The sequence below is a fragment of the Mya arenaria genome, chromosome 6, assembly GCF_026914265.1.
Source record: "Mya arenaria isolate MELC-2E11 chromosome 6, ASM2691426v1".
NCBI lineage: Eukaryota > Metazoa > Mollusca > Bivalvia > Myida > Myidae > Mya > Mya arenaria.
The window spans coordinates 55,198,656-55,270,744 of NC_069127.1; the positions used below are offsets into that span (position 1 = coordinate 55,198,656).

The 72,089-nt window shown below is 34.5% G+C and overlaps 3 protein-coding genes across 3 annotated transcripts; all 3 read right to left on the reverse strand.

Moving 5' to 3' along the window:
* Positions 1-23,182: 23,182 nt before the first annotated feature.
* Positions 23,183-24,615, reverse strand: LOC128239012 (uncharacterized). The gene is made up of 2 exons (XM_052955420.1): positions 24,524-24,615; positions 23,183-24,213 (listed from the first exon to the last, which is right to left on the reverse strand). Exons 1-2 carry the CDS (start codon positions 24,606-24,608, stop codon positions 23,375-23,377), a joined length of 924 nt encoding a protein of 307 aa, XP_052811380.1. The 5' UTR covers positions 24,609-24,615; the 3' UTR covers positions 23,183-23,374.
* A 4,047-nt stretch (positions 24,616-28,662) lies between these two features.
* LOC128237912 (receptor-type tyrosine-protein phosphatase F-like) lies at positions 28,663-40,100 on the reverse strand. Its single transcript, XM_052953489.1, has 20 exons — positions 40,079-40,100; positions 38,740-38,877; positions 38,251-38,380; positions 38,044-38,153; positions 37,684-37,814; positions 36,910-36,997; positions 36,296-36,369; positions 36,101-36,137; positions 35,790-35,887; positions 35,409-35,531; positions 35,129-35,274; positions 34,828-34,963; positions 34,403-34,552; positions 34,074-34,158; positions 33,849-33,922; positions 33,161-33,298; positions 31,753-31,878; positions 31,421-31,578; positions 30,321-30,459; positions 28,663-28,749 (listed from the first exon to the last, which is right to left on the reverse strand). The coding sequence occupies exons 1-20, from the start codon at positions 40,098-40,100 to the stop codon at positions 28,663-28,665; spliced, it is 2,190 nt and encodes a 729-aa protein (XP_052809449.1).
* A 21,068-nt stretch (positions 40,101-61,168) lies between these two features.
* On the reverse strand, positions 61,169-68,614 carry LOC128237913 (uncharacterized). The gene is made up of 5 exons (XM_052953490.1): positions 68,523-68,614; positions 65,125-66,030; positions 64,217-64,276; positions 63,957-63,995; positions 61,169-62,013 (listed from the first exon to the last, which is right to left on the reverse strand). Exons 2-5 carry the CDS (start codon positions 66,017-66,019, stop codon positions 61,169-61,171), a joined length of 1,839 nt encoding a protein of 612 aa, XP_052809450.1. The 5' UTR covers positions 66,020-66,030; positions 68,523-68,614.
* Between the last annotated feature and the right edge of the window lie 3,475 nt (positions 68,615-72,089).

The window sequence follows — 72,089 nt, forward strand, 5'->3', positions numbered from 1 at the left end:
GGTTTTATAACCTCATAACAATATTTACATATAAACTATTACTGGTGATACCACCTTGACTATAATAAATCAATAAATAAATCTCTGGTTATCCCGCAATACCGCTTAAACATGGCATGTTACAGTTTAATTCACTTTCGATGATGATATGAGTTGTTTTTATGCCCTCCCCCCTTCGAAGAAGAGGGGTATATTGCTTTGCATTGCACATGTTGGTCGGTCGGTCGGTCGGTCGGTCGGTCGGTCGGTCGGCCGAACGGTCGGTCGGTAGACCAAAGCTTGTCCATGTGGTCACTCAACAATTCCTGGACGTATGGCCATCAAACTTGACATGAAGGTTGGGCCTGACCAATATATGACCTCTATTGAGATTAGGATTCATCGGGTAAAAGGTCAAGGTCACAGTGCCCTTTAATGGTAAAGGAATTTTAAAGCTTGTCCGAGTGATAACTCAATTATGCCAAGACCTATACTCATTAAACTTGATATGGAAGTTGGGCCTGAGAAGTAGATGACCCCTATTGTTTTTGGGTTCATCGGCGAAAAGATCAAGGTTACAGTGATCCTTTAACGGTAAAATAATTTTAAAGCTTGTCTAAGTGGTAACTCAACAATGCCAAGACCTATAGTCATTAAACTTGATATGGAAGTTGGGCCTGACAAGTAGATGACCCCTCTTGGGTCATCGGGCAAATGGTCAAGTTCACAGTGACCTTGAATGGTAAAAGATTGTCCGAGTGATAACGTGACAATGCCTGCACCCATGGCCCTTAAACCTGACTTGGAAGTTGGGCCATATCAGTTGATGAACCCTTTTGATTTTGGGGGTCATTGGGCAAAAGGTCATGGTCGAAGTGACCTTGACTGATAAAAAGTTGTCCGAGTGATAACTCATCAATGCCTGCACTCATGGCCCTTAAACTTGATTTGGAGATTTGGCCTGACCAGTAGATGACTCCTTTTGATTTAAGGGGTCAAAGGTCAAGGTCACAGTGACCTTGAAAGCAAACTCGACAATTCCTGGACCTATGGTCCTCAAAGTTGATATGAAGGTTTGGCCTGAGCAGTAGATGACCCCTATTGATTTAAGGGTTCATCGGGTCAAAGGTCAAGGTCACAGTGAACTTTAATGATAAAATAATTTTAAAGCTTGTCCAAGTGATAACTCAACAATGCCAAGACCTATAGTCATTAAACTTGATATGGAAGTTAGGCCTGAACAGTAGATGACCCCTTTTGATTTGAGGGGTCAAAAGTCAAGGTCACAGTGACCTTGAACGCAAACTCGACAATTCCTGGACCAATGGTCCTAAAATTTGATATGAAGGTTTGGCCTGAGCAGTAGATGACCCCTAATGAGTTTAGGGCTCATCGGGTCAAATGTCAAGGTCACAGCTTGTCCCCGTTCTAATGGTAGAATATTTTAAAGCTTGTATGAGTGATAACTCAACAATGCCTAGACCTATGGTCATCAAACTTGATATTGAAGTTTGGTCGTACCAGTAGATGACCCCTATTGTTTTTAGGAATCATCGGATCAAAGGTCAAGGTCACAGTGACATTGAATGATAAAAGGTTGTCCGAGTGATAACTCAACAATGCATGCACCCATGGCCCTCAAACTTCACTTGGGTGTTGGTCCTGACCAGTAGCTAACACCTATTGATTTTAGAGGTCAAAAATCAAGGTCACAGTGACCTTGAAACAAACTCGACAATTTCTCGACCTCAAACTTGATTTGAAGGTTGGGCCTGATCAGTAGATGCACCCTGATGGCTTTGGGGTCACGGGCCATAGTCACAGTAACCTTTAACGAAGAAGATTAACAAATCTTCTCCCAGTAATATCTCAACAATGCCAGAATCTATGATCATCAAATTTGACATGGAAGTTTGGCTTGTCCATTAGGTGTCCCTTATTGATTTAAGGAGTCGTCTGGTCAAAGGTCAAGGTCACAGTGATCTGAATCATTGTTGTTTAAGTGATAACTCGACAATGCATGTACCCATGGCCCCCAAACTTGACTTGGGGTTGCGTCCAACCTGTAGATGACCCCTGATGATTTAAGGGGTCATTGGTTCAAAGGTCAAGATCACAGTGACCTTGAACGAAAAAAGCTTGTCTGTGTAATAAACTGGAAAATGTACGGTTTTCATGTGGTATTATTATCTTTGATAAATTCATCAAATTAATTATTAACTATTAATTAAATCATTGTCAATATTTCCTTAATTTGAAAACCTCATCTTCTTTTTGCTTGGTCATTATTTTGTATACTATACTTAAGATTAGGGCCACATTTTTTAAATTCTTAAATTAGTTGGGCAAGGGCTTTAAAGGCCTTCGAAATATAATAGATGCCAACTTAACATGTTCTATTCTTCTACGCTAGACATGTCCATTTCTGAATTTCTGGTGGCTGGGGGAAAACAGATAATACCTTCAGGATGGATATCGCAATGCTCTGTGCTCTGTTGTATGTCTGACTGCCCCGTCATTTTTTTCGGCATGATTCTCTTACACAAGTTGACATGACACTTTATCAGTTTTGGATTCCTGTTTACTTTCGTGCAGATTAGGCACACACACTCCTTGCATATAGTGCAGAATGCATCTGCTTGGAGAATTTCCCCATCTTTGGAGTAAGACTGGCAGTAGGTTTTGTCTACCAAAGAGGCTGCTAGATGGCGTTTCTTGCCGGATACCTCCATGATTATCAGTCAAACTGAGACATATTTAATAATACAAAACAACACGCACTTACACTGCGCGAAAGCGCAATTACACCACAACGGATAATAACTAATTTTTAAGAACTTCTACTTTATATGCCTTTATTTTGATTTGGCTTTTCAAAAATGCGCCAAGTGGCAGTTAAATGAGCAAACGTTTTGCAGAGCTTTTCGCCTCACAGCTCGGCGCATGTATGCATTACGACTCTTTCTCATAAAATGACAGCTGAAGGTCAATGTTTTATTGCCATTGGAATGGGTTTATGTTTAAACTTTCGACTACTGAAATTGTTTCCAAAGATTTTCAAATAAATATTTATTATTCATTTCAAACGAAATAGCATAAAGAGTGACATAAAACGGTCAAATAAAATCCATACTATAAGTATGATTACATTATTTATACAATCTTATGCCCTTGAAACATAACGGTTATTTCTATCGCATGTCACAGAATATATGCTGCGGAAATATATCATAAATTATACCAGACAAGCCAAGTTTAAGTAGTTTACCAAGACCTTCATGTGCTTGTCTCACCAATACAAGTTAGGCAGAGAGAAGCGGATTTGGTAGAAGATCCGCTTCTAGAACCAGTTTTATGAAAAAGGAAATCTGCGAAGAACTCAACCGATCTCAAATGCTGGCATATGGGTTGTAACTCATTTATCTCCAGGTATAATATCTCCGTGTAACAGTTACAATACCTTGTGATCATAATATTGAAACATATACATATATTGGCCCCAATTTCTCGAAAAATAAGTCCCTTATAACAGGATCAAGCTCGGCACACTTTTTTTTATTTCGTAAACATTGTGTTATATTCTCTTTTTAAAGAGTTTTGAGGCTTGGAACACCTTGAAATTAAAGTTCAACCATTTACGTTATTACATTATTTGGGATCGTTGTGATAAAAGTGAGGTTTTGCACACAAACTGGTTTAAATCGCCAGTAAATTTACACTTAACTGACCGTTCAAAGGCAGAACCTAACAATCTTTCATAAACACACCTAGTTGTTTTATATAGTATATGTGCAATGTGATGTTTGAGGAGTTTTGTGTTGTTTTTACATGTTTTTGTTTGTGATGTTTTGGTTTTGTAAACTATGTCTTTGGCGTTCACCCTGTGCCATTAGCCGGGTTTATGTTTAATCTTTTGACCTCTGAGCTTATTTTTCTGTATTTCTTTCATATAAATGTTAAGGAAATGATAATTGAGATCAGTAAGACAAAATACTTTTTGTTTTATCAAATCATATTCAGGTAGGTAAGTTTGCTAATTGATATAAGAACCTTAAGAGAGTTACACTTAAGAATTTTCGAGTCATTGGAGCCTAATCATTTAATAAGAAAATGCAAATTATAACTTGATATATAGTTTGGCATTTGCTAGTTACAGTACTTACAATCAGTAGGGCATTTATTTCCCTGTAATGTTTCTTGATTGTCTACAAGTCTTTGTTCTATTGTTTGAAATTCAATTACTGAATTCATAGGTCATTTATTTGATGAAACCGGCAGTTTTTTATATACGGTAGACTTTCGGAAAATATATTTCCTTATAATATTCTAGTTCATATTTAAAGTTTAAATTAATGTTCATATACCTTGTTTATACCAGAATATAATTGTGGCAATATTTTTCACCTTATAACTTTAAACATATCAATTGTTTATTTCTAGAATGCATATACCATTTGTGTTTTTATATGTCATGGTCAAAAACAAGCATGACAACTTACATGTATTTTAATCAATGACGCGCACAACCAATGCTTGATATTGTTAATTAATGCTTTGCGTTTAATTGTATCGGGCATTTCGAACCATGACATTCAATATTTTGCTTTAAACATAAAGGCAAGCATGGTTTACTTAATCGGAACTACACTGACAAACCCATTGGCCCAAAACCTGTCTACCTTGTATAAAGGTGAACATAAACAATTCCCCCTAACCTAGTATGATATTGTATAAAGGCGCACATTATCACTTCCGCATAATCTATTATGATTTAGAATAACGGCACACATACAAACTAGACAAACTTTAATCTTGAAAAAAGTCACATATAAACATTGCCCTAACCTACCATGATCTTGTATAAAAGCAAACATACACAATATCGATATATCTACACTTAGCTTGTATAAAGACACACATATATACAGCCCGAAACCTGCAATAAGCTTATACAAAGGCACACATATATACAGCCCGTAACCTGCAATAGGCTTGTATAAAGGCACAAATATACAGCCCGAAACCTGCAATAAGGTTGTATAAAGACACACATATATACAGCCCGTAACCTGCAATAGGCTTGTATAAAGGCACAAATATACAGCCCGAAACCTGCAATAAGCTTGTATAAAGACACACATATACAGCCCGTAGCCTGCAATAAGCTTATACAAAGGCACACATATATACAGCCCGTAACCTGCAATAGGCTTGTATAAAGGCACAAATATACAGCCCGAAACCTGCAATAAGCTTGTATAAAGACACATATATACAGCCCGTAACCTGCAATAAGCTTGTATAAAGACACATATATACAGCCCGTAACCTGCAATAGGCTTGTATAAAGGCACATATATACAGCCCGTAACCTGCAATAAGCTTATATGAAGGCACACATATACAGCCCGTAACCTGCAATAGGCTTGTATAAAGGCACATATATACAGCCCGTAACCTGCAATAGGCTTGTATAAAGGCACATATATACAGCCCGTAACCTGCAATAAGCTTATATGAAGGCACACATATACAGCCCGTAACCTGCAATAGGCTTGTATAAAGGCACTTATATACAGCCCGTAACCTGCAATAGGCTTGTATAAAGGCACATATATACAGCCCGTAACCTGCAATAGGCTTGTATAAAGGCACAAATATACAGCCCGAAACCTGCAATAAGGTTGTATAAAGACACACATATATACAGCCCGTAACCTGCAATAGGCTTGTATAAAGGCACAAATATACAGCCCGAAACCTGCAATAGGCTTGTATAAAGGCACAAATATACAGCCCGAAACCTGCAATAAGGTTGTATAAAGACACACATATATACAGCCCGTAACCTGCAATAGGCTTGTATAAAGGCACAAATATACAGCCCGAAACCTGCAATAAGGTTGTATAAAGACACACATATATACAGCCCGTAACCTGCAATAGGCTTGTATAAAGGCACAAATATACAGCCCGAAACCTGCAATAGGCTTGTATAAAGGCACAAATATACAGCCCGAAACCTGCAATAAGCTTGTATAAAGACACACATATACAGCCCGTAGCCTGCAATAAGCTTATACAAAGGCACACATAAATACAGCCCGTAACCTGCGATAGGCTTGTATAAAGGCACAAAAATACAGCCCGAAACCTGCAATAAGCTTGTATAAAGACACATATATACAGCCCGTAACCTGCAATAAGCTTGTATAAAGACACATATATACAGCCCGTAACCTGCAATAGGCTTGTATAAAGGCACATATATACAGCCCGTAACCTGCAATAAGCTTATATGAAGGCACACATATACAGCCCGTAACCTGCAATAGGCTTGTATAAAGGCACATATATACAGCCCGTAACCTGCAATAGGCTTGTATAAAGGCACATATATACAGCCCGTAACCTGCAATAAGCTTATACAAAGGCACATATATACAGCCCGTAACCTGCAATAGGCTTGTATAAAGGCACATATATACAGCCCGTAACCTGCAATAGGCTTGTATAAAGGCACATATATACAGCCCGTAACCTGCAATAGGCTTATATAAAGGCACATATATACAGCCCGTAACCTGCAATAGGCTTGTATAAAGACACATATATACAGCCCGTAACCTGCAATAAGCTTGTATAAAGACACACATATACAGCCAGTAACCTGCAATAAGCTTGTATAAAGGCACACACATATACAGCCCGTAACCTGCAATAAGCTTATACAAAGGCACATATATACAGCCCGTAACATGCAATAAGCTTGTATAAAGGCACACATATATACAGCCCGTAACCTGCAATAGGCTTGTATAAAGGCACAAATATACAGCCCGAAACCTGCAATAAGGTTGTATAAAGGCACATATATACAGCCCGTTACCTGCAATAAGCCTGTATAAAAGCACACATATACAGCCCGTGACCTGCAATAAACTTGTATAAAGGCACATATATATACAGCTCGTAACCTGCAATAAGCTTGTATAAAGGCACAAATATACAGCCCGTAACCTGCAATAAGCCTGTATAAAGGCACAAATATACAGCCCGTAGCCTGCAATAAGCTTGTATAAAGGCACAAATATACAGCCCGTAACCTGCAATAAGCTTGTATAAAGGCACAAATATACAGCCCGTAGCCTGCAATAAGCTTGTATAAAGGCACACACATATACAGCCCGTAACCTGCAATTAGCTTGTATAAAGGCACAAATATACAGCCCGTAGCCTGCAATAAGCTTGTATAAAGGCACAAATATACAGCCCGTAGCCTGCAATAAGCTTGTATAAAGGCACAAATATACAGCCCGTAGCCTGCAATAAGCTTGTATAAAGGCACAAATATACAGCCCGTAGCCTGCAATAAGCTTGTATAAAGGCACAAATATACAGCCCGTAACCTGCAATAAGCTTGTATAAAGGCACACATATACCTACAATAAGCCTGTATAAAGGCACACATATATACAGCCCGTAACCTGCAATAGGCTTGTATAAAGGCACAAATATACAGCCCGAAACCTGCAATAAGGTTGTATAAAGGCACACATATACCTACAATAAGCCTGTATAAAGGCACACATATATACAGCCCGTAACCTGCAATAAGCTTGTATAAAGGCACACATATACCTACAATAAGCCTGTATAAAGGCACACATATATACAGCCCGTAACCTGCAATAGGCTTGTATAAAGGCACAAATATACAGCCCGTAACCTGCAATAAGCTTGTATAAAGGCACACATATACCTACAATAAGCCTGTATAAAGGCACACATATATACAGCCCGTAACCTGCAATAGGCTTGTATAAAGGCACAAATATACAGCCCGAAACCTGCAATAAGGTTGTATAAAGGCACACATATACAGCCCGTTACCTGCAATAAGCCTGTATAAAAGCACACATATACAGCCCGTGACCTGCAATAAACTTGTATAATGGCACATATATACGGCCCGTAGCCTGCAATAAGCTTGTATAAAGGCACATATATACGGCCCGTAACCTGCAATAAGCTTGTATAAAGGCACACATATACCTACAATAAGCCTGTATAAAGGCACACATATACAGCCCGTGACCTGCAGTTAGCTTGTATAAAAACATGTATATACAGCCCGTAACCTGCAATAAGCTTGTAAAAAGGCACACATATACAGCCCGTGACATGCAATGAGCTTGTATAAAGGCACACATATACAGCCCGTAACCTGCAATAAGCTTGTATAAAGGCACACACATATACAGCCCGTAACCTGCAATAAGCTTGTATAAAGGCACACATATACAGCCCGTAACCTGCAATAAGCTTGTATAAAGGCACACATATACAGCCCGTAATCTGCAATAAGCTTGTATAAAGGCACACATATACAGCCCGTAACCTGCAATTAGCTTGTATAAAGGCACACATATACAGCCCGTAACCTGCAATAAGCTTGTATTAAGGCACAAATATACAACCCGTAACCTGCAATAAGCTTGTATAAAGGCACAAATAATCAATACATGTAGCCTTAAACCCTTACTCTTAACATGTGTAACGGCATACATACAGAATAGCCCTAATCTTACTATGAACGTGAATAAAGGCACACATAAACAATAGTCTAGACCTTCACTTATCCCTTATAATGGCACAGATATACAACAGCCCTTAACCTACTATGACTTTGTGTAAAGGCGCACATAACAAATATGCTTCAGATTATTGTGCAGTTGTAAAATTTGTTTTGTTTTTTTGCTGAGCCTTTGTTTTTATTGAAGGAGGTTCATTCAAATTAGTATAAACGGCTTTTGTAACAATTTAAGGGATTTAAGCCCCCTTATCTAACTTTGATCATTTATCCCTCACACGCAAGCAGACCCAGGGTTATTCTAAGGATGGGCAATTATCAGCTGTTATAACCCCTTGTTAAGGCAAACATAAGCAACAAAAAGACAAATAAACAAGAACGAACTTCAAAGACTGTACATCAATAACAATTAATTATAAATATATACATAAAACATAAAATGCATTCATAAGTACTTACAAAACAATGCAGCATTTTCTCCTTATAATAGGTCATTGCATATAATATTTGTTTGTTATTTTTTCTAATATTATATACATGCACAATAAGTACATGAACAAGTTCAAACTCATCGAGCCTTGGCGAAAATTAAAGTTACATTATCAAAGTTATTTGCGAGTATCTGACCAGCATGTGACCTTATATGGTCATGCTCCTTGTCATTTTTCACAAGTCGTTTGTAATACATTACATTATCTCTGTCATTAGGAGGATCTGTACGGCTTGGCTCGCTTAATATCATGTCTTGACTTACGTTGTTAATATTTGGTACCCATGTAGGACCATCGGCAACATTTAAAGTAGTTGCATTGTCATACGTGCGATAACCGACATGCTCTCCCTCGAGATTCTAATACGTTCAATTACTGACATGCTCTCCCACGAGATTATCATACATTCAATTACTGACATGCTCTCCCTCGAGATTCACATAAGCTCAATTACCGACATGCTCTCCCTCGATATTCTCATACATTCAATTACCGACATGCTCTCCCTCGAGATTCACATACGTGCAATTACCGACATGCTCTCCTTCGAGATTCACATACGTTCCATTACCGACATGCTCTCCCTCGAGATTCTCATACATTCAATTACCGACATGCTCTCCCTCGAGATTCATATACGTGCAATTACCGACATGCTTTCCCTGGAGATTCTCATACGTGCAATAAACGACATGATATAACTCAAAATTCTTATACGTGCAATAACCGATATGCTCTCCTTTGAGATTCTTATACGTGCAACTACCGACATGCTCTCCCTCGAGATTCTCATACGTGCAATTACCGACATGCTCTCCTTCGAGATTCACATACGCTCAATTACCGACATGCTATCCTTCGAGATTCTCATTCGTTCAATAACCGACATGCTCCAGCTAGCGATTTTCATACGTGCAATTACCGACATGCTCTCCCTTGAGATTCACATACGTGCAATTACCGGCAAGCTCTCCCTCTTGATTCACATACATGCAATTACCGACATGCTCTAGCTGGAGATTTGTATTCGTGCAATAACCTACATGCTCACTCTCAAGATTTTCATACGTGCAATTACTGACATGCTCTAGCTTACGATTCTTATACGTGCAATTACCGACATGCTCTAGCTCACGATTCTCATACGTGCAATTACCGACATGCTCTAGCTCACGATTCTCATACGTGCAATTACCGACATGCTCTAGCTGGAGATTATTATACGTGAAATTACTGACATGATCTAGCTCACGATTCTCATACGTGCAATTACCGACATGCGCTTGCTCGGAAGTCACAGGGTTTACATTTTGTGAACATGTTTCTGCCGATGTGCGGGTGCGTTGCAAATAGTTGTATCGAATAACAAAGCATATCGCCAGTATAAGCAACGAAGCCGATGGAATAAGTATTGCGATTATCAAAACAGTATTAATCTCTGTATTAAGTTCAGGTTGTTCTTTTGAAATATTAGTAAACTGACATTGGAATCTGTTAATATTTTGGCATCGGTCAGGTTCAATCATAATTGTACATCCACGTTTGTAAAGTGAAGCGCAAGTCATTGTTGATTGTTGAGCCTCAGATGTAAACGGGACATTGTCAACAATTCTGAATGTTCTCATGCTGCTCAAGTAGAACCTTTTAGAGTATTTTTTTAAATACCAATCCATGCCTCGGTAAATTAAATGTGGCATTTTCGCATTATATGCTGAGCATGTTTGGGCAATATCGTCTTTGAACATATTTTTGTAAAGAATGCAAAGGTTAAGTCCAAAATAATCGAACAAGTCTTTATAGTTCAAACACTTTTGTTGTACTGCTTCGAAACCATGCCAATTATCACTAGTACACAACCCTTGGTGTTTTTCTGAACATTTGGCGGCGTCGTAAATCCTCGAATTATTTCGCAGAACTGTTGTTATACATGCATATGTTTCATCCTCAACAGTTATATCAATTAGTTCATAGACGTGTGTAACCGAAGCACTATTCATGTTTGGTTCTTTCTGGCAGCTTTTAATTGAAAACAAGCCCTGATCTGCCATACAAAAGCACTCCTTGTTCTGTATTCCTATATACGATGCCCGGTGTTGTTTTCTTCGACACGCACTGGCGCATTCAAAAAGCATGTTAGTACTGTTTACGCTCTCTTTAAATCTTGTTGGTAGTCTCTTAGCACAGCCAAACGGGGCAATATAAGCTCCAAGTTCCGTTCTGTAATGTGTCCATAGTGATTCACCATCATCAAGCTCAAAGCGATTAGCTACGGAACAGTTTTCTACCTGGTTTAGTCCAAGCGGCAATAAATTGAGAATATCCCCAGGAGCAAATCCACCAGAGGTTCTACACTTATCAAAGGCATAAGAAAAGTTTCCATGGGTTGTATTCTGTGCTCTTGCAGTATAAATAGAATTAATCAGTATTTTAACTATTACAAAATAACTAAAATTCATGACTTCAAACAGGAAATGTGTCGTTTAAGCAAGTGCTCCAGTGTTGCTGCTGCCTGTCATTAATCCTATTTTTCCTTATTTGGATTTGTGTCACATTTCTTCCTTGTTAAGATATGTGTCCTATGTCTCACTAGCGTTCGTATGTCTGCTTACATTACTGCGGGGTTCTGTTTATTTGAAATTGAACAACCCATACTTGTATAACATTACAACTGTAAATTGCTCTTTTTTATAAATATTGCAAAACCAGAATGCGACAAATCAAGGATATAAATTCCCCGTTCCAATATCACGAACATGAATAATTATGTCCAAACAATATCTGAGGACATTATTTGTTTATTGTATATTATGAAACAAGACGGGAAATAAATACATGTGCGTGAGGTTAGCAACACAGCTGCATAACCGCAAGCTGCAAGCAGCAAGTGCAGTTAATATATATGTATCTACTATGTCTTAGAATAAACCCTCACTATATATGCCATCAAGTGAATAAGGATGTGGCAAATTAGGTCTTAAATTGAACTTTGCTTCTTTAAAGATCACTTCTGGTCCTAGCTGGTCTAGAAATTTCAAAAAAGAGACCAAACAGAAAAGTATAGGATTTAGCTATGCCACCAACATAGAGCATTCAACTAGTAATTTCCTGCTTTTAGATTTCTTTGATCCAAGCTGGTCCGGAAATTACAAGAAGAGGACAATAATGAAAAGTGTTGAGTTGAAGTATTCAACAAGCCCTGCAATAATGTATATTTTGATTATCGGAGCTTTTGAGCCAAAACAATACTTTTCAAACTGTTAGACATCCTTTTTAATTCAGTTAAAGCCACCACCCCTTCAATATGACAGAACTTTTGGTTCAAGTTTAATCAACGGCATCCAGGCCACACAACGTGGAGGCGCTCTTGCTATGGCCCGTTTTTTAAAGTTTTAACATGTAGTTATGCGATGTTTTGTTGTTGCTATTTACTGTAAGGAAGCAGTTTTTTAAAGTTATAGCATGTTATTACGCGATGTTTTGTTGTTGTTATTTACTTTAAGGAAGCAGGGTTTTTTTAAATATTTAACATGGTAGTTACGCAATGTTTTTTTGTTTGTTATTAACGTTTAGAAAACAGGATTTCGACCCGGAATGCGTACCCTCTCCTTGTTGCCCGACATCTTATTTCTTAGCCAATGAAAATATTCCGTCCCGTCCCGCTCACTCCGCTTCTTTATTTGTTAAGCCAATCAAAATAATTATAGCTCTAATTTCATTGACTTTGCTAGACTCAGATAGTGTATCATGCAAATATGCCTTATTCTCATTAAGTCAATTAATCTACAAAGACATCTTTTTGTATTTGAATATAACTTCTGCGTGTTAAGTCATTGACTTTGTTCAAAATAAAACTGACTTTGCTTCAATTTACTTGACTTTGGTTGACTAAGATAGTGTACCATGCAAATATGCCTTATTCTCGTTCACAATAAGTCATTCATACGACAAAGTCGTCTTTTCGGGATTAAATATAGATTATTATTGCTACTAAACTGACTTAATTCAAAATAAAACTGACTTTGATTGACTTTGCTTGACTTTGCTAGACATTGCTAGACATTGCTTGACCTTGCTCGACCTTGCTCGACGTAGCTAGAATAAGATATTGTATCGTGCAAGTATTTTCGTTCTCATAAAGTCATTTATTCAACAAAGACATCCTTTTGTATTTAAATATTACTTATTAATGTTAATATATTGACTTTCTTCAGTATAAATCTGACTTTGCTAGGCTTTGCTAGACTTTGCTTGACCTTGCTCGACGTAGCTTGAATTTGATATTGTAGCATGCAAGAATGCCTAATTTCGTTCCCATTGCGTCAATTATTCAACAAAGACATCTTTTTGTATTTGACTATTACTTATGCGTGTTAATTCATTGACTTTGTTCAAAAAAAAACTGACTTTGTTTCAATTTCCTAGACTTTGCTTGACTCAGATGACTCAGATATTGTATCATGCAGATATCATGCAAATATGCCTTATTCTCGTCCCCAATAAGTCGTTTAGTCATCTTTTCGGGATTAAATATCGATTATTATTGCTACTAAACTGACTTTATTCAAAATAAAACTGAATTTGCTTGACCTTGCTTGACTTTGCTAGGCCTTGCTTGGCTTTGCAGTGTATAGTAGGACCGTTAACCAAGTACACCCGGAAGTATGGATGAAATTAAGCAAACAGTTTGATTATTTAGATTTATAACTGAAATATGCATTTTGTTAAAACAGTTTTCTGACTCAGTTGTTTATAATAAAACTGCTTTGGATTACACACAAGTTGAAAATGCCGATGGTATATGCGAAATCAGGTAACATCATGCATTTTTTTTCTTGAATATTCTATCAATATGTAATTAATTAGCAATAATATAATGACATGTATATATTCCAACTTTATTTTTTCCCCAGCAACCGTTATATACTGTGGAAATAATCAACTGGTGATTCCTCCAATTTCTGTGTTCCCCAACTTCTGTAATCTCCAATTGGTGGATTTTATCAATACAAATTGACTGTGGAATTCTCCAATTGGAATTTTCCCCAATTGGAGAGCCGTTTTTACAAAATAAAATTGTTTGATTTTTTTTTAGATTTTAATAATGTTTATCAATCTAGTACTCAAAACATAAATAGAAATGTAATTTTCTGTTCCAAATTGGAATATTTGATTTTTCCAATTGCTGATTTTTCCCCGTTTCGGCTCATATGGAAAATTCTCCAAAAACCCGCGGTGGACCTAAAATCCAATTGGTGGCTAACGGAAGAAATCAATTTTGGATTTAAAATTTTCTTCTTATTTTTTTTAATTTTACTTAAAATATAACTTATTTAATGCGCAAACTTTCTATGTGCCGCTTTTGAAGTTGATATCTAAGATAATAAACAACTGAGTTTGCAAGTAAACCCGATTTGCAAACTTATACTGGATGCTGTTATATATTTTAGACATAGAAGGAAGTTTCCATCCATGGTTTATATCTAAACATAGAAGGAAGTTTCCAATCCATGATCATATATATTTTAGATATAGAAGGAAGTATCAAAACCATGGTTCATATATATTCTAGACATAAAATGAATTTTCCACTCCATGGTTTACATAAAGACAAAGAAGCAAGTTTCCTACCATGGTTAATATATATCTAAAACATAGAAGGAAGTTTTCACTCCATAGTTTATATAGATATTGACGGAATTTTCCAAACCATGGTTTATATATATATCGACGGAAGTTTCCAATCCATGGTTTGTAATACAATTTTGTTGATAAACTAGCATTTTTACCTTAGATCTGCTATGACACCGAAAACCGTTTTATGGTACTTTCAAATGATAGGACTTTAATTAAAATTTTCGCGCCAAAAACATGTATATGCAGATACATATACATTTACATAAATAAAAGTCCCTTTCAAAATGCGGTCCCCCTAAAAATCTTTACCACGTTGGAAGCTTCATTTATGCAATTCATGGAGATGTGACGCAGACCTTAAATAACGCCCACTTTGTGCCCGATTGCGCTATCTCTGACGCCTGGACCCGGTCCGCCCCTCATCTGATATCATTACCTATCCTGTTTCAGACTACAAGCAAACCCAAGAGCCTGCCATGGAACAGCTAAACCAAAGATGGGATTCGATAAATCAAGGTTGCTCAGCATACCTACATTCTTCAATATACTTATAAAAACTATGCGACATTCTTTATCACTCTGATAAAAACGTTTAATTTGCTAACGATAATCCACACTGTTAAAGTGCGTATTGTTAATACCTTATTTAAAATGGTTGCTTAAACTTTTGACCTCAAAATTGTCTTAACAAAAGAATGTATTCATTTCTTAAATTTCGGTATAATTAATTAATAAATATAGTTTGAGATAACAAAATTCTTGCTGAGTGGGGTGGGGGTGGGGGGGGGGTTCGTGTAAACAAATTATTGTCGAAGGCAAATGATTGTACATAAAAAAAAATCAAAAAAAAATCATGGTGATCATATACACTTCTATCACTTTATAAAACTGAATATATTAACTGGTATTGTGTTTTCCCTGAGGTTATTAAATAGGCATCAATATAGGGAGTTTTAATAATTAATTTACAGGCGTTTAGACTGTAGCAAGTGTTGATTTAACAAGCCTGATGTTCACCGCAAATTCAACAATCCCAGCCATGTTAAAATCTGACTTCAGTTACTGCTGGTTGACTAGCATGTTACATCTTCATGGGTACATATTACTAGTTTCTGGCCGTAGTAACTACACGGTGCAGTTGATTGACTTGCAGACCAGCAGCTTGGTGAGCCATGTCGGAGTGCCAGATTATCCATGGGACATGTGTCTCCTTCCTTGGGACATAGTCCAGTGACTCTGTGGCAGAAAATGCAAATAAAGGGGAAAAATGCACAGAAACGATTTTTGCATATTTGTGTTGTTTGATATCTGCTGTGTGTGGAAAAAAAAGTATAGAAAAATCTAACGGTGCAAAATGTGATTTTGGGGGTAAAATGTTAAAAATTGAAAACAAAAGTATGAATTTCTGGAATTTGTCTGTATCAAATTTGGATTTAGCATTAAAATCCCCCAAATAACTCTGTTTTATAGATACTATATAGCCTCATAGCATACCTAATATCAAGGCACATCAAATATAGTTAAATGTGATTTTTTGGGGTAAAACGTTAAAGAATGTTAACAAAAGTATGAATTTCTGGGATGTGTCTATATCAAAATAGCATATAGCAATAGAAATATCAGAATTACTATATGTATAAGATAGTAAACAGCACTATAACACATCTAATGTGTAGACTCATCATATATTGTTAATTGTGATTTTTGGGGTAAAATATTTAAAAAAAACAAAAGTATGAATTTCTGGGATTTGTCTCTATCAAAATTAGATCTAACAAAAAAAATTCAGAAAAACTATATTTATTAGATAGTATACAGCACCATAACATATCTTATGTATAGACACATCATCTGTTGTGAAATAGGAATTTTGGGGTAAAATGTTAAATAATCATTATTATGTTAAATTTAATTTCAATGTCGACAAATTCCAGAAATTAATACTTTTGTTAACATTAAATGTTAACAAAAGTATTAATTTCTGGAATTTGTCTACATTGAAATTAAATTTAGCAATAACAATTACCGGAATACCCGTATTTAAGAGATAGTATACAGCACCATAACATACCTTATGTGTCTACTCATTATTTATAATTAAATATGATATTTGGGGTAAAATGTTAAACATGTAAACAAAAGTATGAATTTTTGGAATTTGTCCGTATCAAATTTTTATTCAACAATAAACGTACCAGAATAACTTTGTTGAATAATTATTATACAGCACCATAACATACCTTATACATTGACACATCATCTATAATTGTGAAATATGAGTTTTTAGGTAAAAATGTTTAACAAAACAAATTTAGGTGGGAATTTCTGGAGTTTGCCAAGAACTGGAAGAAATTAAGCTGAAACTTATATTAAACTCCTCTACAACAAACTTAAGTTGCTGATTACCATAAAATGAGAAAGGTGATTATTTGGTTAATGTGTTATAACTATAAATTAACGTTAGAATTTGCAAAAAGTCAAAATGGAATTTAGCATTGCCATATCAGAATAACTGTATCGTATAATCTTATACATTGATATCAATTGTATAGTAAATTGCTAACTGTGAAATTGTACATTTAAGGAAACAGGTTAAAAATATAAACAGATCCTGAAATTTCTGGAATTTACTAATAGTCAAATATGATATAAAAATGACCTAAACACTGTTTGGATTCTGTCCCGACCTACATGCTCTGACAGAAACGAAGATGGAAGCTTGTTGCACTGCACTTGAAGAAAGATAATGTGAAGCAGATACGAAGAGTGTAACCAGTGGTATTGCATCATATGAGAGTAATATTATTTAATATGAAAGAATTCGCGTTTAGAGATAAAAACACCGTTGTCCTTATGAATGACAATCTGGGGTCAGTGATGATGAAGTACTATGTGTTAAGTATTACAGTTTACGGATATTTCTTCAAGTTCAGGGCTGGAAAGGACACACTGTTTTGAACCCGGTAGAAAGGTGTTGGGAAGTAGTGAGTAACAAACTACTGTATCCAATGACAACTGAAACAGCACCAGCTCAGGCTCATATTATGAAAGTTTTACAGTGCGCTTGTCAAACTGTCTGCCATACAGTAGCATGCAGCTGCAAGAAGGTTGGATTTGATTGTTTAAGGCCTGTTCCGCATGCAAATGCTGTGGGTTTTCTTTTGTAATCAGCGTTTAAAGTTGTGCATATCTAATTCTACATTAAGGCACTGAAATTGCTAATCTAATCAACTAAAAACATTATAAAGTTAAATGTATGTAAAAATAACCAATTATACATATGTTACAAAATATCTACAAGTTTAATTTAAGTTTAGAACATGAAATAAAAAAAGTTACATATTTGGGGCTTGTATTCATTGTTTGTGGTCAAATTCCAGAAATCCAACATTTTCGTTTATGCTTTCAGAACTTTTTATCTCAGTATCACATGTCTTGTTTGATCTGATAGCATAAAGTTTTCCAATGGTATTTTCCATGAAATGTAGCTCATGTCAGTTCTGCTAAATAGTCAGTTTTGTGAAATAATTGTTCACCAGAAATATATTTCAGAATCTTCTTTTTTTCATTTATTTTTTGGTTAATATTTTACATAATATTCTGCCATATAAGGTGTTTCTATACACTTAAGTAAATTATTTTTCAATATATGGCAATTGAACATGTAAGTGATTGATTCCAAATATTCCATGTTTTGTAATTCTTTACCCTAAAAATCGCACTGTTTAAATCACGATGTTTCCATACTTCAGGTATGTTATACTAAAATATAATAAGTATTAAATACAGTAATTATGCTAATTTTGTTGCAAATTTGACCATGACAAAATCCAGAAATTCTCATTTTTATCTAATGTCTCAAACTTTTTACTGCAAAATTACTGCAAAATTAACCTTTCACACAATACGATGTTTCTATACTTAAAAATTTGCTTTACTATAATATAATACCTATTAAATAAGTAATTCTGGCAGTATTCGTGCAAAATTTTGCTAAATCATTGGCAAATTCCAGAAATTCTCACTTTTATTTAATTTTTCAAACATTTTACCCCGTAAATCTCATTTCTCACTCTTTTTAAACTTAAGGTTTGTTTTACTGTTCTATAATATCTATTAGTTACAGAAATTATGGAAAATTGTATTGCAACAATTGAAACAATTCTCGGCAACTCGGAAACTCTCATTTTTATTTAATTTTTTAAACATTTTACACAAAAACTCACATTTCACACAATACGTAATTTCTAAGCATATGGTATGTAATACTGTAGTATAATTTCTATTAATTACAATAAGTCTGGTAATTTTATTGCAAAATTTGACAAAATAATCGGCAAATTCCCGAAATTTTCATTTTCATTTAATTTTCCAAACGTTTCACCCCAAAAATAACTTTTCACAAAATTACGTAGTTTCTATACTTTAAGTATGTTTTACAGTAGTATAATATCTATTCAATACAGCAATTCTGGTAATTTTGTTGCAAAAGTTGACAATATAATTGGCAAATTCGAGAAATCCTTATTTTCGTTTATTTTTTCAAGCATTTTACCCCAAAAATCATCTTTCTCAAAATAATATATTCCTTAACTTTCGGTATATTAAACTGTTTTATAATATGTATTACATACAGTAATTTTGGTTATTTTATTGCAAAATTGGAAACAGTTATTGGCAGATTCCGAAAATTCACACTTTTATTTCATTTTTCCAACATTTTACCCCAAAAATCACATTTTGCACCATGTGATTGTTCTATACTTTTAGTATGTTAAATGTGATGCCTGATATTACACAAATCCACCAAAAGAAATTCTGTGCATTTTTTCCCCATTTTTTTTATTTTCCCTGGACTAACAGGATAGCTGCAGGTTTGGATGGTAGAATACAGTCCCTGAAGACACAAAACAACTATCCCTGGTGGACAGCATCAAGGTTGGTGGTATATAGATAACGAGTTGTTTGTTTCCATAATGACAGCTTAATAGTGTCTTACTTATGTGGAAAGTTGGAGATTATGGATATGGGTGGAAACGTGTTCAAGAAGATAGACAAACCTTGTCACGGGCAGTCAATGTGTGGTCAAACAATGGATCTGACTGTGGCCAGTGAAGGCAAATCAGCAGTCATTTATGTATCAGACAATAATTCCACCATCACAAAGGTGGACATGGACCTGAACATTCTCAAGACGTTTAAAAACCCTGCTCTGTATAAAGCCAAAATGCATCACTGCAGTCGGAAACCAGCTGACCATCTGTTGTAAAGATGGTAACCACATAATGTGCATGAACCTTCATTCTGATCAGATAACCAAACTGTTGGGAAGGGTGGTATACAGAAGCCAATAAGCATTTGCTACAACCAACAACTAAACAGGCTCTATGTAACCAGCAGAATATAGTTTACAAGGCCTGTTTTGAACGAATTAGTGAAAGTATACGAAACCGCTTTTGACTGAACTTCTATTGATTCCATATTTTGTATTAAAATTATATCCACTGATTCATCTGTAACACTGTATTGTATAGTTAAGTGTCCTTAAGGGCAATGGTCTTCTGGATATTCTCTTATTAAATATTGAATATTGATACTTATACGACTGATATTTGTTGTTGTAATTTTTTTCGACAAATTAAGTTAACAATGTCAAATTCACCAAAAATCGGCCAAACAAGTTCAATGTACAAAAACGATTTCGATAAATCCCTTGATTAAGTGAACAAGGCGACATAGTTTTTATAACATATCGTGTTTTAATTCATATATTTGTCGACAATGCTACCTGATCACATCAATAATACGCTTCCATAATGAGGGCATAATCATTGTTGACAAAAATGTTGCGTTGTACCTCGTGAAAGTCGTCTTTGAACATGTTGCCTTGTCAACCTTATCACTTATCACTCAATAGTTACGATAATCGGATCCTGCAGGTCAAAGTACATGTTCTTTTGCTACATAAACGTCCTATAAAAAGGCATCTATGCACGCTAATCATTTTTAAGAATGTTTGGATTTATGTGTAAAAAACAAAATACCTGGTACAAGTTGAGGCAGTTTGACAAAAGGATATGTACATGTTTACTTATCCTATTTACTGTTGCTCTGCAACTTTACACTGGAATCAACATTGTTTTTGTTTCTTTTTAGCTTATTTTTGGAGATTTATTGGTATTTTTAAACCACCTTGTGCACCATGGCTATCCATTGGACAACGATCATGCTAAGTTTTGACCGCCGATGACGGAAACTGTTGTTCATACGCCGGCTGAGAAATAGGTCTCACAGAATTTGTTTTTATTTGTAGTATCGATCCGTTCTTCAATGCAGTCATTCCATAAACTTTAAACGATAAATTGTTAATGCATTAATGTTCAAAAAAGTAACCGTTTATGCACAATTATTGTTGTTCAAGAACAGGGCATGAATACGTTTAAAAAATATAACTGACGCTATTTACTGATTTGATATTTGAAAGTTCGAATGTGTAAGAAACACAATTGTGGAATAACATTGGTTTAAATAAAGTTAAGAATTTCATGATATATGGCTACTTGATACAAGGGTATTCAATCTCCTTCACTGTCAGAGAACAGTCTTATTCGCTTGTAGATGGCTTGATTTCCCGATGAACAGTGAAGACCACCCTTCGTTGTTCACATTTGCCGTTTGGCGGAGTATTCCAGTTTATTTATCAGACAATTGTTATGTGGATTTTCAGGGAAGTTCGTATTACAAAGTCAAGACATTTTAAAAAATAAATCAAATGTATTGAATAACATCAAATTGCTGTGCGAGCATTGGTTTTCTTTTGTAATGTTTTGTATGAAAGTAAATGTCCGATCATTAAGCTTCAGCAATTATGATTACAATTTCCCTAATAAACAAAAAAATATTTGAGAATTTGCCGAGATACACAGACTGCCAAGCGTCCTAATTGTGTACGGAAGATCGCTAGAAAGGAAATAGTCGTTCAATTATATTTTCAATTTTTGTGAGAAACTATTGCCAAAATGTATAGAATTATACTCTTTTTTGAAATAATAATTGTAATCCCTCTTAAATGTTTTCAAAATACTAGATGTATACTCCTCATATCGATTACATGCAAATGGAAATAGTTATGTCTGCTTGAAAGTTATAAGTAATATTTTTAAATCAATGCAATTCCGGTCAATGATTATATATAATCAGGCATGATTACGTTTTCTTTTTTCTTTTTTAACTTGTAGCGAATTAATCCGTTATTCGTATAAACGATTTACTCCCGTCATCCTGTAAGTCACAAATTTATAATACCACGATGACATTCAGTACGTTATGTTATATTTATGCTTACATATTTTTGTTATAAGGTTCATGACTTTAATCATTTATTTTTACCACACGAAAGGCCAAATATGATGTCATTGTAGCTTTAAAGCTGCACTCTCACAGATTAATCATTTCGACAACTTTTTTTTATTTTTTGTCTTAGAACGAGCCATTTTTTTGCGAAAATCCATGGAAACCATTTATATAAGACTGCTGACAAAAAATAGATCGCAGATCTTTATATTTTAGTTCATTAATTGATGTTTATTGCATTTTTCTTAAACCGTTAGTAAATCTTTTGTCAACAGCCTTATCACTGGTTTGCAGATATTTACGAAAAAAAAAGAAAAAAAAAAGAAAAAAAAGTTGTAAAAATGGTAAATCTGTGAGAGTGCAGCTTTAATGGGCCGTGCACGACGCACATCACTTTTTGCGACTTTTGTTCCAATTTATTGTAAAGCTCTCCATGCATGACCCAAGGTTGAAGGTCCTTCACGTCACAAATATATTTTATGTACCAAAACATATGTGCCAATGTATTAGAATCTCTCCGTGCATGACAGTGTTAAAACCAGAACACGGCTTACTTTTCTGCAAATGCATATATGCAGCACTCCATAATGATAAACTTATTAGTTTAACCGTGCCATTTGAGATGAGGACAGGATTTTATACGGGACACGTCGTCCTTTTGTACCGAACACCACTTTTTAATATTTTTCCTTGCATGACAAAAGTTTAGGCCGGACACGGAAAATCGAACGTACGGACGAATTAAAAATCTACCTTCAGAAGCATAAAACAATGGCGTTACGTCCATATTTCCAAACTGACTTATCATGCAGGAAATACAAATAAATACCGTGTATAAATTCAAATAATTTTCTTCTCATACAAATATTACGACAACAGCAACTATAATTCTGAAACAGTTAACAACAGCATTTTCAAAATTGTTTTCGCTTCGGCAGTGACAAAACCGTGTACCGGTGTCCAATCCAAACTCAAATCAAGTTTGTAAATTCTCCCCCCAAAAAAGAAGACAGACGGTGTTCAATCTGGTTAAAACTGTAATATAAGGGTAAATCATGCCTTGTTCATTCAAAATTTTCCTATACATCATATTGAACTACATCTCATATATTGGTATTAATATATCCACTGGAAGAACACGACTGTCAACGTACATTCTGAAAGATCTCCAACAGCATGTTAACTTTAAAACTATGAACTGTCTCGCACACTGTCGATGTGTTTAACGCTATATCTAGAAGTCCATTTCTTTGCAAAATATCGAATGTTTTAACTCCTTTATACGCATATTTTCATGAAAAGTTCAGTCATCTTTTTTGAAATGTCAGGCAGACTCCTTGTACACTTTCACAAAGTCTCCATTGTCGTCATATCTGGTACAAGTGACGTATAACTTGGTATATTGTTGACTGTAGCAGACACTGCGTGGCCAGTTTATACCCTCATTTTTCCCTAGAACTTGCGTCAACTGGCCACTGGGCAGGTCCAGGCGCATTATATTGTCACTCCCAAAACCACAGATGATGAGCTGGTTATCCAACAAAAGGATGCTTGTTGGTGCTCTTAGTGCAGGATTCTGGAAAGTCTGGATGAGGTTCAGGTCCATGTCCAGCTTGCTGATGGTATTCTTTTTGAAGTCTGATACATAGATGACTGCTGTCTGATCTTCCATGATAACTGCCAGGTACTCGGGATCACAAAACATTGACTCCTCTATGACTGTATCTATCTTCTTGGTCGTTTTCATGTCCATCATCTCCACTTTTCCACTGTAATATGATAGTATCAGTCTGTCATTATGGTAGCCAATACCTCGACAGTCGCTGTCCACCCTGATGTTGGCTCCAAGAGCGATTTCTCCCCGAGTCTCCAGGAACTGAATTTTACCGGAAGTTAAAGAAACTGCCACCCTGTCACCGGGGAGGAGACACATGTCACATGGTCCACCTGGCACTCTGACCTGGGACACCAGTCTACTTGTCTCCAGATCCACAAGCTTCACTGTTTCGTTGTGATAATCAGTAAGTAGAAGTCGGTTCATTGGCAGAAGGAGCATGCTCGTCAGCCAGCAGTCAATAGCGTCAGATGGATCCTTGACTGGTATGGACGAGGATGGTGTGAACTTGAAGTTCGTCACGTCAACATAACCTTCAGCCTGAACGCCTGTAACAGTTAGATTAAATCTTAGAGCTGTGCAAAGTTAAGTAAAAGGGTTTTGTCAACAGGAAATAATTTATTCTAAAACAGGAATATCATTACTTTGTATGTTCCTTCCTCTTTGGAATACAGTGAGTTCATATATGTCCATAAACAATAAAGCAAATACATTTGATATATAAATATATATATATAAGCAATTCAAGAATTTTCCTGCATGTTGTGTATAAATTCTGATCTTTCCTCATAATTTTCGTTCTTTCGTTTTTCAGATGATTTTAATATAGATTTAAAAAAATTGGATACATTGCGTCACCTAGTCTTTTGTTCGTTAATTCATGGGAGCCGACTGCGTCAAAGGAAGATGCTTCTTCTATGAGTTTCTTGCCGGATACCTCCATTCTACGACAAACTGCAGCGACATTTTCAACAATAAAGAAAGCACATCGTTCTTTTGTCGTGCATGACAATTTGCGCAGGATACGAAAGCATATATATCGATCATATTAGACAACATGAAACAATCAGATAATAGGGTTAAATCTTATATCAGACTACTTCAACAAAACAGAATGATTAAGATAGATATAAATGCTAGATATTGTATTATTATTATCATATATACACATGTACGAAAATGCACAAGATAAGTACCTTTAACTATTTTCTGCATAGCACCTTAACAGATTTGGTGACTTGCGAGTCAATTATTTCAATATGAATTATGAAATTTACTGCCATTTACAGACTGCTTTTTCCAATTGTCCTTGCTAGATCATGACATGTTTAACAAAGTTGATAAAAGGTTTTTTGTAAAGTGAAAAAAAGGATATCAACAAAGAAATATGTCAAAATGCTCAATTTATTAATTATCTATAGCGGCAAAAAATGGTAAGTTATGAATATCATTGTGTGTGAATGACGTATTTTTGTTATCTAGTTCTATTCTCCTCAAACTGCTAGTATTCAATAATGTGTCCTGTAAGATTTCTGGTTGATATAGAAATATCGTTAAAACACTTTAGTCCATGCTTGTTCTGCTTAGCCATTGGTCATTTTATGTACAAAAAAGCGACCTCGAGTATAAAAAGTAACCCTGTATTTCTTGATATTTCATATAATTTTGGATATATACATTTTTGATAATATGATTATTTTTTTCAGCGTATCTTTATAACCAGACACCATCGAAGTTCCAGCTCGACGATATTGGCGTCCTAACAACGTTGGAACATTACTACGGAGTTATTGACTAAACCAGCTCATGTACCTCAGCCGGCAACTGGATGTTTCACGAGGCTTTAATGTGTTATGTGTGATATTGTTTTTGGTCATGGGACTTATTGGTAAGATGTTGCACTGCTTAACAAACATCGTAATAAGCTATTAATCTTGCTCAATAAAGAAATAACCATATGCTTTATTCTGATAGAGTGTATGAGTTAGATATGTCTGTTTTTTCGAATGAGTACGATAGTTAATAGCGGGGGCTCGAACTTTTTCTCTTTGTTTCGATCTAGGTTCGTGTTTTATAACGAATTAAAAAAGATGATGCATTGCTTTGGAAGTAATCGTTTTCAGTGTGATTTTTTTAGAATACCGTTGCAGAAAAATAACGTGTTACTTAACAAACGCCTTTCAAGTTTTACACGTAACATCAAATGCGTGGGAAAATTGTTGTATCTGTAAAGTTTACAAAATTACTCGAAGAATTAGCCTCGCAATGTTTCGATCTTTTCATGCGGTGTCGCTTTGTGCGCTTAGGTCTCGATACTGATAGTTTTAAGCACTGCCACAGTCTATTTGTAGTGGTAAATGTTGAGTTGTAGTAGATGTACTTGGTTCAAACATCAATATTTGTATATGCCAATTTTAGAATGTTCAAAATGTTGTATTAGTTCTATACTTCCTGGTCCTCATTTTAAAAACTAATAAGTAGATATTAGTTTAAAAACAAAGAAAGATAAATGGCAAATAGAATAATAACAAAACGATTTGAATATCATACCTTTTAAAAATCACGATAGAATAACAAAAAGCAAATCTCCTGTTTATACTTCCTGTAATCTGTCCGTTACCACTAAGTAATATCATGATAAAAAGAGACGAATCATATTTTATATACATCGGCTAGTCAAGAGTGTCTTATCATTCAAACAATGTTTAAATAAGGATTACATCCATTTAAAATGGATATCATATCGATAAATTTTTACAAAATCACGTTTAAAGAGACTAGACACCAGATGGTTAAAAAAAACCCAGAGAATACGTTATTTCCTTAAAAATAGCCTATAATTGTCAATAAGACCTAGTAGAAGGCCGATAATACATCAGTTTCCATGATAAAAATAATGAACGTAACAATTATGTTGCGGTCTCATCTGTGTTTCCTTGTGGAAATAAAGCTCATTATGATTTCCCAGTTTAAATCATATCTGTTTATTAGTACAGATAAATATACTGACGCTTTTTTATAGTTTACCCGTTTAAAAATAGCGCAATCGGTTTCCAAGTTTACAGTGTGAATATTTAGCATGTGAAAGACACGTGATAAGTACGGATACATAAACCGACGCTATTTTAAAACTGGGATTTACGAGATAGACAACCCCAGTAAATTTTGATTTGGAAAAAAACGCAAAGTGAAAGATGCATGCGTCGTTTAATGCGTTGTACACAACGATGTCAACTTTATGTAAGTTTATTATTTTGCAATTATATCATCTGGTGTCTAGTCCCTTTTACGACCATTAAAAAAGACAAACATATGCGCATATAAAATATGAAGGATAAACAAAACACATTTAAAAACTTAACTATTTTACCTACCAAAATAGTGTGGTATTTAAGTAAACCTAGATGTTTGTATTCAACATTTCTCAACGCACCAGTTTGATATATTGACAATGATAATCATTCCTATTAATCTTACTTTTAATCATGAAAGGAAAGATAACATACCAGACCATCCCGCACGAATACACCATAGACAAAAACCTTGCCACTGTTCAAGAGTATTAACTCAAGTCTATAAAAGCATACTTTAAAAGTATAATCTATGTCGCCTGATGTCATCAAAGCGATGAATATCGACCAGTATCAACAAAGAATGGAATCTGCCACTGAACGAGAGCTGCAGACTGCCAGTCAAGCACTGGTTTTAGTTCGGTTGTGGAAATAGCGAGTAGTAAAAGATGCACTCTTACTCCCAAAATGGATTTACCACAATTGATACAATTGTTTAATATACCAAAAATGATGAATACTTGTTGGAAACAATGATTCTTATAAAGGATACCGAGTTTAATCTTTAAGAAAGGTGTAGAGAAAAACGGACTTTATACCTTATGGGACAATAGTAGATCACAGTAAATTGTGTAGCACTCACCAAAACATTTAATATGTTTGCGTTTTCAGCTATTAAATGCACGATTACAAGTTTGTTATCAGTAATTTGACTAATTTCTAATTTCCATGAATGCCTTATTTAGTAAGAAGTTGAAGGTTTATTAGTCAAAAGGTATGTTTGGTGTACATGTGTATGTATTGATTTTGAATAACAGTGGCACTTTAAGATAGTACGTTGAATATGTTGCTGTATTTGCTTTAAATTTATAATAACTAATTATGTTGCCTTTATTCATAAAGATAATAATATATCTTTGCATAAAAGTCAAGGCTAGATCTGCTTTCTAAGCATGGCTCCCATGACACTATTACATCCTTTTTATGCCATAAAAGGAGTATCAGTCGACGTATGAAAATGCAGGAAACGTATCATATAGTTGGTAGTTTATGTTTGTTTTAGTATACCTTCATCACATTAGAGTAACGGCCATGAAGTCCTCTCTGCATCAATGAAAAAAGGCAGGAACGTAATGCGAACTCCTGGAATGTACTAAGAACGCAGCGGTCACTTTTTATTGATGAGGTATGGTCGCCATTGTCGCCGGAAACGGCGTTCCTGTTACGTGGACTTTGGACATGATCAAGCCCAGGTAGCGCGGATGTTGCCGGAACAGGAAGCAGTCAGGACCTACTTACAGCACAATTAACGTAGCGCAGACGTAGCGGATACGTTGTATTGACGGTTAGAGAGTAGCAACGACGCAGTGACAAGTCCGTCCTTGTCTTCTGCTCATCCACTACGAAAATGCAGTTTTCGTTACGTCCTATCGTCCATATTACGTTAAATACGACCCAGTGAATACTACGTTTGTTGCACGTCTATTGTATGGTCATGACGTTTATATCACGCCCACAGTGCGTCCAAACATCAACATACCTACGTTCTCACCACGTCGATGCAAAAAGTACAAATACTGGCATTAGTTCTTGTCAAGTCATTGATATGCTCAGGCATCATGTGTTTATTTCCCCAAGAAGTGGTAGTGAATTAACAGAGTCAAACTGAGAGGTTGATACTGCTGTTGATAATGAGAACACGGAGGACTAGAAGACAACGAATTTCTTGATCGGAGCGTCTTTGGCGGCATGTCGAATAAAGACTTCTGTTGGTCCGTTATGACTATTGCTGAGCTGAGAATAAAAACATGCTTTTCTGGTGAAGGAGGAAAGATTAGTTTAGGGCCCTCAGATTCACTGCTAGTTGGGAACGGATGGGGTTCTGTCGCTTCTTTACAGGGCCAGGGACTTTTATATATTTATACTTTTAAATAAATATTATAGTTACGTGGCGGATGCAGTAAAAACGTAACTAAATGATACACTTGTACATCTGAACTCAAATATTATATTATTTACTTACAGAAAATACATCCGACACAGTTATATGATCAGGATAATACATTTCTCGAAAAAATGCGCGCAGAACCATATGGCTATCTCTATAATTTATAGCAACAGTGTGAGAATATACCCGAAATGCATAACATTGCTCATTATCCGTTATTTTCTTAAAATCTATTTCATTTGATTTGTTTTCTTATTCATTTTACTGTTCGCGAAATAAAAGCGTAACTATTGTCCACATTTTGCAATGGCTGAAATGACGTGGAGATCTGTTACGAAGTTATCATGCTTGTCTAGTCATGGTATGTTAGCAAAACAATGTTATTAAAAATAACAATTATTGGATCCCAAAACAAAACGGTTAGTAGCTTTAAACATATATCATGTCAAAAAACATATTTCACATCTTTATGATGTTATAAGCAAAGTGTAGTATAATTAACGAAAGCCAACTTCAAAAATACAAAATATACACATTAAATCTGATTATAAATTAAACACACATAAATTGAACGTAGATGCTTCTTTCCTGTGTTTTCTTTAACTCAACTTTCTGACATCCAAACAGGTCTTTAGCTTTGTGTAAGCTTAATATCCAACAAACAAACAAACAAAACTGCAATGTGTCACGATTACAGACGAGATGCCTTTATGTTTTATGCCATAAAACCAGTATTTTCATCTACATTGTAATATTTTAAAAATCACGAACAACTATTTAATAAAGAAATACATGATTGTTGATGACACACACATACACGCACACACGCACTCACGCACGCAGGCGCACACGCGCACACGCGCACACGCATGCACACACACACACACACACACACACACTTATAATGGTCAAGTTAACAATGCAGATTTCGGCGTTGAAGGCTTTGTTTTTATGAACGTAAATTCTTAAATTATTGATTCATTTCATTTCGAACAGCACACAACAGTACTAGGATCACTGTTATTCTTAGGGAATTTTCTCAAATGTTTTCATATTCCGTTGATTTTTTGACGTGTTCCAAAATAGAATCGTAAATGAATTTATACTGGATCTGAAAGGAAAACAAGTCAGTTAAAAAGACTGTGAAAGGTGGCAGGAATTATAAAACAAACACTAATATTTTAAATTCAATGAAGTCTTACATGATTTTGACGCTCACATTTAATACTGACACCTTCGAATCAAAATTAGGTTAGAAAATTTGAAAATAGGTAAAAGGTATCACAATAAGGTTGTAAGGATTCTGTCACAGACATCATCCTCTTTACTCACAATTTGAAGACTACGGCAAAGCAATTAATACAATGCATTGTCTATATATTAATGCGAAAATATAAATTGACCATATGTTACGTACAGCACTGGGTATTATGTCCCTGTTTCTCTGTTTCATCGTCTTCACGGTCTCCACGATGTTGATCTTGCCGCGTGTTATTTCCATACGATGTAGCTCATTCAGAAGTACTGCGATTAACCCGCTCCGCTCATATCCCGTCCTTGTTATAAGATAAAATAATAAAAAATACACGTTAATGTTGTGTAATCGTTCAGTTGCTAGATAGAATCATCGTTGGCAACAACTGTACTTTCTTCCGTTACACATTATACATACCGTAGGACAACTGACTGACAAAATCTCGTTTTATTAATGAGGCAAGAGAGACAACTCTTCTTCTAATGAATTCGCTTGTTACACTCATATAGTATTAAATAACTGTTCAGTGTCAGTAGCCTCCGTGGCCATATGGTCTTGACTACTGCCAAATATTATTGTACTGAGAAGGCGGACCCGGTTCGACTACGGCAATCACCAGATATTTTTCAACCGTAAAGCACCTGGTTCTTTGCAGAATCAATGAAACTGCCTCATTAATTAATCTTGATAACAAGATTTTCCTAACCAAATTGCCCACGGTACACAACGAAACATAGCGTAGTGTGTATCGGGGGTATCCGACTGAATGTGCGCCTTATATAATTACGTGTAAAGCACAAATGTTGTTGATTAAATTAGGCAGCGTTAACTTTAAACAGCATATCGCATTCAAATAAAACGCTTGCGTAATGAATAATATACTAGATAATTTGATTTGATGTTTGTTCATACAATCTAATTATCATTGAAACTTGCAATTCATTCCGTTAAATTCAAAACATTTCAAAAAGAATTAGGCGTGAATAGAGACATGTTGGCACTCCTTTCCCGGATTCAGGAATGTGTCGTGCTTATGTGTAAAACTCGAACCTCGTTTCTTTACGTTTTAACCTGATCGTTTTTTTCTAAAATTACCATAATTTCAAAGACATGTCTAGGAAACAAAAGAACAACAAAGATTTTGTATGCTGGTGATACTGTCACGATGTCAAATTTCAGGTATGCCCAATACTATTTTTTTTAAATAATTTACATTGCACATAATTAAGAACCATTTTAAACTCCCTTAGTAAGGAACCTACTCGCAATGAATCAACACAGGTCTGTTTTCGTCTAGGTGCGGCTGCCACTTTCTGACATCATCGAGGCATTCTAACATGTTTTTCAGTGGTGGGATTGTTGCGTTTTCAGTCCAACCAGTGAATTGAAACTGTTTTATTGGTGTTAGATCTTCTTCATCCTTAAATGGAAAAGAAAACTATATTTGGCACGCAATACACTTTCTCTTCCATTTTAATATTGTAGTAAACATTTATGTGTGCTTTACAAAATATAGCATTAAACGTTTTCGAACAATTTATATGCAATATTACGGTGCTGCTCTTTTGCATTACAAGTAATTTTAGAACCAGACCTTATTGTTGTCATCTCCTAAAGTGAAGCTCCTTTCATTAAATGTTTTGTTTTTCCGTTCTTGTATGATGTTAACGGAATATCGTCCAGCTTTCCCAGCACCATTTCCACCCATGTAAACAGAGGTCTGAAATATCAACTTAACAATATAGATTAACGCTTGTCTGCCAGTATTGTCGAAGATCAGAATCTATTTATTCATCCTTGACTACCTTCAGTTACTAGTTTTTTTTGTATAAAGTATGTATGCACTGTGCTGTTTGTGGAGTTTTGTGCTGTTCTTCCATGTTTCTTGCTTGTGATTTCTTGTTTTTGTGTTCTATGTCTTTGGCGTTTACCCAGTGCATTAAACCGGGTTTATGTTTATACTTTTTGCTACTGAGCTTCTTTCTGTAAGTTTTTACATAAGTATTAAGGCAATACGAACAGTAACATTATCGGCTGTTACGGTCAACATGTTCTACAAATTAAAGTTAAGCAACAGGGACGCACCGAATAAGCCATATTATCACCATACCACAGACACATACATAATAAACCATGATTGAGAAATGTTTGGTTGACCGCCTTAGAGGTGCCAGTCATCAGATGATACTATTACATATAAGAAAAAAACATATTTGTCAAAACCTTACATAAAAAGAATATCGTTGTATACAACACATTGAATATTACTAACCGATGTATCATTTTGCTTACAACACGTGCATATTTCGCAATTTATGCTCATTTTTCCAATTCGAAATAAACTAGGGCTGTCTACGCCGATAATCACAGTATTTTTTTTAAAAAGCGTCGGTTTACTTATCTGTTCTCATAAACATATATGAACTCAACAGGGAAAACATAATGCGCTATTTTAAACAGTGAAACAAAGATGAGACCGCATCATTATTGTTGTGTTTATTATTTTAACCATTTGAAGTGGTGTATGACCGGTCTCATACTAGTTGGCATTGACAATGCTATGCTTTTTTTGAAGGAATAATGTATTTTCTGATTTTTGGACCATCTGGTGTCAAGCCCCTTTAAAACGGCCAGCAAAACAATGTACTGGAATTTGATCCTTGGTCAATATTTCAACAAGCCATTAATCCTTTCAAAATCAGTTTAACAATATATGATTGAAACATAAATAAATGTTGAATGCGAAAAATATGTAAACCCTTCTTATCATAACACGTGGCTTCAATTATCTGAACTTAGCATACACTGTGCGACTCAAGTATCTTTTTAAATAAGTATTGGGGTCGTTGTCAAAAGCAACATGTATCAAAAGATAGGAACTCTGTAACTAGAGAGTGCCGTGTGGATTCCCTATAGGCCAATATTGTGTGATTTGAAATATTTTCCATCGTTTGGTATCTTCTGGCATTGACCTATAGTTCGTTTAAAATGTGCTATCATACCTGGTGTGCTCGGCTGGAAGTAGAGGTAAGCATGATGACGGTGATCACGTGCTGCTCCTCCACAAGAGACCAAAACTCTTCCAGCTGCTCTTCACATGGTGATTTACACAATATGAACGTGTTCTTTCCGAAAAAACTCTGAAGTATTCAGATTCACCATTTGCAATGCATTCGACACACAAATAGTAACACCATAATGGATGAATAATTGGAGAGTGAACCGATGTGCGACTGAATGCTTTTTATGCACCCCATGGTTTGGAAGTATTTTAGAAATAAATAACACTTACATGAGATATCGAGTTAATTAATTTGCATACGACTATATGCGTTTATGTACTGAAATCTTTCAGTTGCTTGATAAAATGTGCGCCTAACGTGTTTAGCACAAAGCATATTGATTACATTAGTCAGCGTTAACTTTATAAAGCACATATAGATCGCATTAAAATAAAATGCTTGCGAAATGATTTTTATACTAGTAGTCGACGATTTGTTTGCTATTGGATAATACGATCTGATTAGCATTTAAACTTGCCAATAACTAAAAGCAACTGAGTGACAAATTAAAGCCATTAAATTTAAAATCATTTGACAAAAAATAAGGTGCGGAAACAGACAAGTAATCAACTGGTAAAATTCCATTTGAAAAAGATCTCACAATATAATAAGTTCGATGGATACTTACCGGCAACAGAATTGCGTCGAGCTGTTGTGTAAAACTCACACCTCGTTTCTTCAATTTCGGTCGGTATGCGTCGACTACAATAGACGATAGGTGAAACACTAAACATATTATTTCGTATTGCAACTGTGAAATATAATTTCTTTTCTCCTTTATTTTGTTTTGTATCTGATCAAAGATATAATAGGGTATACAGAACACATGTTTAACACTATTTAAAATTCATACTTTCTGAAATAATTGTTTCCATGTTTCCATATTCTGGCCCATCCTGCACCTGCTCGGCTTCATTTGTAAGACTTTCTTCGATCAACTGTTATCAATGTATCAAACATAAACAACGATACAAATAACATCAATTAAAAACAACCACACTGATAACTACCAAAGAAATGGGTTCAGGTCTATATAATCGGGCAGCTTATATTAACTATGATCTAATAAGAAACAAGGAACAAAACAATAATAACAATAAATTTTAACGTTTACCATCTATAAATTGATAAAAATGACAGTATCGAGCAGTCACTGTTTATTCGGTAGTTATGTTATCTTACCTGAAACTGTTTAACGAGCCTTGTTTGTTTGTCTCCCGGTTCTCTTGCTATCATGAATTGATGGACATTTTCAAACTGTCTATACCAGACATGATCCGTCCCAATCATCAGAGCTTCGGCAAGCGCATCGTGCAAGTATATATACTGATCCTGTCGTGTATATTTTGTAAACGTTTATATTACATGAAATATCATACAAGCACCAATGGCTGAGATCAAAACTCTTTATTACTGAAAGATCGAGTAAATCGTGTTAAAAGTGTTTTCGAGTTATCACTTTTCGCCTGTTATTGAATTTTATATATTGTATCATCTTGTAATCAAACTACAATATTTTCTACACAAAAAGTAATTAACACATGTTCAAATTTTGTAAGGTTAACTAAGTATATTTTAAGGATTATTAAGTTTATTTAAAAGCAAACCTTTGTCTGAACCATGTTGACTCGTTGAAACCTCAGGGTTTCTACCATTTGTAATGGTCTTACGCATTTATCAGTCTTTGCCTGATCTACGAGGTTGTCAAGAGCTATAAACGTGCCTGATCGGCCAACTCCGGCACTATAAAATTACAAGCCCATCATTTCGATAGAGAACACATGTCAACTGTAAATTCAGATTCAATGTCTCACCGTTACATTTATTACCAAGAACCCATGAGTATGCACGATTTAAGTTTGGGTTATTAAAAATCCTATCATATTAATAACACTCTAAGAAAATTACCTGCAGTGCACGATGATCGGCGCGGATGCAGAATTGGTTTCAACAGCATTCAAGAACTCAACAAGGCACCATCCATTGTCAGGGACATCTTTGTCTGGCCAGGTCTTAAAATGATACTGATGAATTCGCCTCGATTTACTTTGGGCCTGTAAAAGATGAATAGAATTACTATTATAGCCGTCACTGAAACAATAGTAGTTTTAAAACAAATGCAAATTATGTGAGATTTCATTTGACGGCAATAAGATGAACTCTTAATCTTTAAAATATTAACACTTACCTTTTTTGCAACTAATGTTCTGATTTCATAATCCCGGAACTTTTTAACGTCTGTTATGGATATATCGATCCCACCATAGGAGAAAGTTTGACCCATTTCTGGCCAATACTGAAGGCACTTTACCTGATAGAAATTTAGTGTGCTGCATTGCTAGTAGTTCAAAGTCAACATAAACGAAATGCGGCATGCAGAAAATTATAGACCTCTTCTGCTGGTTGCTTATTAAACGTTTTATACTAATATCGATATATCACAAAATAGTGCAAGCACTACGCTTTGCGGAATTACATTTAGATATATCATTAGAAGACAACAACAAATACAACACAGAGTATAAACATTATAAGTAACTTATTAAATTATTGTTTCAACTGAATTTACCGTAGCCATTTCAATCAGGTTAGTAAGCATTACAATCTTTTCAGCATTTTCCTGCCAGACCATTCGCCAGAATTCGTCAATCATGCTTTTGGTTGGACCTTCACGGAAGCATTGATATAAAAGACATGTTTGCACAATCTTAGCATTAATACACTATCCGTTCAATAGTCATTTATTGCCAACCTTAACTATATAGAAAACAAACATTACATGTGCTTAGAAAATACAGTTTAAGATATGTATTTCATTTTCTGACATAATTAATATCATACTGCATACTAATACTTGTAAAAATTGTTTTCAGATATTACCTTGAGAAGCGATAAACTTTCGAGCTTTACCGTAACCCTGTCAAAAGAAAATGAAACTGATCTGCAGTCACAGCATAAGATTGTGCTGGTAGGCTTTTTATTTATTTTTTATCAATTTTTAAATATCACATTTGTATAGTACATAACACTTAACTTGTTAAAAGATTTCAAGATTATAAAATAAATTATGTTTACGTCTATGTAGCTGGCATTAATGTAATCGCAGTCGCCATCCCTTTCCTTCTGTAATGGCACGCGTGAGTGATCATCTAAACATAAGCAGAAAACGCACGAGTGACCGGGTAATACTGAAGTCAATACCAAATTATTGTTTTTGACTATGAAGAAGCGATCTCTCTGGCCAAATTAATTATACAATAATGATTGGTTACACGATAAAATATTCATAACCTAATCAGAAAGACATTGGCAATGTGATACTAGTAGTTTGTGTCAAGGAAGAAGTCATCTTTCACAACAAAGCCATTTCAAAAAAATTATTTGTTTAAGCGTTTTCCCAAGACCTAATGTTAATATTTTTAAGAATGCAGTGCTGAAAACTTTTTGTTATTTATTGTATTACTTACATTACGAATATATCATAACTAACGTTCGAGTTATAGTATTACAATTTCTAAGAATGATGTTCTTATGTTCTTATCGAATGTTTAGAAAGGTATATTTTGAATTTCACCAGGTTATTTAATCATTTACACATGTTGTCTATTTAGTTATGTTCAGGGAACAAAATCTTCATCTTCTATTTTAAGTTTGAGTTGAATGTTAAGTACTCGCGTGTCGAGACGTACATGCATATATCTCCCTGTATCTGTTCTTTCCTTTGTTTTCTTCTCTCTCAGCCACGTCGTGTTTATGAACAAGACCAGCGGAAAGCTCCTGTGGGCCGAAAATAAAAGATGTATTTTTATATAAATATAACTAAATGAGGATTGCAAGTAAAGTCTGTCATTTGTGTTAACCAGTGTAGTCTTGTTTACACTTTTAATTCATTCAAAATAAATCCAGCAGGATACCACATATTATGGTTCCATATAGTAGGGACACATCAATTATACATGTATTCCTTGGCCGATAGGGAATCTTTTACACATTTAGTCTTTATTTGAGTGTCATTCCTCAATACAAGAATATAACAAGAGCGTCACAAAGCAAAAAACAAAGCTCATGAGGTTGTATTACAGTCGAAAACAAGTACAAGAAGAGTATTCAGATTTTTAAACATAATGTCCTTATGTTTTATCTTAATTATTAGTACATGATTAGAAAATGAATCTTTTTTTATTCCATTAGGCTTTTTTAATATTATTTCAAAAGACAAAAAAGTTACGGGCCCTGCTTTGCATATGCGTATTGTCTCTGGCAACATGCGCACCAAGTGTCATTATATATATTGAACGTATTTCTTACTGTCGAAAGGTTAATGCGTTGCACCACGATATGGCAATAATAAAATGTTGTTTTCTTCATAAGAAACAGCGCAGCTAAAATTTATCATTTAATAAACGAATTACATGAATACATGATTAATTTCAATTCAATGAAAACGCGTTTTGCTAACTTACTGAAAACTCTTGATCAAAGTGTTCCGTCTTCTTCTTGTCTCTGATGTAATCCCACAGTTTGCGAATCTGAATTCCATGTTCAGATTTTTCAAACTCATAGTAATTAACATCTGCGTCCCATTGATGTACAACTGGAATACATTTTGTGTATTTTGATATACTCTAGCACCAATTAACATGCAGTATGTAATACAGATGTTTGATCCAAGCATAATAATAACTGCGTCCTGAGAGCCTCAGCATATAGTTGCTTTCTACAAAAAGACTGTTAATCTAAAGACATGTGTTTGCAGTTAAAACTGTCTGTTCATAACAAAGTTCGTAGGCGCAATCTCGCCGCTTATTTATATATTTACTTACTTTTAGGAGCATCTGAATTTGTTTGCTTTGTTGAATTTGAACCAGACTGCTTTTGCTCATCAAACAGAGCGTTTTCGTATGTTTGTCTTGATTTTGTTGGATGCGGTTTTCTGTAAAATGTATAGTCATTTCTTATGCAGTCGAATCGAATCACACAATATAAGTACTCAGCAATGACAGAAAAAATCCTATAGAGAAATGGTTTACCGAAGTCTTCTTCTGTAGAAGAAAATTCCGACGCCAACAGCGACAGCGACACCACACATACCTCCGACTACCCCTCCTGCAACAGCACCGACCGGAAAGGCAGATGGTCCACTTTGGTCTTCAACTGAGGCTGAAACATATAAAGCTAACCCGATATGCTCATAAACAAAAAGCAAAAAGTGAAGTGCTTGATATTAATTGAGGCATTTCCATATCTAAATCATTTAATAGAAATATACTTTAATCTGTTTATAAGGTGTTTCTTTTTGCTGCCAATGTGTTTCCCATGCTAAGGTTTCAATCTTCTTAAATGATTCAAGCTCATTCCCTCTCTAATAGAAACTTGCTCGGCTGTATGCCACACTAACAGCTTTTTCAAACAAGTATTTTTTAATAACTTGATTGTCCGAGTATTTGATTTAAACAATAATAAGCATTGTCTGCAACTTACTTTTGTGATTGGCACTGTATTGTATCAGTATTTCTTACAAGAGTTACATGACGATCCTGTCCACCCCTGTTCACACCCTTGTTGGAGGCAGTCACCTGTTACACCGTCGCACATTTCTCCATTTGCACAGTGACAAGAGTGAAGGCAGCAATCCTCGTATTTGCCAAGTTCGCATTCTGTAAATGTATTCATCTGTTATATTATGAAAAGAGAAAAAAAAAATCCAAAGGAATTGTGATTTAATCATTTCATTGAAAACATAAGAAGAAAAAATAATAATATAATGCACTAAAATCATTACTATTTCCTATTTTATTTCTATTACTTTAGAAAATATTTCATCCAATTAAGTTTGAAAATAAAGTATTAGTTACATGAAATTTCCATGAATTCTGTTTTATTATACAATTTATTATGATGAAAACTATTCAAAGAAGGATAAGTATATGTTGTAAATCAGTCTGCTACAATAGCTAAGAGAATTTCTGGAATGACCCCTGCTGTGGCACTAGGGCTATTAACAGGGATTGGTCAGCTCGGGATTAAGATGCCAGACATTCTGGCATTAACAGTAGGCGCTTATGCCTACTAAATAATCAATTGGACATTATTTAAATGCTTTAAACCTTATTGTTATTTTATCATTACATGTACAAACCGATACTACAGTTAAACCCTCCATAGCCAACAGCACAACCGCTAGAACAGTTTCCAAATCTAGTATCACACATTACTTCGGAGCCATTGCAATGACAAAGAGAAGAACAGTTGTATCCAAAACAAGCTAAGGAGGACAAAAACAAGTATGTAGCTCGTTAAGTCATATTATATTTCATGGACAGTGCCATTGGCACAAAAATTCATACAAAAACATAAATAATAAATCGACGCTTAAAAATGTACTTGTATAGTTTATCCTGTTTGGTACAAGACATATTTTATTGAATGGTTTTCTAATGGACTTTTAAAGTTGTGTTTGGAAAAAGTTTACTAAGAGAGCCGGAAAAGGATCGATATGTGTGGATGTTTAATACATTTAAAACGTATACCACAAGAGCAGTATTCGAATTAGAACGATAGCTTACTGTCGTTACAAAAGTCTCCACTAAACCCTAAGTCACACCCGTTTGCACATCGGCCTGTGTCCTTTTTACATACTTTGTCGTTACTGCAATTTCCACATAAGTGTTCACAATTTGTGCCATAACTTCCATTTGCACATGCTATGAAATATAAAAGATACATTCGTTTGTTGAACTAACTACATTCTTGCTTATATCAAGGAAATAGGTAATAATGGTAAGCTTTTGCATAATTCATAAACAATATTATTGATGGTGTTTTAAAGGTATGAATATTTGAAATATGTTAACTTACGGGTTTCGCACTTTGGATCCATTTTAAAATCATACCCGGGTAAACAACTTCCATTGCAATATCCGGTCACGTGGTCGCATATCCCATAAGTACAAGAGGAACTACACTGGTCAGAACAGTTTTTGCCATATGTTTTATCCGGACAAACTTAAACATATCATGAAAAAAATGTAACATCGATATATTTATTCATTTTGTTCCAAAAACAAAAAGCTTTTCAAATGAAGAACGAAAACAATCAAGTAATCGCCTAGTACAAGACCTAGTCTGTTTAATGTATCCTTTATTTTAACGAATATATATATATATATATATATATATATATATATATATATATATATATATATATATATATATATATATATATATATATATATATATATAAACGAAGAACAGGGATTGTTTATGATACCCAAATGGTCGACACTAGTAGTAGCAACAAAAAGCAAAGCAATCTGCCCTTGACAATTTCTAATAATTTTAATTTCAATTATGATATCTCAGCTTAAGGATGTTAAACAAAGATCTATCAAAATATTCCTACATATGGTTGCATCAATAACTTACCGACAGAACAATTTTCGTTTTTCGTGAAATCATATCCGGGTGTGAAGCCTGCCACGCATGTAGATCCGTTCACGGCGTTGCATCGGTTGTATAAACAGTTTAAATGGCACTTCTGACTACAGTTCTGACCGTAAGTTCCGTTCTGGCATACTGTGAAAGCAATGTTTAAACAAAGAATGCGACCAAACTATATATCATCAAAAACGTTAATCCCTTTTAATAACAATATGATATGTAAAGATCATTACTTCTTTGACAATTGACTTTTTTATGCATGATTCTCTTGAGTTTTCTTTGTGATACCTTTTAAAACTTAATCTTTTTAAACGGGCGCGTACATATCTGCGGAAATGTTCACCAAAGTAAGGATATTAGGTAAGTAATATACTTTGTATTCACTGTTGTAGGGTGTTCAAAGTGGTTTTACCATCAGATATACTAACCATTTGAATAAACACGCAATTCGCAAATAGTCAACAGGACTGGTGACGACACGTTTATATATTTCAACCGTGTACAAGTGTACTTCTTTGATACATTTGAACCAGTATATCGTAAAGCAATAAAATAATATGCACAGTAACCATACTTATAATGTAATTTTGTCTAATATAGCTATTATTTAACAGACTTAATTCTATCGAAAATGGAAAACGACCAAGAGCCACATTTCACCTCAAACAACAAATCAACTCACTGATAACTGGGGAAATTGATTGAACGCACCACAAAGATATGGTTGCATCAATAACTTACCGACAGAACAATTTTCGTTTTTCGTGAAATCATATCCGGGTGTGCAGCCTGCCACGCATGTAGATCCGTTCACGGCGTTGCATCGGTTGTATAAACAGTTTAAATGGCACTTCTGACTACAGTTCTGACCGTAAGTTCCGTTCTGGCATACTGTGAAAGCAATGTTTAAACAAAGAATGCGACCAAACTATATATCATCAAAAACGTTAATCCCTTTTAATAACAATATAATATGTAAAGATCATTACTTCTTTGACAATGGACTTTTTTATGCATGATTCTCTTGAGTTTTTTTTGTGATACCTTTTTAAAACTTAAGCTTTTTAAACGGGCGCGTACATATTTGCGGAAATGTTCACCAAAGTAAGGATATTAGGTAAGTAATATACTTTGTATTCACTGTTGTAGGGTGTTCAAAGTGGTTTTACCATCAGATATACTAGCCATTTGAATAAACACGCAATTCGCAAATAGTCAACAGGACCGGTGACGACACGTTTATATATTGCAGAAGAAGTGGTGCAGATGGCCTAGCAATTAGGTGTGTCGTATTTGATTCGATTGTATCCGGATCTAAATCATCTAGACCCGTTCGTCCTGACGACAGGGTGATGTTATGAAACTGTTCCCCTGTGAAATAATATCCTTGTGGATTACATTTTTACATATATGGTAATAACAGTATGGGCACTTCGACTAAAAAAAACACAATATCGAAAACAATGCCTCATGTTAGTTCAATCATCGGAACTCCTGCAACCTGATGTTAACCGCTATAACCATATTAAAGGGATACCAGGTGAGTCGTTTGTTTGCATTAACGTTAATCGGTATTTTGTGTCGAGCAGACATGTGTAAGAAGGCATGACCTTTCAGTCAATCAGTACAGCGTTTCATTTTAAGATATCACAATTACATAACGTGTATTTAAGGCTGTAAACTACGGACAGTTGCCCTTTGCTATTAATGTTAGCGGTCATTGCGGTAATATCTCGTATTTTCTCTGCTTTTGTTTAAATAAAAACCTGTCCGTCTTAAAAATAATCTTTTAGTTCGAACTTTACAACAGAAATTTTGTTTACTCTCATGTTTCTACCAATGGGATGGCCGGGCGCATTTCGACTTAATAATTTAGAAAGCATCTTACAAAAAAACTCACCAGATTTCCATTAGTTCTTTGATAAGTTCTATAAATTGGGTTATTTAGTGATTCGCACATTTGAAGTGACTATTATAGAGCCATTCACGCTAAGCACTAACCTAGTTATTATTTATTCTTGTTTGACTAAACTTTACTTTGACAGCCATACATACTTATGCCGAATTAATGGTTATTCGATGTCTGACTTCGACCTTAACTCACAATTGGATAACACACTACTTGCTTGAATGTCAACACATTTCATTTTTGTTTTAAGGCAAAAAGGGTTTAAATGAAGGATGATTCTATATCTAAAAAAAGATTCAAAATTGAATCAATTTTAAAAAATGTATAATGCCCATGGAGTTAAAAACACCTCATTTTATAATTATAGCAAATAAGTGGCGAAAATGCCTTAATTTGTGATGCCAAACAACCCTGACTAAGAGACATGAAATATTAAGGTAAATGATAAGAAACAGAAACAATATCTTCGCATTATGGCTTATAAGTGGACACGATGTTTTGGCAGCTTTAAATCACTTCAGTAGATATACCCGTTAATGGCCAAATTTTATACGAATCGCATCACTATCCACAACTTATAATTGTTAGTCTCGTCTAACTATGAAAATACAGGCATGATTAATGACTTATATGATTAATAAGTCTGTATTTATATGGAATAAGATAGCATTCTTTCTATCAATCTACTAAATATACTAAACAGTTAAAAAGTGTTGATTTTTCCTTAAGAATTGATTTGTAAATACAGTTTAGAATATTTACCAACTGGTCCTTCGGTTCTTCCTAAAATTTCAATTCTAGAAACAAAAAATAATGAAAGGAGGTCAACACGAACTGATGCAGGTCCCAGTATCGCTGCACAACATTGACAGTCGTCGGCTTTGCCGTCACCATAGATACCGTCTATAATCTTGTCAAGCGACCAGTAAGACCAGTATTTTGAACCCGTTACATATGGATGCTGACCCGTGTTGCTTAGCATCGCTATGATATCAAATTCTGCAAAAATAAGTAAAAATATGTAAGGAATCATTAATAATTGATCAAATATTAAACAATGTTAAAATGTATATAATTGCTGTTAGCATTCCTTACATTCAAAAACATCCAAATCTATCACTTTTCCTGTGATATTATTATAATAAAACACCACTGCAAAATTTTAAGAAAACAGTCTGTTAAGAAGCATTTAATGTGTAAATCCGAAAGAGAATGATTTTAGTAGGGGTGGTACACGATTTTAATACACTCTCTCCTGCACCCCCTTTTGATCTTGTCGTTTGAATTGTTATTTTCAATGAAAAATACACGAGTTCATGTGGTTGTTTCATACACTCCTATTTCGAAGCAATATTAACATTGCCTTCCGAATAGAAAGCATTACTTTCCCATGATGCAAGTATGTGACGTTTTTTAAAATTCCATCAAAACTTTTAGTGTTGGCTAAGACATTGATTTTTTATAAACGATGTGAAATCCATAATAGGTCGATAAAGACATCTAAGTATGGTCTTAATAATTGAGCTGGAAGCACGTCTTTTAGGGTCAGTAATTATCATAAGTCTAAATAAAACGTTAAAGTAATGTTTTTGTTAATTAAAGTGTCACCCTTTCTCAGTTTCAGGCCCACTCGAGTAGTAAGACACCTTGATTGATGAACATATTTACACCGGTACCGATAGGTTTGACTGGCCGTAGTGAGAAAAACGATCATTTTCTTACAAGCCATATGTTGGACTCGAAATAATTAGGAAATAGCAAACAACACATGGACTATGGACTTTATGCATGACATCTTCCATTGCTGTAAGTAAATAAGTTTTGAAATCAATAGTGTGCATCATTCATAATAAAGCGTGACCTTTATATTTGAAAAAAGAGAATGGAAATCACGCGTTACACATCTCAACTTGAAGCTGAACATGCGGAATTTTATTGAACTTCAAATAAGGCCTGTTAGCTATGCAGTTTATCGAATTCCAATAAAAGTTAAAGGTGATGGCTGAGATAAAAAGTAGTGCAAAGGAACTTATGACTTTAAATGACAAAAATAATTGCAAAGCAATTCATATTTTGAAATATCGACCTTGCCTTGACCTTTGAAATGCTATGCGCGTCCTAATTTCCCACGATGTTATAAAAACAAGTTTTATGCATTGCCATTACACATTCAAAAGTTTTGGCTGTTTTCTTATATATGCCAATCAAATTGCTAGTCCTGTCGAAGGCTACAAAACTTCAGTATTACCAGTTTCCGATGAATCTCGAAGCACAATCGAGGTATCTACCAACAAAAATAACACAGAATACATCGTCAGTCTTCGGGCTGCAGACATGTGTGATATCAGCATTCTAACAAAAACTGGAAGTGAATGGATTTATATGTTAAATAAAAGGACACAATCTGCTTATCTGCTTACATATAAAATGAAAGGCATATCCTTAAATAGATTTGGAGTTACCAAAAAAAATAAAGTAGCAAACAATGGTACAGCGGAATAGTTTTAACTATTTTGTCCTACCTGTGAGCCAAACATCGTAATTGTATTAAAATCATCTTTAGTGATGTCAAATTGGAATAGGCATTTTTCATCAATTATATTGAAACATTAGGATTTAAAGTTATTAGTCATACGGACATAGAAGAACGAGGAAAATGATGTTAAATCTTATCAGAAATATTAGAAATGTAAAACATACATTATTTTATTGTATTAATTTCGGTGGTGGTTATATTGTTCAACGGGCAGCCATGAAAACTTTTTTTGGCAAATGCTTAGATAGAGGAATAATGCGCTGGCTCCAAAATGCGTACTAAATGGCATTTAATGTAAAGTTTATGTCAAAGATGTCATTGACAGCTGAAAAATTATGAAATATAGTAGCACCATCTCTCACTCAAAATAAGGCAATGTTGATCAAAATAGCTTGAGTACAGAGAATATGTAAAACACCAAAATGCCTCATCTTAAGGGAAAACAAGATAAAACAAAAACTGAAAGCAAGCTTAAAGCAACGATAATTATTTTGATGATAATAAAAAAAGGAAACTATCATGAATTAGTAAATGGAATTATAAATTATGTTTCGATTCCATAACATGCAGAGTCGGATTTATAAAACAAATCAGAACATAAAATGGACGTACAGGAATCTGTTTTGTTCAAGAAATTGAACAAAATATAATTGAAAGTCGAGAAAAAAATTGTAAAAATGAGAATGTGATCAAATAAAGAATTGTTGATATATGGAACGTTTTTGAAAACTCAATGATCTATAAAAATGCAATTACGGCAAAATCTCAAATGCAACTGCAAAGCAATCTACAAAGTCATAGAAACATTAAGCTCAAATACCATAAAGGATAAACATACAGCCAGTTGATATTGATATATCGCACTTAAGTTGACAAGAAATGTACCGAAAAGCCTAGTGAAACACTAGTTACAATTTTCTCTCGACAAGTGTTGGACAAAGTCACGAAAACTGGCGAGACCTTAAGGGCATGTCCTGGTCGACATAACAAACTAATAGTCTAACATTGGAAAAATGGTTTTTAAAACCACATACTTTGTTAAAGAATTAGTATGCACTGAACTAATTATAGGACTTTTTGTCACATGATTCTTCATATTTCATACACACATGCTACACACAATAGCAATCTCTATATATATATATATGTATAGATTATGTAATTGATTTCAGAACAGGACTGAACAAACAAAAGCGGACCTTAATTAAAACTTATTTATAGGTATCTTTTCTACGCACAAGAAATTATCTAACATATTTCAAGTGTATGAATGTATGGTACGTATGCAATAATGAATGCATGAATTTTCACTACATCCAATAAGATATAGAGTATCGTCCCGACAAAACATATTTTCGACCACAACCTATTTTCGACCGCCCCCGAAAAATAGGTAAAACACTTCTATTTTGTGTCACTTACGGTAAAATCAAGCTCCAATTGTTAGCCATAACAGTAGAACTGTCAGAAAACTTCATTTGTAAAAGAATGGGAATGCTAGTGTTAAAAAAATCAGTTTTACTTGAAACAACACCAATTAGTCATTTTTAATTAATGCCAAATTAAACCCTTCATTAGGAATGATTTCAGTGTAAAATACTTCTTTAAAATCATGTTGTTTTTGTCTGCCCGATTTAACATATCTACAAGAGCCTAATACCTATGCCCTATCGTTTTCTAAGAATAGTGCACAACATTAAAAGCGCATCAAAATATGGTATATTGCTTATTCTAAAACTTATGAAATTGATCTACAGGTTACTATATTGAATTATAATTAGGCTCTCAGTTATCATAAAAACATACATAATGCAGCCTAGACAAGTCATATGAGGCTTATTCAGAGTTGGACCAGTGATATCAGGGTTTATGATGCGTGAATTTATCAATTTTATTGTACCCATGTAAAAGCCATAAGAAGATATTATGCCCCTTTTGTGGTGATGAGTAACTATAAAGTGACTGTATGGCAAATATGTAAACATTTAATTACTATTTTAAAAAATAAAATACTTTAAACAATTAAAACAAGTTATACAAATTAAAATGAAAAATATAGTGCACAAACTTTTGTTGTGAAGTATAGTTAAAGGTCATGGTCGATAACAGGTTGTATTTAGGTCAAATACAACATGTGACAGCCGCCATTTTGGATGCAAAATGTAAACAAAGACAATTGAAACAGATTTTTTTTTGTTATTTTTTCAAAGATGAATGGTTGCTTTAAATGGTACACACAAACATTTATCTTTTATTATCACTAATTTATGATTGAAATGTAAACAAATGTAAACAATCCTTAGGCGGTCGAAAACAGGTTGTTCCGGGATACTGTTGTGTTGTATAATATATATGTTTATTTGTAATACAATAAGGAACGATATGGAAAGCAGTAAGGTATAGAGGATAAACAGTATTAAGATACATAATTAACAATAACATTATGTACACAAAGTGATTCTTTAACATAAATTCAGAGCCTCATCAGTTCACAATTAACATGGACAGATACACACAAAATGAAAATCGTCTTCAATATCAACATGGTCACAGCAAATACAATAATGTTCATTACGCTGAGATGTATTTTTAGCATATCGTCCAGTTTGCAATTTAATATTCATACTTATACCTTTTTTGAAATTTTGATACATATCAAGAGCGCCGATCTTTTACTTTTTACTTTATAGAACATTACTGTTAAAATGTATCTATAACCCTACATTTGAAATCGTAAGGCAATTTATATGTTGTACATCATCAAATACATACGCAAAACCATAATTATTGAGGAATGTTGTAACATAAGTTATCCAGTTAGATATCCATGTATTACTGTTTGCCTAGTGCTTGTAAATATACAACTCTTAGCAACATATTATTTGTGTTTGCGAGAACAAATGTTAATTTCATACATCTGGAAAAGAAATGTGTAATGGTTTGATTGACTCGTAGAATTTTGATCATTCTACAAGCTTGCTTAATCGAAACACAGTTCGTAGCGTTAATGGTTCGAGGGTTAGGCTACACGGAACGGAATTTAGGGTTAACCTTTAGACCTCTGGACTTGTTTCTGTATGCTTTCATATAAGTTGATATTGAAAGAAGTTTTGCTAGTACCGTGTACAGGATGTCAAAAGTTTCCCGATTGATATTGACTGTCATCACCATTTAGTTTTACAGATAGTGAAAACGGTCGTCTTTAGTTTTAAATTACATATTCTCAGCATTGTTCTTTGGCTTTTGCATTGGCCCTATACCATTGTATGGAGTTTGTGTTTTAGCTTTCAACCAAGGATTTGTTTTTGACGATTTTTATATGAATACTGTTCACATGAAATATTTTCAAAATGAAAGAAAGAATGGAATTGACCTTGTGTTGTACAGTAAAGGAGTGTCAACTCTTATCAAGCCAAAAGCTAATGAAGACAAGATATATATACTGATTGTAAAGAACGTAGAATTACAGCACTAATTATGAACTTTAATGAAAAGGAATTAACCATAATAAACGAAAATGGACCTAATAGAGATGGACATGTAACTTTTGAAGATTTACATGCTGTTTTTTGCTAGAGAAAGATATGTTTTTTTATTATAGGTGGGGATTTTAATTATGTTGCAACTGTACCAGATAAAAAGAATGGCAACCTGGACACACAGAGCAAAAAGTAAAAACTATACAAATAGTACAATGAACACTTGCAAATTAGTCGATATATGGCGACTACTACAACGGCCGACTAAAAAACAATATCTTTGACACAACAAGAAACGGGGTGAATTTCGTAAAACCCTCTTACAGTTAGAATATAGGAAATAAACAATGATGGGTACATAACATGTTGCCAAATCGTATTCACAGTTTAGCGAATCCATGCAAAGAAACGTATTTTCAAATGGTTAATCAGACAAGTAGAAATGAATGGATTGTGTCCATACCTTTTAGATTGCGGATTTAAGCTCTGGCTGTTTTCTTCACTCTTTAAAAGCTGTTTGATTTTAAAGATACATGGCAGAAATAAAGGTCGATGGAAATATTTTTCTCTGTGTACCTATTATTTTAAGTTTAAATTTGAAATGAAGAAGTGTTTCGTTGTGTCAGATAATAAGTGCTTTTTAAATGAGGTTCTTGGTTTTGACATAAAATAAAACAAGTGATAATTACTATTGACGATAACTTTTAACGCGTATATGTTGAACCTAAACCTTAACCATAAAAGCGTTGAATAATGGTACGTACAATCCAGATCTAAAATTGGGTATACTCAAAACTAAATATAATCAAACGATGATTGCACAAAAAGCAAACGCAAATATGTTCGAAAATAATAACAAAATCAAAATGTAGAATCATTTTTAGGTATTAAGGTTTATCTCTGTTGTATCGTATGTTTGTTTGTGTGTGAAATGTTTCTGAGTGCGTCCTTAAGTTTGTGCGTGTGTGTGTGTGTTTGTGTATGCGTGCGTGTGTGTGCGATAGAATAATCACAGAGTTGCAAATATGCCATAACCATGTTCATTGTACTCTTTGTGAAAATCTATATACGTTAAAGAGATATTTATTTTAATACAAATTACACAATTTTAATCACATAAAAACAATACAATGACGTTTGAATAAACTGTTATATCTGCATTATGTATTAACTAACTTGCATTTAAATGCCAAAGGAAACAAATATGTATTTAAACATATAAATCACTTTATAAGTATAACTTAAAGTACCTGAAATCCAATTGCCAAAGAAACACAGATGTGAAAATTCTTTGAAAATATACACTTAAAGTGGCTTTTCCGATGCCTGTGTTATTTCATTCTCACATTTGTATAGTTATATCGTTGAGAAATTATCAATTTAGTAACTTATAATGTAGACTAATAATTAAAGAAAGATGCTATTTTCTGCAGTATTTCGAACCTTTAATTTCATTAATAATTTCAAGTCTGTAAACTTTAAGATAACAAATGAAGGTGCTATAGTAAATGAAAGAAGCTAAGTGTTTACCTCCGTTTAATCTAAGTCTTCTTTCTGCAGTCACATTTTTGTTATTCTAAAGTAAATTTACAACTTTGTATGTTCAGCCATAATTATTAATCCGCACAGCAGAACATATCCTTAATCAGTGAAGAAGAAGACCTAAAACATCATCATTATCAGAGAGAGAGGAGTTTTTGCCTCTCAACCAAATGCGGTTGTAAATGGGCAGAAAAACAAGGAAGTAAGCATCTTTTAAAGACATTAAATAAACCATTTGGCAGAGCTTGTTACCAAATCACTATCCGTTTCAACAAGGAAAATTCCGCTGATGCCAAGCCACATTTCACCAAAAATACATACTAGGTGATAAATGAAATTGTGCTTGACGAGAAAGTTATGTACATGGTAAAGATATATTTACTAATTGCACGTTGTTTACGACAGAGAACCGCAATGGAGAGAGTGTTTTTAAAGTTTTCACCGATCGCTTTTTTATATGGGCGTTATCTTATTTAACAAACACGTTGATAAAATTGCTATATAATCATAGTAAAAGATTGTTTTAACTCTCATTTAATTTATCATTTCATATCAGTAGCGCCAGTATTGTTTTCTTCAAAAAATTATAAGTGCAAAAATAAAATAATACATAATAGTGATTAATCAATCTATAGTATAGTTAAACATAAAAATAATCTTGATGTTTATATGCTTAGTGCAAAAACATTTAAGGCTTACCTAAAGTATCAATATGCTGTCTGATGAAATAAAAGGGAAACGAATGTGTTAAATACGTTTTTAATAATTCAAAGGATTCAAACATCAATGAAAACTTTTTTATCAATGTACGTAACATAAAACAGATCTAAGAAATAAATAAATAAAACATATTTCATTATTTAAGGAGAAACGTTTTTTATTGTTTGCATCAACATCTAAGGTTGTTTTGTCCATCTGACAGCCTCACAACGTTTCAAAAAACATTTTAAAGTCTACGTACTTATGAATTATGTGTATATGTAGTTGAAATCACTGTTTATTTTGTTTTCATAATTCAGTTTGGTAGAACTAGAAAAGGTACACCAGGTTTATTTGAAGGAAAAAGAAATATGGCCCCCTGCATATTTATTTCACAGGGGAGTCATGGGGATACTATAAAAAATATTCTCAATCTTTAAACCCCCAAATGGTCTGGGTTATGTTTCCAGACCATTTTAAATGTGCTATATTTGTGGACTTGTGTTTAAGTAATATCGGCTTCAGAACAGAATATTTGCAAATTTCTTGAAATGTGCTAGTTATGTTATGATACTTTTATCCTGATATTACTTTCAATGAGTAGTGAAGTATTGATAAACTACATTTTTTTAACAAATATCATTAATAAAAATAGTCATAGAGAAGCAGACTCATTTTGTACCAGACTTATCCTTTACGTAGATACATGTTACCAGTGAGGGCAATCTTTATTTGTTTTGAATAAACAACAAAAACAACCGCAACCTTTATTGCATTGACATATTTGACCATATACAAACAGATTACAACTAAAAGACACTTCAGAGAATAGAGCATATTTTTCCAATAAGATATTATATTTTTATTACAAAATTCAAGTTTATTACAAAATCGGCACCATGCCTTTGGCCATGTACAAATGGTATTTGCAGCGTTTTGGCCAAGACAATAACGCATATACACATTACATATTGAAAAAGATCGTATATAATAATGAACATTTACTGTTTTATAAGATATATCTTAACAGGAGGGTATATACTATAGCTAAATATGTGATGTATAAACAATTCAAGAAAATCAAGCTAATGGTGGGCGGACGTCAAACATTGGTTTCCAGCTAACAACTTTTTAGCATTGATGAATATCAATGAAACATGCTGTGTAGGTAGCTGATGTGAGAAGGCTTGTGTTTGCTTTTGAGGCGGACGGGACCAAGGTCACTGTTACTAAACAATAGAACAAATGATTTCTTCCCAATAATCTGATGTGGATTGATCGCTAGTGATGAAACTAAAACTGTGAGTAGGCTATGTGAAGAGCTTGCTTGAGATTGTTATTGAGGGGGTGGGGATTAAGGTCAAGGTTTCTTAATTAAAATAAATTAATTGTTTCCGACTAAACAATTTAGAAAGGATTTATAAAAAAGTGAATAAACATGGTATATAGGTAGCTTATGTAAGGAGCTGGCTAGGGATTGCTGGTCAATGTAATTGTTACTAATAATAGAAAGAAAAAGGTTTTCGCTTAATTTCTTTAGTTAGATTTAATGGATAGTGATGAAACTTGGTGTGTGGGTAGCTTATTTGAAGAGGTAGCTTTGGATTGCTTTCGAGTGTGGTGTGTCTGTTACTGAATATAGAAAATGCATTCTGCCCAATAACTTTAGTTAAGATTGATGGATAGTGATTAAACTTGGTATGTACGTAACTTATATAGGGAGCTGGCGTTGGTGAATTTTGCCGATGATGGGGTAAAGGTCAATATCACTGTTACTAAAAAGCTAAAAATTGGTTTCCGCCTTGTTACTGTGGTAAGGAATTATGGATAGTGATAATACTCGATGTGTTGGCAGCTTGTGTGAAGAACTAGCTTCGGGTTGCTTTTTATTGGAATTATGCTCACTTAACAATAAATCAACATTTAAATTCAAATTTGCTCATTTGTGTGGTGAGTCTCAAACTCCGACTGAAGACGTTCGTAAATACGGGCCCAGGTATCTGCTGACTTTGTGCATAACCGTAGCAATTTATGCATGATATGAAAGTGTTTAATATCAGGTTAAACGTACTGCGTTATAAAGAAAAAATGTTTCATTGGTATTCAGTCCAGTCGGCTCGCAAAATGTTTTATCATTGTTACATGCAACAGTAGTTAAATGATACATATAAAAAAAAATAAGGCCTTATGCTTTAAATGTGCACTTTACTTTAAAAGGTTAATCAAAATGAACAATCATAATGTAATCAATTATAACTCCGCGCCTCCGGTTATTCACTACCTACGTTTTGTGTCTATTAAATTCCTATTAATGATAAACAAACATTGTTATTTTTTTCAACAAATTAAAAACATCATTATTATGATCATAAAATTTTGAGAAAAATGTCGAATGGTTTCATTCGTAAGTTATCAAACCGAGAAATCCATCATTGAAAACATATATACGCTCGTCATTTTGGGACAATGTTTTACAACAACAACAACAACAACAACAACATTTATTTAGCATTAAATGTACAACATTCATAGCCAAAATGCTTCACATATTATCAAACGTGAAAGGTCATAAGAGAGAATTACAAATTGGATGTTATATTAAGATTGTTTTATGAATTAATATTATCATACATATATATTTATTATATGTTACTCTAAACGTGATCGTAAAAGAAAAGCATGGTATACAAATTTAGCAAGAGAATTTAACTTTTTCTTTGTATTTGCTGACATTAAATCTATAAAATTTTGTTTTGTGGGCCAATGACAAAAATATGTTTTAAAATATTCCTTTCGCAGGTTATTATAATGCGGGCATACTAACAAAAAATGATATTCATTTTCTATGACATTCATGTTGCAATATGTACAAATTCTACCTGTTCTAGGTATATTAAAATGCCTTCCCTTTTCAATAAGTAAGTCGTGGGATGAGACTATATGTAAATTTAGTTAATGATATCCTATATTTATCTATCTGTATAAGATCTAGATAATTTTCATGTAATAATTCTTTTTTATACCAACTATATGTAGCTAATCTGTTGGATCCATTCACATCTGCACTCCACGATTGAATAAATATATCAATTATCCTCTGTTTAATTAGTTGTAAAGGTATAACTTGTATATCTTGTTCGATCCAGACGTCAGACATTCCAATTTCATCTAGTATTGTTTTCACTTGAAAAGCCCAGTTTAATCCATTAAATGTGTTATTAGAATTTGCTTCGGTTTTAAGCATTGTGTATATATTTTTCACTAATGAGTTATCATTGCTTTTTAATATTTTAACCCAGAACCTTTCTCTGAACTTCCATAGGATAAATTTACAATGAATAATTTATATATCTTTTGCAGGATAATATCCGAAAATTTCGGATCCATAGTTTAATATTGATCCTACCAGACTATCAAACAACTTGCATTGCTCTTTTGTATTTAGTTTTAATTGATTGACTGCGATGAATAAATTATGCAAAGCATATAATGAGTGTTGAGCGGTGTGTTTTTGCATTCTGTTCCAGTTTCCATTCTTAAATAAAGTTATGCCTAAATATTTGAATGATTCTACTATATCTAGATTAGTATTATTGAATGTAAATGTATATTTTGTTTTTCTTCCCCTCTCAAATATCATTATTTTAGTCTTTGGTATATTTACTTTTAAAACCCAAAGGCCGCAATATAATTGTATATCATTAAGCATTGATTGTAGCGCTCTAGGTGTATTGGCAAAAATAACTGCATCATCTGCAAATAATAGTAAGTATAGTTTGATATCATTGATACTGCATAGCCCATCTATATTATGATTAATATTATTAAGTATGTCATTGACGAAAAATAAAAACATCAAACTTGAACTGGGATCCCCCTGTTTTACTCCAATATTTGAGGTAAAAAAGGGGGACGCCGTTTCCTTATATCGAACACAGGCTTTTACAGTATTATACATGGCCTGAATAGCTTTTACGAACAATGAGCTAACATTTTGGGTTATAAGTTTATGAAATAAATGAGATCTTGAGTTTTTATCTAAACATTTCCCGTAATCGATAAAACAACAATATAATTACATTTTTGATGCAAGAGTTTAAGCGATTATTGAATGAAGTATAAATACACAGTCAATTGTGGACTTTCCTTTCTGGAATCCGAATTGATTTTCAATTATTTTTTCATTAGTGTTACTCCATTTAGTGAGCCTATTTAATAATATCGTTGAATAAATTTTAGCTATAACATTAATGAGTGTGATTCCTCGATAATTTTTTGCTTCTTCTACATTCCCGCCTTTGAAAATAGGGACGATAATACCCTCCCCAAAACATGTTGGGTACTCCCCCTTTGCAAATATATAGTTATAAAGTTTAAGCAGAAAAGGTGCAATATGAGGAAATATATGCTTAAATATCTCTGCGGGGATATTATCTAGACCACTACTTTTATTATTGTTTTGGGAAAATACTGCATCTTTTAGCTCAGCAACGGTTATTTCTTTATCAAGGTATTCATCAACAATATCATCTCGTAGGACATTATCATCGTTACTAACGGGGGTGCTATATAAATCCCGAAAATTTTCGAAAAGATCAGAAATATTTAGATTTTCCGCATCTTGGGGGCGTTTCTTATACTGGTTCTTCACCCTTTTCCAGAATTCCCTCGGTTTAGTTTTGCTTATTTTTTCTAATGTTTCCTTTTCCTTGGCTAAGTATGTATTTTTATTCTTGCGTTTAACCTTATTATAATTAGATTTTGATGCAATATAATTATGGCGCAATTCATCACTCGATTTATTCCGTATGAATTTATTCCTTGCCTTTTTAAATGTAGATCGTGCATTATAGCATTCTGCATTGAACCATACTTTCTTGTTCGGATGTGGTATTTTATCTGTATTTAATGTATTTCTGGTAATAGACATACAAGACGCAGACTCTTGAACTATTTGTATAAATGATTGAGTAGTTTCATTAATATTAGTGCTTGAGTTTAATTGCTCAGTCAATAATGTTAATTGTTCGTGATACGAAGCTATTTTATTATTTAAAACCTGTACCTTTGACAAATCCCATTTAATGTATTTTGATTTGTTTACGTCATTTTCAGTATCGTTTGTATTATTTCTTTATATCATATGTCTCCCAAAAGAACAAAATATACCTGAATGATCTGAGAATTCATTCGGTTCTAATATTTCAAAATTTGATATGTACTTAATATCATGGGCCTTCAATAATAAATAATCTACTACACTGGACCCTTGATGGGAATGAAAAGTATAATCTCCCACGTTATTATCCGTGTGCAATCGACCATTGCCTATAATATAAGAAGTGGATTGGCAAAGTTCAACCAATCGTTTACCGTATGAATCTAGCACGTGATCTTTAGACGCACGTGGGGGAATGTTTACAAAATCTGACAGCTGATTATCGTGATCAATATACTTGTCAAATGTAATAAAATCTATGATATTTGAACTTCTACTATTAAGATCACCGAAGACAAAACATTTGCCGTATGGAGAATATTTCTCAATTCCTAGTTCTATTTCTTCAAAAAAATCAAATTGATCATTTGCAAATATTTTCGAAGTAATAGGAGGAATATATGTAAAACAAATATACACATCTTCTTCAAAGTTAAATAACTGTTTTGACAGTTTTAACCATAATATACCATGTTGGTTTTTATCCACAATTTCATAATATTTGCATAAAGTTTTATGTATGTATATTAATAATCCGCCGCTATAGCGACCTTTTTTAGTATTATGTGCCTTATTTCCAGTAATATGTTCACTTACATAATTGTTTATCTCTAAATTTAAACAAGTTTGTTTTGAAATCCAAGTTTCAGATAATAGAATAATGTCATACTGCTATATAATATCTAAAAAGTCAATATCAAATAATTTTCTGGATAGTCCATTCACATTCCATGACAGTAATTTTATGTACGATCTCTCTTGACTGTCCTAAGCACGTGGTGGATCACAGAGCTTCCCATTAACGAACGTTTTGTGCAGTGTCATATTGATGAAAAGTTTATTTCCGGTAACGCGGGCGGTCTGTCCTCGCTCCTGGGCGTCCTTGATGAGCGGCGCGAACGCCTTCCTGGCGTCCCGATATTCCTGGGGCGTTTGGATGCCGATACCCTGGTTGCTATCCTTCAGGGCGGACGACCTCACTTCCGGTTGGAAGGCTTTGGTACGTACCTCTTCTCTGGTGTTGTAGCTGTGGAATTTAACCACGATAGGGCGGGTTCGACCTGTTGATGGGGCACCAAGACGGTGGGCTCGATCAAATGTCATGTTATCAGTGTCTAGATCTAGTTTTAGTTTGATCAAGTCTTTGACTAACCTTTCACAGTCTTCGACATTTCCGGAAGGGCTCTCTTGCATGCCGTAAAACATAAGGTTTTCTCTCATTGAGCGGGTTTTTAAGTCTAAAAGGTCCTCCTTAGATTTTTCTGCTTCCTGTTGGTGTGATTTAAGAGAACTTTCCGCATTCTTACACATTCTGTCTAGCGTTTTCACCTGCTTGCATTGTAGCAAAGTCCTGCTTTCGCGCATCGTTTTCGTCGCTGATGTAGGTGCACGACTTTTCCATGTCGTTAACTTTAGCTTCCACAGATCCTATTCTGGTGTCGAAATCTGTCAGCTTCAGTTTTATAGAACTCAGAGCCTTTTCTATTTGGTCTATTTTCGGAATTACCGCTTTGATGGATTTAATGTCCGCGATAATTTCCGCTGCCCAGGGGGGTGGGGCGGCACTACCCTGCGGGGTGGACGATGTGAACACTCCTGGGGACTGGGGGTTAAATCCAAATTGCATCGGCTGTCCATAGTTAAATACAGGTGATTGGTTAGAATTCATCACAGTTGACACATATGATTGTGAATTATAAAGAAAATCCGACTCAGTATTTATGCACGTGGCTATCGATCCAGCGTGGTCACTGTTTTCAATATGGCTACCCGATAATGAGCGGCTAGCTTTTCTCTTTTTCGTCTTATATTTCTTATTTGGTTGATTGTTTCCAGTTTTTAACTCCACAGACATGAAGCTTAATGTTTAAACTTTAATCCAGTATCAATTTTGATTGAAATAATTAGTTATTATGACACTAATTTGTAAGATATTTCCCGGAGAAAAACAATCCATGTCTTGACCATTCACGGTTCATTAATACATACTTACATTAATAACAATAGAATACATTAATAACTTGGGCCGAATTCAGAACACTCACGCTCACTCACACTCAATGAGTTAATCCTCTGTAATCACATAACGGTCGAGATACTTTCGAGTAAAAGGAATATCCGTATTCACAGGTGTGAGTGAGACGCAAGTGTTTTGCGTGAGTGCGACATTTGTGAGTGCTCGGCTAGGCCACTTGAACCGCCCTCGAGGATTGGTTGTGAATACGAATTGAATGAGTGTGAGTGAAAAAAGTACATGATAAGTAGAAAAGATGAAATATATCAAATATTTGGAACAAATAATGGACATCCTCGTTCCCAGACAATATTTAAGAGACCGGGATAATCCATCGAAGTACATGTATCTTCAACAACGTGGCCATCTATAAAGAAAATCAAATTTTCAAAAGGATGCGCCAACCATATATTTGTTTTGTTTCGCAATGATCTTGAACGCCCAGGAAAGTTGATGGTTGCAATTCATCGACGGCTGCATAGACAGGCAGTTAAATGTACGCGAAGTTAGCAGCCTAGGGGCATGGAGTTAGCGGCCTAGCGGCGTGAAGTTGGCGGACTAGCGGCTTAATTTTTTATCTCTATTTCAAGGTTATTGTTCATGCGTTTAATTGGGAAATATGTTAAATCAATGTTTTTAGTCGTACCTTAACATAGCGGCCTTAAATTGTTTTCTTCTTCAAAGAATTTTTATTGAGTGTTTTTTCTAAAACGGTGCTTAAATATTTGTTTTCCTATGATTCACGCAAAATTCATCACGCTGGAGCGGGTTTTTTTTTTCTCAAAAAGTCGATAAAGCAGTCCAGCGGCCTAGCGGCGTGCAGTTAGCGACCTGGTTGCCTAGCGGCCTTAAAAACCCCAAAACTCAATCATGCAGCCCAGGAAAAGGGGGAAATGGTGATATTCGCTTAAGGATGTTGATTTATGAATAGAAAAATCTAATTTGTCATTGTTTTAGAAAAGAACGCATATTAAATGCTTTGGAATAGGAAACAATTTTAGGCCGCTTGTCACATGAGGCAGCTAGGCCGCCAGGCCGCTAACTTTTCGCCGCTAGTCCATTTCAGAGCGTGGTCAGGGAATTGATATGTATTTTCCAGCCTACATTCAGTTGGATTATTATTACTACTTTCATCATCATCATCATCATCATCATCATCATCATCATCATCATCATCATCATCATCATCATCATCATTATCATCATCATCATCATCATCATCATCATCATCATCATCATCATCATCATCATCATCATAACACCAACACCACCATATCATCATCATCATCATCATCATCATTATTATTATTATTATTATTATTATTATTATTATTATTATTATTATTATTATTATTATTATTGTCATCTTCATCCATTTTCCCCTACATTTCTTGAGTTGTTTTTTCACTTCGAGGTGTAATTTCCCCATAAGAAGTAGTTTCATTCGCTAATTATATCCAACTGCTATTTTTTATTAAGTATTTTCAACTTTCATACTTTATTTTCAAGCGCCTAAGACCGCTTTATGCAGAATACAAAAGCAAGATTATATATGAATACATATTTATATCACGTGATGCAATGGAAAATGGCTACATATTTAAAACAGCAACAACAACAACAAAAACCATTATGCATTTAAACGCATTTTGCAACAGTTATTTACAATCCAAAACATTTATTTTTATTAATCAATTGTTTTAAAATGTAAATTTCAGTTTCAGAATAACAATTATTATCATTTGTTTGTCGCCATATCTAACAATTAGGTACTCAAATCTCAAATAAACATATGTTTACAATGTAAAATGTAAACATCACCATAGTCAAACAGATAATCCGATAAAATCATGTAAACATACATGTATATATACTGTATTGGTCACTTGATGAAGTGGAGTGTTGGCGAGTCATGTGCATACGAACAGATCACTTAAGTGTCACTCCCCTTATTCCACCCACTTGAGTGTTTCTAACGGGATCGGGTTGGAGTGTGAGTGAGAGTGGATGTTCTGAATTCGGCCCTTCGTCTCCAAACGTCAAGCAAGCTTCGTGCATGATAATCTAATCTCGGACCAATCAATTTAAGTACCAATATGAAATTTGATAAAATGAAAAACGTGAATGGATTTTGATTTGATTTAAACGTTTAACAACATTTTAAAATAACAACTGCAACAATAATTCAGAATTCGATCCAAAGCATAACACTTACAAAGCATTTCAGCAGTATACTATTTATTCAATAGGTGTTTTGGGGTTGTTGTTGTTTTTGTTCTGGTTTTATTTGGGGAGGGGGTCGAAACGATTATTTTTATAAACATGTGAAATTAAACATTTCACTATGTTTGATTGAATTTAAAAATCCAATGTTATTGTTTTAATGGTAAAAATGTATACGGAATGAAATGTTTCTTAAAGAAATATTTTTCAATGATAGCAGAAAAATATAATTTAATTAACTCAACACAATAAGGATTCAAACTGCCCAATCATAATATGCAAAAACAACATATATAAAAATGAATTCGATTACAAAAATTCAATAACTAAAGTGCTCAGAAAATAATGTTTTATTGGAAGGTTTAAAATGCATATATACAATCTCACAGCATAATTCAGCAAAATGACAAAAGAATAATTCATGGACTTCATGGCTTACAAAAACACACTTATAAGACACTAATATATCAGTAATTTCATAGGGATAAAGGTTGAGCATACATAAAAATATTCCTTCAATAAGTTCTATAACACCGGTAATATCTTTTGAAACCGTAAACAGCGGTATATCTAAAACTGGCTTCGGTCCGGCCTACATCTAATACACATTAAAATAGTTTCTGAAAACTGTGTTCGGTATGTAAGCATATTATTCATAGACAGAAATGACAAATATCAACTTGTGCATTAAGATATTGCACACACATAATGCAGCATTACAATTCGTAAGTCAACATGTGTTCAAACATCTCCATCGGCATAGTTACATCAAAACCTACACCGTTCTCGCACTGAGTTGATCATGTTAATGAAATAGAGCCCCACCATCGAGAAGCAACATTAATCGAGTATTTGTTTATTTCAATTTGTAGGTCATATTTTGCAATGTCAAGCAGCCTTGTACACTTTCACTGACTTGTTCAAGATGACATCCACAGAATTAAAGCTTGTGACATACAACTTCTTTTCCTGTTGACTGTAGCAGACATTTAGAGGCCTCTGTATGCCATTTTCCTTCCCAAGCAGTTCAGTCATCTTGCCAGTGGACAGATTAATTCCTATAATGTTATGACTACCATAACCACAGATGATCAGCTGGTGATCCACAGCAGTGATGCCTTGTGGCCCTCTCAGTGCAGGACCCTGAAAAACCTGTAGAATGTTCAGGTCCATGTCCAGCTTGGTGATGGTGGACTTAGTAATGTCCGATACGTAGATAACTGCTGAATTACCTTCTTCAACAACTGTCAGGTAATCTGGTCGACCAAATATTGACTGCCCATTACCAGCTTTGTCTATTGTCTTGATAACTTTCCCTGTAATGTCCATTGTCTCTACTTTTCCACTATGGTAAGACACTATTAACCTGTTTTTATGATAACCAATACCTCGACAGTCATCATGTACCTTGAGAGTTTGGCCAAGGGAGAGCTTTTCCCGTGATGCTAGGAACTGAATTCTACCAGACGTCAAGGTAACAGCCAACATGTACCTAGGAAGGAGACAAATGCCCCATGGCGGACCTGGCACACTAACCTGGGACATCAATGTGGTGGTCTGCAGATTCAACAACTGCATTGTGTCGCTGTTTAAGTCAGTCAGCAGAAGCCTGTCTCCGGGCAGGAGAAGCAAGCTAGACAGCCAGCAGCCATCGACGACAGCTGTAGCCTTGATAGCACCGGCTGGTGTGAACTTCATGTTGGTCAGATCAACACTGGCTTCTGTTTGCGCACCTGAAAATGTGATATTAAATATGAAAACGAGGCAACGTTTATACATGTTACTACCTCGGAGTAAACACTATGCTAGCAAATATGCTCATTTGAGGAATACGCTATCCTGTTAAGGAATATGATTTGATATTGTTTATCGTTTAATGATTTCTTAATTATAATAAGAAAATAACGATCTACTTCTCCTTTTGGAAAAAGTGTTAAAGACACTTTGTGTTTTGAAATAGTTAAAGAATAATACATGGTCGACCATGGCTTTTGGTTGATAATTGCCCCAGTGGGAGGAATAATTGCCCGAGAGCTTAAGCCCGAGGGCAATTATTTTCACTGGGGCAATTATCAACCAAAGGCCATGGTCAACCATGTATTATCCTGTATAATACATAAGTTATGTCATTTGTCAATGATTTCAAATGGATTTAAAAACATGATTTTGTGGAATAATGAAGGATACACATGTGTGTCATATAGTTAGCATGTAGTTTGAAGGTCTTAAAACTGAGATATAACAAAATGGTTTTTAAATGGCATTAGCTGCAAACATACAAAGTGACTGAAAAGTAAAAAGCAAACCTTTTTGTACGTGTTTTCAGAATAAGCCTGCAATTTTTCAATTCTTCAAATATCTCTAGTATTTGATGCTCATTTCAATAAGTGAGCACAGCTAGGGTCGATCAAGCCTAGGAGCAGTTTCATAAGAATCTCAGCTTGAATGACCCTAGCCATTTCGCTGGAATAATTAACATTTTTCAGCGAATAAAGTAAAACAAAACGTTTCAACAAAACATTTCCTTGTCTCTCTGCTTTAATGTTTAAATCTTTGCCTGCCAAGTATACGTGTGCACGTTTTTGTCTTCGTTAGGCAATTATGCCATAATCACCCTAACGTGCCGTGATAATCTCACGGGCGGAGACGATAATCATTATTGCGGAAACGAATTTTTATAAAAAATGTTACTATTTATAGTAACGCGTGTATTTTTTTGCCTTAAAACAACATTATCGTTTAGATTGTTTCTAAATTGATAAAACGGTAAGAATAATGAATGTGTTATTTTGCACCTAACCCCCATAACCAAGCCATTGGTCATACTGAAAGCATCATGCCCTAAAATGATGGACTTATAAATTACTTAAATAAAAGGTTAAGGTCGAATTCAAATAATAAAGTAAATAATTTGTCTATCAATATGTAAGCAGAAATAGTCAACAAATATTGAATTTCTAAGAATATATGAACACATTGTATACTATTTTATGATTTATGTTAACCAATTCAAATGTAAAGCTCAACATTTTTTGTATTTAAAAAGCATTCATCCAAGTTATTAAGAATATATTGAAGAAATGAGCCATGATGAGCCTGAGGGGCGACCAATGGACGATACATATGACGTACGCTAATTAACTGAATAATAAGCCTCTGATTGAGGGATTGGGGTCTCGGGGACCGCCCTCATAAAACTTTTTTGACTACTCTGAATCTAGAATTTTGCATTTTGGGGTTATTTATGCATATGGTTCTATACTAGTTTCCTTGGATAATTTCGATGAATTTCAAATCAATATATGCGTGACAAAAATAACACAGAAATACTGGTTGAAATAACCGTGCATTCAAATATGAATATTCATTCAATTCAACCAAAGTCAAAATACAATTTGAATAAGATTGAGTTTGTTGCAGATAAATCCATTGGCAACATGACGTCTGACAATTATTTGATAATTATTATTAAGTTTTATTTTACCGCCTTTGAAACTTTAAACTGGTATTTTGATGCAAGTTTCCAAATCCCATTTTTCAGCAACATTCATTAAAGTAAGGCGTAACGAAGACTAAAACTATGGGACCCTAAACCTTTCCCTACTGGCAACATACAACACCTCAGAAATAATACATTTCCTTTATAAAAATGAGGATATATTACACAAAATATTACCTTGTTTCATCGGCTTTAACAGTTTTCCAGGAACCTGGTCTGCGAGGGGACAGAAGAAAAGTGAGATTAAAAATATCAAATAAATATTTTCAACTCATTTTCTTTTATTAGATCCAGGTTGTCTCTGACAAATACATAGACAACAAGCCATAAGTTATTCATTTTAAAGCCTTTAATTATGGTTGCAGCGAACAGACAACTCAAAAAGCACCTGTGACAGTTCTTTTACAGGAACGAAAATGCATTACACGAATTATTACCTTGTTCGAATGGCTTCGGATTAAGTTTTCCATGAACCTGATCTGCACGTGATTTGCTGCCTGGGAAATACAATTAACATCATCACAGACACCAAACAAAGACAGAAGCAAAGTGAGATTTAAACTACAGACAAAATTACTAAAAATCAACAATCAAGGCCACCTAGACAAACTTATATACAAAAAATATATTCAAGTCCAAAACAAGCTTTTTATTGTATCTTTGTTTCCATACTACGCACCGCTTACTTAGTTTATATTTAAAATTTTGTACGAGTTCTAGAGTGGGGGAGTCATGAAAACAGTATTTATCCGCAATAGAACAAGTTTTGATATATTCATATAAATGTAAGAAAAAAAGAATATAAAACAATTCGGACATACAGATCGAGATGTCATATTTCTTTATAAGTGTTAGTTAGATCTTTATCGTGAAAGTTATAGAATAGAAATGGATTTGAAGTCACTTTACAAGCATTGTAAATACTGCAGCAAATCAAATGATATTGGAAGTTTGTGAGCAAACGAAATAGTAAGATAATGTGTATGAAAGTGTAAGCCAATACTTTTATAGATGACCGTCACCTTGCTTTTTTAGAAAAGGCTCAGCACTAAGCTCTTAGATGAATGTAACCAAATAGAGATAATCAATATGTTTTCTTTCCAAGCAAAGCTTAAATCTACAGGGTTAAAACTCGAAAACTCAAAAGAGAAGAACTCACAATTCATAATATCATTTTATGCAATTAACCCAAGTTTAGCATTATATACAAATAACATTTGTTAAAGGTATTTAAGTTTTTATTTAGGGTCATACTCCATTGTGGAAACTCTGTTTACAGATGATGGCAATTCAATGTTACTTTAAACCTGTTGAATATGAAAACAAAAAACACAAAGCCACTTACCCAATGTTCCATCTTCACCAGTTGTTATTCTTTCAATGGTACCAAAGCCTGTAGTTGATTGCAACATCTTTTCAGTGACAGGGTCATTCCTAAACTGGTACCTATGGATGGTAAGCTTCTTGTTGATATCCGCCATGTCCGACTGCAGACACTTAAGCTGTTTCTGGGCTTTCTTGACTTTAATAAATAGTTGGGCTGTGTTTCTCTCTTGTTCTTCGAATTTTGATATTAGTGCTTCTACCTTGGCCTTAATGTGATCGCATGTTGGTTTCATAGAGTCAAGAAGAGTTGCATCCGTATCTTTTATTTGTTGTATGACCTTCCGAAGGGAGTTTTCCCTCCCGACCAAGTATATGTTGACCTTTTCTCTGAATTCCTGTAAGCGTGTAAATTCCATTTCGGCGAGCTCTTTTATCAATTTCAACTTAATTGTAATGTCTCCAGCAAACTTTTCAATATCCTTAGAAAACTGGACAATATCTTTATGGGTGTCATCATATTCATGTCCGTATTTGAAGTCCTCTGCAAGCTCAGAAATAATGTCAACATGACATGTTCTATGCTCTGTCACTAGACAGTGTCCACAGTTGAGTGTCTGGTGGGAGGGGCAGAAGTATTTGATGAACTCATCAGGATGGATATCGCAAGGCTCTGTTAATTGAAGTCCACCTGAAGGACCCTGCATAGTTGGCATACTGGTTCCATGTATGAGTCGATGTGATTTTGTCACCTTGAGCTTTTTATGGACACGTGAACACGTGCTGCACAGAAACTCCTTGCAGACAGTACAGTATACCTCAGATGAGACTTTTTCCCCATCCTGGGAGCAGGGTTGACAATACGTCGTGTCTCCTGACGACACGTCTGCCTTAACTTTCCTTCCGGATACCTCCATTCCAAGTCAAACTGTTGAATTGAAAATGATAATAGCTCCATTACATTCTTACTATCTTACCAAACATAAGAAAGTCGAACCAGAATAAGTCATGATGTCGGGTGATGAACAACTGAATAGTTGAGGTTTAATGATTAACTTATCAATTTATTTAGTATTTGTCTTATGAAGATACACAAATAAGTTGCCTTTTTTACAAATATTTGAAAGGGGTGATTACGCATTGATTTGAAAAGCCAAAACTTAACAGCCAAATAAATACTATCAATTGTTATGAACTCCTTATGTATAAGTGCTTCTTTTCAGAAATAAGGCAAGGAGCAAAGATACCGTTTGACACCAAAGAAGTGTATCGTTTCAGTTTGTACAAATAAAATGTTATCATATATACCAGCTCTTGTACAATAATGTATGTCTGGGTTATTTGTATTAAATGCAAATAAAACTGATTGCCGGCTGGTTTATCTTACATTATCCACAGTACCCTTCATGACCTTGTTTACTGATAACTTGATATGAATAATCTCTTCTTCTTAAAGGCGCAATATATAGGTCGGTAAACTTTTAATGCATTAGCATGTATAATTCATTTGACTTTAATGATAAAACATAGGATTTAAGTAGTATATATATTATTAACGGGTACATGGCAACAAATTCCCTAGTTTAAACAACGCCTTAATATCGCTTTTGTTTATTTATCGGTATCTACATGCATCAACCTATAGCTGCGCCTTTTCCACCACATACCAACTGAATCATTTGTGTTACGTGCATATAAGTGGATACATAGTAACTGACTATAATAACCTTTGTAGCTACAAAATGTAAATTTTATGACATAAAGTTGATTATAGTTGTGATAGTTTAACCTCGTATTCAGACAATATAAATAAACACATTTGCCTTCTTTAAAGGGGCTAGACACCTGAAAGTCAAAACATCGGCAAGTACACTGTTTCCTCAAACAAGGCTAGAATTGTTAATGCAAGCTAGAAATAAGGCGATGATACACCATTTTACATGGTAAAAATAGTAAACGCAACAATCATGTTGCTCTACCATCTGTGTTTTCCCACTAAGAATAACGCATAACTTATGAGTACATATATATATGCCGACTCTATTTTTAAACTGACTGGTATTTACGTAGTAGACAACCCACGAAAATGTCGATTTGGAAAAATGCGCAAAAACTGCGAAAGATGCATGTGTCGTAAACGATGTGAAACATCAGTAAGTAAAATTCAATGCGTTGTACACAGCGATTTCAATTTTATGTAAGTATTTACAATTGTATCAGCTGGTGTCTAGTCCCTTTAAGGGAGAAAAATGCATCTTGTCAACCCGAGGAAACACTGCCGACCTAAGCTGGGTTTAAAATCATTAAACGATCACTGTTTGAGATCCAACACATCTGTATAAATATAATAGATCCTCTAAAAACTGTTAAAACTGAAATCTGATTCATTTGAAGATACGGAACAAAATATGCGATTCAGCTATTAACAATTTAAATTTTGAGAAGATGTTTTGTCTTCGCCACAAATAAAGTAAAAGTGAATTTATTTATATGCTTTTAGAAAAAAACAAGTGTAACTTATAAGACCAAAGGCAAATTGGATTCGCTAAGAGACCTCTTGGCTCACAGCTGTTCGCGGCCAAGGTGTAGCATTTTATAGTCAGCACTTTTAAATGAATACTCTTAAGAAGGACATACAATAATATCCTTTTGTTTACCTACACGCTGTTGGTTAAGGGGGTTTGGAGTCGGAGAACGTTCGAATACATACTGGCTTTATAAAGTAACCTGCATTTAGCTGAGCCTATTGCTCTTGATTGACTCATCGACATGCATGTTAACGTGTTCGTTAAATATCTCAGACCTGCATGGTTTTGTATAAGACGGTGAAGGTTCGGACATCACAGACATCAGGACCCACCACGGTTCTCTACGGGGTGTGACTTTTACGAAACTGTTGTGCATGGTGTTGTATAAGACGGTGAAGGTTGCAGATCCTTTTTAAGCATTTTACACCAGACTGTTATATCAATTCAACACTGTGCCTACAGTACCTGGTATTACAATAATTCAATGGACCCTGGTAAGAGGCACAAGGTAGGTCCCAAACGCCATCCAACAGGGGACATAAACGAACAGACGCCACAAACCGGCCGCACGCACATACGCACGCACGCGACCACGCACACACAAACACACACACAACAATGCGGGCATTAAAATAGCTTTAACAATAAATGATGAGATACCTCCTTCAAAAGGTCAATGAGACACGAGTTCACTGGAACAAGAGTCTACTGAGGATTTAAATCAGTAATGTTACAATTGTAGAGTGCCTGTAGTATTTTAGTCGTTCTATACTTCCAGGTCTTCTTTTAAATACTTCATATAAATATACTAGCTTAAAATTAAAGAATCATTATGATGAATAAAGGCAAATGTCAAAATAATAAAACGAATTGCATATATGAAAGGTCATACCTTTACAAAATCACTATAGAATAACAAAAACAAAATGCATGTTCATCTTCCCTGTCAATCTGCGTCCATTACATCACAGCAAAATCGTGATGAAGATAAACGAATCATAACTGCAGTTACAGTCGCTAGTCAAGAGTGTGTAATCATTCAAACAATGTTTAAATAAGGATAATATCCGTTTCAAAGTGCATTTCATATCGCAAAATATTTTCAAAATCAATTTAAAGGGACTAGACACCAGAGGGTCAAAAAACGACAAATACAGTATGTCCTCATAACAAGCCAAGAAAGCCAATGCGAGCTTGTAGAAAGCTAACCATGATTTAAACAATAAAAGCGCAAACCATGTTGCTGCCTCATCTATTTTCCCCGTTATATATAGCCTTTAATTGTTTCCAGTTTAAATCATCTCTATGTATGATAACATATGAATACATCGACGATTATTTTTAACTTACTGGGATTTACGTGATAGACAACCCCTGTAAATTTCGATTTTGGAAAACGAGCAAAAACTGCGAAAAATTGCATGTATCGTGAGTGATGTGATACATCAGCAAGTAAGATCCAATGCATTGTACACAAAGATGTCAATATATGTTATTTCTGACATGCAAACTTATGTTTTTGTATGTCCAAATGGATTCTCTGCACCTTTTAGACATTTTAAACCTCTCAAGAATGATAAAACATGCAATTACAAAATGCAATAACATTGAAAGTATATAGTACAAAAAGTATTTTAAATTACGTTTATATGTTACCAAGGAACATGTTTTTATACCTTATGGAAGCGTACATCGTTTATACTGATGATGTGATAAGGTTGAATTGGCGACTGGTTTAGTAACGACGTGACGAGTTATAATGTTGACTTCTTTTAATCGACAATTGATGTTAAACGCGTAATGTAGACTTCATTTACAATACTGATGGTGATATCATGTAATTGTTTCGACCTATTTAATAACAACGAGTCGAGTTATAACTCAACATTTTGTCAACATTATGTCCATTTGTTCACTTTAAACTGGCAATGTTGACTTGTTCATATCGACAACTCATTTGAATTTCATTTACAACAGACCGTTTGCAGATGCGCACGCATCGATTGGCGGCCATGTTGGAGGTATACGCTCGATTGTGCAATCACGGTTCAGTGGAGATGACCTTCATTGTTTACATTAGCAACAGAACAACAACAAAACATAACTATCGTAAGAATGGAAATTGTCAAAATGGTGAATTATTGTCGGGTGAAAGGCTGTCACAATCGTTCTGACAGAGAAACAAGTGTATCGTTTTTCAGATTACCTGAGGTTATAGCGAACCAGGGAGAAAAAAACAAAGGAAATGTCTGAGGAGCGACGAAGGCTTTGGTTTGCAAAGTTGGACCAGAGCTTCAGCGGAATGAACTTGAAGAATGTTAGAGTGTGTTCTGATCACTTCATTTCCAGTAAGTGAATCATCTAAAGCAAAAACAACTTAAACTCATCTTAAAAAAATATATACAGATATGTAAAAACGGTTACGTAACTTATACTGTACTGCCATATGCCCCACCCACTTTTTCACACTACTCCTGTCAGTTTGTTTTGTTAATGACTAGTCATTCATTTTCTTTTAGGTAATAGACAGGTGTTGCTAGTTTTTATATAATCTACCATGTCGTCTTAATTGTGCATTTACGTGAAATGAAAATATGCTCAGAAACATCCTTGTGTACTTGCAGAAACAAAGGCTGACCTTTACCAAAAGGTCCATCCAGATTGGGTACCTACAGTCAACATGGGTACAAGGCCGTCAACGACTCCTGAGTGGGCCACTGACAGATATAAACGTCGCAAGGACCGACATATGAAAACGGAAGCAGCAGAACATTACTACTGTTTCAAGATGAATTGGACCAAACGATGGTAGTAGAAGACACACCAAATGTAGAAAAATGTGTACAAACGAACATTGACAGCTCTGCTTTTGATGCCATGTGATGCCATGTGCTTTTGATGGAAAGTGAGTTGAAAGATATGAGAACTAATACAGTTACTTTGAAACAGAAGCTTAAGACTTCTACACCCTTCTCAATATCTGCTTTTGAGGGAAATGATGAGAAAGTGAAAAAAATTCAGGACTTTCATGTTTCCAGATTTTGCTGATACTTTTCAATTATCTAGAAGCCATTGCCAACGAAACAGTCAATCGGTTAAATTTGAAAGTTTAACAATGACGCTTGCTAGACTTCGACTAAACTTGTCAGTGATGCATTTGGGTTATCAGATGCACGCTTCTGTGTCCACAATCTCTCGAACGATTACAGATGTCATTGATGTCATGTTCATTAGAATGAAACCTTTTGTGATGTGGCCAGAGCGTGAAGAACTCAGAAAAACAATGCCTATGCAGTTTAGAAAGCATTTTGAAACCAAGTGTGCTGTTATTATAGACTGTCATATAAAGACCTTCTAATCTAAAAGCTAACCAGAGACATGGTCATCATACAAACACCACAGTACTGTCAAATTTCTCTTAGGAATAACACCACAGGGAGTAGTGTCTTTTATTTCCAGTTCATGGGGTGGCAGAACTAGTAATAAGCACATCACGGAAAATTGTTGGGTTTTGACCAAAATTATTCCTGGTGATTTAATTCTTGCTGACCGCGGATTTGACATTTTATCCAGTGTAGGGCCAATGAGGTAAAAATCCCTGCTTTTACAAAAAGGAAAAAAAACATCTCTCTCCATTGAACGTGGAAACAACACGCAAAATAGCAAATGTACGCATTCATGTGGAGCGTGTCATTGGACTGGCTCGACAAAAGTACACTATCTTAAATGGAACATTACCGATTGACATGTTGATGACGAAAGATGCTGACAATACTCCAACTATTGACAAAATTGCTCATGTGTGCTGCGCATTAGTAAGTTTGTGCGAGTCAGTCGTTGATTTTGGATGAAGTTTATGCATAGATGAATGATAAGTTTGTTTTGTTGAAGATGTGTCTGGAATGTATACATGTTAAAATCATCAATAATTAGTTTTTTTTATTTGTAAAGTAATTAAAATGAATTTAATACTTTAATTTGGGGTTATGTTGTGGAGCCATGAAGTTACTGTTTACATTAATAAATAGTGAGGCTCTCATGCTTTCTGCCATCAGCTACCAAAATACCATGTCATGTGTTATGTGCTTAGTTTCATACAATAGTTGCACAACCAGCCTGAAGCTGTTGTTAAAGACAGGTAATATAAAATACATACATCAGCATATTTCACATTTAATTCTCTTGTACACCTCAATGTCACTAAACAGATTTATGTTACAACAAAGAGTAAGGAATGTGAGCGGAAATACATGCAAGAAAACAAAATTGCACTTTGCTCAAATCAACAAGAAGTGCATGGCGGTACATTAACAACAGATTTACAGCATGATGATGTCATAATTGTCTGACTCACTTCCAGCTGAGTATTATGTAGTAATTTTATAACAGTTTGATCACATTCATTCAGTTTATGAATAACACATGTACTTATACACAGTTGTGGTGTTTGCTTGATTAT

Excerpts from the sequence above, each read along its gene's own strand:
- LOC128237913 (XM_052953490.1), bottom strand. The coding sequence starts at position 66,019 with ATGGAGGTATCCGGAAGGAAAGTTAAGGCAGACGTGTCGTCAGGAGAC. Across the intron at positions 64,277-65,124 it reads TGGTGAAGATGGAACATTGG|GCAGCAAATCACGTGCAGAT; the intron begins GTAAGTGGCTTT and ends TGTATTTCCCAG. Across the intron at positions 63,996-64,216 it reads TCCGAAGCCATTCGAACAAG|ACCAGGTTCCTGGAAAACTG; the intron begins GTAATAATTCGT and ends GTCCCCTCGCAG.
- LOC128237912 (XM_052953489.1), bottom strand. The coding sequence starts at position 40,100 with ATGGATCCAAAGTGCGAAACCC. Across the intron at positions 36,370-36,909 it reads ATACAGGGAGATATATGCAT|ATGATCACTCACGCGTGCCA; the intron begins GTACGTCTCGAC and ends GCTTATGTTTAG. Across the intron at positions 33,299-33,848 it reads TCGACGCAATTCTGTTGCCG|AGTTTTTTCGGAAAGAACAC; the intron begins GTAAGTATCCAT and ends TGAATACTTCAG.
- LOC128239012 (XM_052955420.1), bottom strand. The coding sequence starts at position 24,608 with ATGGAGGTATCCGGCAAGAAACTCATAGAAGAAGCATCTTCCTTTGAC. Across the intron at positions 24,214-24,523 it reads ATTAACGAACAAAAGACTAG|GCGTTCAGGCTGAAGGTTAT; the intron begins GTGACGCAATGT and ends TAACTGTTACAG.